At 43.3% G+C, this 58428-nt stretch overlaps 1 protein-coding gene and 1 pseudogene across 1 annotated transcript; one reads left to right on the forward strand and one right to left on the reverse strand.

Annotated features, from left to right (window-relative positions):
- Positions 1 to 409: 409 nt before the first annotated feature.
- LGMN (legumain) lies at positions 410 to 31908 on the reverse strand. Its single transcript, XM_006184186.3, is given in 15 exon segments — positions 410 to 2480; positions 2723 to 2790; positions 4523 to 4630; positions 4632 to 4694; positions 6557 to 6757; positions 8493 to 8582; positions 8669 to 8787; positions 9649 to 9715; positions 10488 to 10550; positions 11046 to 11121; positions 12325 to 12410; positions 13650 to 13731; positions 14667 to 14764; positions 23156 to 23322; positions 31768 to 31908. Coding segments are annotated over 14 exon segments (1302 nt in total). The 5' UTR covers positions 23294 to 23322; positions 31768 to 31908; the 3' UTR covers positions 410 to 2437.
- A 5991-nt stretch (positions 31909 to 37899) lies between these two features.
- LOC116664387 lies at positions 37900 to 55324 on the forward strand (annotated as a pseudogene).
- Positions 55325 to 58428: the final 3104 nt, after the last annotated feature.

Consider the following 58428-nt stretch of genomic DNA (forward strand, 5'->3'; position numbering starts at 1 on the left):
TTGACCTGGGTGGTAGTGACTGTATAATTCATCACACTTGCTTTGTATGGTCCTCTATGTTTTTATTTTATAACGAAAAGGTAAAAATAAGTGATTTGTATGTATGTGTGTAAATATGTAGAAAGGGGATTCTTGATGAATATAAACTGACATCTGGGATTTCTGGGAAGGAAAGGGGTTGGCCATGTTTTCTTTGAAGGCTTAGTTCTGCGTACCTCTGGTGCCAGAAAAACATGTTTGTACGTTTTGGACAGAACTAGAAAAAAAAAATGCTGGTCCAAGGTGTGACACACATAGAAAGGTCACCCTTGTCAGAAGTCTAATAGAAAATAGCTTAATATGAGGGATGGAAAGTCATTTCTGCTGGAGGCCTATGAACTAGATGAAGAGGAAAAAAGTCAAGGCAGTGTGACTTCTGAAACTGTCATTTATTTGAGAAATGAACAAGCTGCTTTCAACCTTTAGAACCATGAACATTCAAGTTTCTGTACTTGTTAAACAGTTAAGTGTACTTTTGCTCCACTGGGAGGACAAATAAAAAGAGAGGAGCAGGGTAACAAGGGCAGTTAACAGTTCTAGAAAATAGAAGAACAGAGTTTTTACGATGTGAATCTTGAGAACTTTTAAGAGACTCCTTTTACAAATTCTACTTTTTAGTATTTCTTTGAACATCAGCCGGCCCTCAGGGCTGCCGCTGTTGAGCATTAGTGATAAACACACACACACAGGATGCTTCTTGTACTTGTTACTTAAAATCTTAAAGCCCCCCGCCAAATCTGTAGGACCATAAGAGTTCTTTATCCTGGTCACAGGATTGGCTCTATTAGGACAACCTCACAGAGAAAGGATAATCTGATTAAAAATGGGCCCATTGGAAACAAAGTATCACCCTTGAATTTGTAACAGACATAATCCTATTAGCCAGTATCTCAACTTCCAGTTGGTACCTCCAAATTTTAAAGGCATCAGTCATTGCTAAGTAAGACAGGTGGTTGCAGTTTAGTTAGTCTTCCTTTTTTTCTCTTTGCTGTATCTCTATCTAAACAGCCATCTAGCTATATGGCTTGTTTTTTTTAAAAATTATTGAAATATGATTAGCAAACCACATAATTCTATTTGATGTATACAATTCAATGGTTTTCAGTACATTCAGAGTCATACAACCATCATCACAATCAGTTTCAGAACATTTCATCACCCCAAAAGAACCCTCCTCCCCATTAGTAGTCACTGTTTCCCCACTTCCCTCTCTCCCCCATTCCTGGCACTACCCATTGACTTCCTGTTTCTATACATTTGCTGATTCTGGACATTAGATACAAATGGAATCATAGAAAATGTGGTCTTTGGGGACTGGCTCCTTTCCCTTGGCTGAATGCAGTAGCTGTATCAGTGTTTCATCCTTTTTATTACTGTATAATATTCCACTGCACAGCCAGAGTTAGTGTTACTTTTAAACATCTTCCACAAACCCATGGGGAGCACCTCCCCATGTGGGGCACAGGGCCAAGGAAAACAAAGGTAAGACAGGCAGCCTTTGCCCTCAGAGGAGCTCAGACAAGCTCCCACCCATGCCGGGTGTAAGGGCAGACCTGACATGTACTGTGGGAGACCCAAAGAAAATGCAGGTGCCGACAGAGGAGAGGGGAGTTGGGGTGGGTGGGAGAGGAAGACGCTGCGGAAGAAAGGGCACTTTCTGGTACACCTTGAGATGTGTCAGATGGAGGGAAAGGCACTCCAGGGCAAGCAGCAAAGGCACAGGAGGCTGACAAGTCCAGGGAGGGCCAGGGAGCAGGGCCAGTGGCAGGAGGAGATCAAGGCAGGGGAGGCTGGAAAAGCCAGACAGATAGGAGTGGGCCCCACCAGAGGGGCCAGGAGCATCAGCTACAAAGTCGGGGACCTGAAATTAATACTCATATTCAGTTATAAATCTTTATTTTTTAGACTTGTCCATTATTGCAAAATAAAATACAAAAGCAATCAAAAATTATACTATTTTCTAAAAAATAGTTTCCCATTTGAAGTTTATATTCCTCTTCAATAAAATCATTGTGAAGACTTCAGAGGTTCCGGCTTCAAATTCCTCAGAACAAAGACTTACTGGCTACAGAAGCTCCAGTGAACTTCTTGCTCCTTAAAAACCCTCTGAAAAAGCCAATATGCCTTTCTCAACACAGAGCGTTAGCCACCCAGATCTGTGGGTTTTTTTCAGAGGATCACACAGGATCAGTAGGAGCTGAGGACATAGGTAAAGGGGAGCAAGCCGTCTGGGGAGAGGCCTGCAGTGTGGCCCTGGAGTGGTCTGACCGCAGCCCCGGGAGGGCCCGCAGCACCCCGCCAGGTGAGTTTCCCTCTGGCTCCACCTCTTCAGTCTCTGATTAGTACACGTTCTAAGGGACAGTGTTCATATTTGGAAAAGCGCCAAGTACGCAGTGTTTCAGTAGTAACCAAGGCACACCTTGTTCATGGACAATTTTATTCTGTAAGAAACGGGAAGAAGAAGTGAATGAACCCGAAGTTGTCAACTCTGAAGAAATGAAGACACACAGAACCCAACACGCAACAGGGAGCCACACGTGACAGACCCACCCGGTGATGATCCCCAGGGGGGGCATCTATTCGGGACTCCGCCACGGTGGGAGGGAGCAGCCGGCAGAAGCAAAACTGCGGCCTTCTGCTTTTAGAGGGACACCGGCCCTTCAAACGCCAGGTGCTGACTCACCTGTCAATCGGATAAGGGTTTTCGCAAAGGTTGACCAGCACGTACAAATGTCTCAAAGCATACTCGTACTGGAGGAAAACAAACCAAAAAGACGCGATCAAACACCATCATTTCACCACACAATCAATTCCTAACTTAGGACTGTCCTGCTTCTGTGGTCACAGACAGAGAGCATCTAGACCAGTGGTTCTCAGCCTTTATTGGGTCAGGATCCCCTCTCTCTCTCTGGATAATCTGGTGAGATTTCTGGACCATCTCCAAGAAAAGTGGACCAGCGCAGGGAGGTTGCAGGCTTCCTACAGCACTCTCAGCCTAGGCCTGGACTCCTGATTTAGAATCCCCAGGCCCAGCTCCTCTCTGTCAGCAAAGACCGCCCTTGGCAGCCTGGCTTTTGGTTCTGGGACACAGTGGTGAGGGAGACAGATGGTAAGTGAATGCGAAACCAGATGGCAACTGACAAGACCAAAATAACTGGGGATGTTTATCTTGAAAACACTTCAAAAGAATCTGAGAACTCTCATGAGGAAGAAAGGAGAGACTTACTTTCTGTGATTCCAGAGGGCAAAAACTTAACACCAGAGGATAAAGTATTAATTAAATAAACAGGAAATTTTAAATTATTAAAGAATATTTTGTTAAATAAGTGAAAAATAAAATTGAGAGCTTCTTAATAATGGAGAGCTACCTCCCAGTGCCCAGCACTCCATCCCTGGAAGTATCTGAGTGTCATCCCTAGTGTGCACATCACAGCCCAGAGACAACTGTCTGCAACGATGAAAACATTCCATTCTTAATTCAGGAGCCACTAACCACAGGTGGCTACTGAATACTTGAAATGTGGCTACTGTGGTTAAGGAACAAAATTTTACATTTTGTTTTAATTAATTTAAATTCAAGTTTAAGTAGCCACATGAGGCTGATGACTACCATATCGGAGAGCAGAGGTCTAAAGCAGCACTTGACAAACATTTTCTTTTAAGGACCAGAGAGTAAATCTTTTGGGTTTGGGGGGCTGTAGGAAATAGTTAACTCTGCTGCAGCATGAAAGCAGCCAGAGACAACATGACTGTTTCAGTAAAACTATTTGTAAAAAACTGTGGGCAGGAATTGGCCTGCGGGCCAGTTTGCTAACCCCTTCCCCAGAAGGATCCAAGCATCACACACTACTGACCAGAAAGGAGGCTTTTAGGTACCTTCCAACCCTGCCATTCCACAATCTGTAAAAACCAGCATCACATACTACTGACCAGAATGAAGACTTTTTAGGTAACTTCCAACCCTGACATTCTACAATCTGTAGAAATTTGGGACTTTCTTCTCCATAGGCCAGGGCCTGACGTCAACAATAAACCTTTGGGAGGGACAGACCCAAAAGGGAGAAAACCTGTGTGGCTGGTGTGAGGGGTAGGGGTGCGGGAGGCGGTGTGGCAGGGACAGCACAATGTGAAGAGAAGGAACTCCCCTTCAAGTCCAGTAGAAGTGGAAGGTGAACCACCTATGACTGGTAAGCTCTCCTGTCCCCTGGGACAGTTAAGAGTATCTGGGACTGGACTTCGGGTCAGTGAATCAGGACAACCTTCCTCCTTTCACATCCCCACCGAAGGCCAACGAACTGGCCTGTTATTTCCTTAGCCTGGATTAGCCTGGATGTAAGCCTTTCACAAGGCAATGCATTCCACTGTGATTCCCAGTGGATGATACTGATTCTGATTTGGGTTTAAAGACGCAGAGAAAGGCCAAGTTCATTGGCCCAGGGAAGGCAGGGTGCAGAGGCCTGCAGCCCCAGGGGTCTGTGCTTACCGTAGGAGAGTGCCAGTTGAAGCAGTGTGTGCGGAAGTGTGACACGGCCGCCTGGTAGCAGTCGTGCGCCGTGAGCGGGGCTCTCTGGGACAGGAGCCTGTCCCCCTCAGGCGTCCGACCCCGAGATCAAGGAGACAATCTTTTGCACTGACTTCTCAATAACGTGCCTGGCCTGCAAAGAAACACATCTTTTTGAAATGTATCTTCCTTATCGCAGTCTCTCTTGGAACCCCGGACCAGGTGGAAGCTTCTCTTCACACAGCCCCCACCCGAGAGGTTAAAACAGATGCCAACAGATGCACACAAAAGGCTTCTGCTACAGCCGGAAACCTTCACAAGTACCTTGCTTTTTAGGGCTCTTCTGGCATGAAGGAAACATTTAAATCTCAGTACCTGAAGAGCAGGTTGGCTCAGTCTGAGGAAGAGGGGGTGGTGTAGAAATTGTGCCCCAAAGCAGACAAGTAGACTATTGTCTCGTAAGTGGTATGTGTTCATAGGCACCTTTGCCCATCCCAGAAACCAAGTGCTCAGACAGAAGGACACAAAAGGGGGCATCATTTTCTTCCCAGATAATGAAAACCAGCATCATAAGGAGGAAAATTCTACCACATCAACCAAAACCTACAATCGAATCCTCCTGCTCCCCAGCCAGGGTCTGTTTCGCTCGTGTCTGAATGCAGCATAGCCTCCCTGCCCACTGTGTGTGAGACCAGCGGTTCTCAACGCGTGGTCCAGGACGGTGGGGGTCCTCAATGCGGGGCCTCTCAGATCTTTCAAGGGCTCCATGATGTCCTTCCTTTCCTGACTATGTCTCTGTGCAAGGCTGCATTTTCTTCATATACTTCAGCCAGAAAAACAGAGCCCAAGAGAGTGAATGCAGATGCAGGTACAAGGATCCAGCTGTCTCCTATTACGCTGGGCAGAAGAGAGATTTGCAAAAATGCAAAGTGATGCCACTCTTCTCACCCAAAGTGCTTTTATTTCAGAAAATGGTTATTTTTCATAAAAAGTACATTCACATAAAATGGGTTTATTATCATTTCTAGCACTTTTAAAATCTCACTGTTCATTTGATGCAGTAAATATTGATATAACTCACATAAACAAAAACTCTCTGGAATCAATCATTTTAAGAGTGCCAAGAGGTCCAAGAATAGAATGTACGAGCACTGCTGTATTACACTGATACCAACAGCAAAAAAAGATTGATGTACCACGTATGGAGTACCATCAGGGTTATTAGGTGTATGACTTCAAAACAGATCACACAGACGTTTTTTCTTTCCTAGAAAAGTCAGGCTGTCTCCAGGCACAGCAGTCCCGGTGCTGTGCTGATGAGGGGGACAGAAGCTGGCTCTGCTGGGAGGGACACTCGATCTCTGCCCAGCATCCTGTGAGTACATGCTTGGTGGTTCTACCCACACAGCTAGAATTTGAAAAGAAATTCTGCCAGTTCCAAAGAAACTGCTAAGCTGCAGAGAACAACCCAGTCATCATAAAAGATTCCCCAAGCATTTTAGGAAGAACTTGGGGCAGGTAACTGTATTTCTTTCCTAAGGCAGCAGAAATTTTTTGTGGACTGGATTTAAAAAAAAAAAACTCACCAAGCAGCAAAACAAAAATGTCTTCTAAGTTGATACAACACTGTAAACTGACTATACCTCAATTAAAAAAAAATCTTACAAAAAAATGTCCTCCAAGTAACTAGGTGTAAAAGAAGGAACACCCACGTGCCATGGCTTCTCGGCATGAGACGGGGAGGGACAGGCCTCCTTCCTTTGCTCCCTGCTTCCAAAGGGGTCAAGGCCAATTTACTAATGAAGAATGAAGCCGGCCACTTCCCTGCTCACTCACTTCCACTTTTCAGAGAGTACAAAGGCCAGTTTCCTTCCCCACATACTTCCGTGTGGCAGGAAGTGACCCCAAAGCTCTGTCACCAGGCTCCAACCAATGAGGAATAATGGTCAGGAGGCAAAGACAGGGCTCCAGCATGCTGCCCGTGAGACTGGGAGCCAGAGCCTGACCGCCACTTACCTCCAGATGCCTGTCTATCTCCTCGACGAGACGCCTGGACTCCTGCAGATCGTTGGTGTTCATCAGTTTCCTTTTCATGATGGTGAGAGGCACCTCGGGGCTGGGAGTGAGGTCAAGGTGTTTGACTGGGGGCAGGGAGATGGGAGAACTAGCTTTGTGTTTCAGACCCTGAAACTGTATCAACTTCATGGTAGAGATGGACTGAGGAGGGAGAGAGAGAGAATGAGAGAGAGATGGTTTAGCGGGAAGAGCAGATGTGCTCTTGGAGTTCATAGTTCACCCCACGTGGTTTCAAGACCACTGCAGGGTCACAGCCGCAGCCTGAAAGCACATGCTTGGCCCTCAGCAATAGGCGAGGCACCACACCTGAGCACCTGAAATCCACCGGTGATGAACTTCCAAGATGCCGGGCATCCTTAGCAGCAGAACCGCTCCTCAGTTCCCCTGAGCTTGGACCAGAGTCCTTTCAGCCAGTGGTGACCGTGGGCTGTGCTCACCCCACCAAGCTCACCTGCCTGCCCCTACTGACTAGCAAAGGAAGGTGCAGAGCATCTGTCCAGGTCAGAGCTGAGGTCTGGGTCCACTGAGACAGGCAGACCTAAAGCTGTGGAGAGGCTGGGCGGACACTCGGCATCAGGGCTTCACAAGCAGGCCTGGCTGCCTGGCTCTGTTTGCCCACAGGGGTCACTACAGGCTGATCCCGATGACCGGGAAAGAAATGCTATGAGCAATCATGTTCCTAAACCAGGAACACTGATCTAAAAATAGCTCTAAAACAAAATACCCACAAGTATATTTAGAAGCATAACATTTAGAAAAGATCCTTCACACCTCAACCAAGACTGGAAATGGCTAATGCTGAGGACATTTTAAGCAGAACAGAAGGCCCAGGGCAGAAGAGCTGTTGTTGGGTACCCCCTCCCTCTGCTCCCCCCACAAAGCCAGGGAAGTGCCACCTTTGACCCTGCCTCCTCCGAGGTACCTTCCCCAGCCTTCTCTCTGCTCTGTCCCTCCACTACCCGCTCTCAAAAGCCTGACCAGGCCCACAGCATCCTGGCCTCCCGAGCACACTCGTGGCCTGTGAATGCCCCGCTGGCTCACAGGCCCTCCAGTCCACACTCTGGCGGTGAAGAGCTGCATGGTGACAGCTGGACTGCCTGACTCGCCAGTCTTCTAGAAGGCCAATGCTTGCATCAAAGGAACAGACCTCAGCAGGCAAGCTCTCAGATGGTGGCAGGCCACCTCACTGTGGATGGTGTCTGGTCATACGGACGACTGGCAGCTGGCGTGCACCACCAATCACCTCCTCTGCATGTCACAAAGGTGAGCCCCAGGGGTGACACCTAAGGCCCAAGCCTTCAGCAGCCACCTGCTGTGACCTATGCCTGGACAGCCCTGATGGACTGACCTAGTGTACCACGTAGGTCCCTTCTGAACCTAGCTGGAGAGGATAAAAGTCTGTAATTCATAGCCAAAGGGTCAAGGTAACACCCTGTAACTGCAGGGATGCTGGACCCCAGAGGATCCAGGGTGCGGGGCTCTATGGGGCAAAGCCAGGAAACTCGCAGGAGCAGCTTTCAGTTATCAGCAACCTCTCCCTGTGGGCCAGGCCCCCTGCAGTGGTGGTGGTGCACCACCGTCTTTAATCCTCCCGACTACCCTCAGCGCTTGGGCTTTGACCAAGGAGGAAACAGAGATTCTGAGCAGTCAAGTAGGTTGCCCAAAGTCTCACAACTTTGTGAGCTTGACCCTAGGAAGTCTGATTCCAAAACCTGGGCAGAATCTCCAGGATGGAGCAGCTGTGAGCGGCAGAGCCATCGCTGCCTCAGCCGCTCCTCGCCCGGAGGGATCCCGTTTCTCTTCACCAGATCAGCGTTCCAGGCAAGTCGGCCTGGGACTCGAGGAATCTTCAGGAGTGCGAGGCGCCCCTGCTCACCTTGTTTCCATACTGCATGACGTGGCTGGTGTTGGTGTGGGATTTTACCAGCTGGTACTGCTTGTGGAGGCTCTCTTTGTTCAGATCCTCCTGCAGAAATGGAAACATTCGAGTCCTTCGACGATCACAGCTGACAGCTAAGCCTCGGCTGGACAGCCGGCCCCCCGAAGGCTCACCTCGTCCGAGTCTTCCATCCAGTTGACGCTGTACCAGTCCCCCAGGTACGTGGACCTCTCCTCGTCATAGTAACAGGCGTAGGACGACTCCTCGGGGTTGGCGGCAGTCGTTGCATAAACTACAATGAATCAAAGACACCTTTCTGTCATGTTTTCTTCTTGGCCGTCTACAGGTTCACTTGGACTTTGAGTTTCTCCTCCTTTCCTAGTGTAATCAACACAGGGAGGGCAGGGAGACCTCACTGTATCCAGCCCTGTTGACTCAGTTACAATAACTCATCTAGAATTAAATGTGGAAGAAAGAAGCCAGCTGACACACATGTCCTGCAGCAACGAGCACGCACGCACGCATGCTTATTAGGACATCCAGCTGTTTTGGAACAATGCTGAAAGCTTTTAATAGCTCTGGAAACTTGAAGGGTAGGTGCCTAGTTTCATTTCCAGAGAAAGTCAACATTTATTAAAGAAACACTTAGGTTGACTGAACATATGAAATAGCCACCATTTACTACTGCGCTCCCATGGGCTCAGAACCGCGCTGGACAAATGTCATTGCTTAAAGCATAACTCCCCCAACAGACTTTATCTTTATCCCCATTTTACAGATGGGGATGACTGAGGGTTAAGAGGATAAGTCACCTGCCCTAGATCAGAGAGCCAACAAGCAACACATTGCAAAGGCCTGAGGTCCAAAGATTGTGATTTGGGACTTAAATAGCTTTACTGGAACCCAGCAGAGCACCGTGGAGCTCACACCAGAGCTCACATCACTTCATTCCCTGACGTCTAATCCCCCAGGAGTAGAAGCCCAGAGCTGCCCACAGGTACCTCCCTACTTCCGGGCACCAGCTGCTCCAGGCCCTGGTTTATGTAAGACACTTGGTTCTTCCCAGTTAGCAGAATCGGGAGAATGTCTGACTGCACCACTTAGCAAGGTGCTCACCCAGCCCCACTCAGGGGCCGGTGCTCCCACCACCTACCATTGATGTTGGGGGGCAGGTGTCTCATCATGGACCCAGACTCACAGGCTTCAATATAAAACACCATCTGGGAGGCAAACAAGACAGGTGAACTCACACCTGGCCAGGCACAGACCTCTCACAAACGCCCCTTGGGCTCTGTCCACCCTCCTGACCCGTTTCTTAAGAGTCTTTCACTTTTGCTTTTGGGAGACACCTCTGCTATAAGAAGCTGCTGTCATACAAACTGGATGGACTCGAATTTATGCATGGTTACAGAATAAAATGACCCATTAGCTGAAATAACGCAGAGAAAATGGAGCCACAGATGATGCTAAGGAAAACCGTCCTGCCATCCAGTGCAGGGGTAGTTTCCAACAGCAACACACATCGCTGTCACGTACACACCCAAGCTATGCAGATTCTCTACAGCGTGCTACCAGGGCAAGAGAGGGCCAACGTGAAAATAAGACTTTCCTCCCCAACTGCCCCAAATGGGTGGCAGCCCTGGAAACAGTGGTCCTCAGAGTGTGGCCCCAGACCAGCAGCATCTGCATCTCCTGGAAACTCAGAAAGGCAAGCCTTCCTGGCCTCTCCCCAGAACTGCTGAGTCAAATTTGGGGGTGGGAGGCACACTGTGTTTTAACAAGCTGGCCAGTGGTTCTCATCTAACAGCTACAGCTGTAGAATCACAAAAAGTGAATCCCGGGAAACCAGAGGTCAAGACTGATTGAAAGGACACGCTTTCCAGAAAATACAGCCAATCCAGAGTTAGGAGGCCAGTCGAGGAACTGTGGGCCCTGCTTCCGCTGCCTTCCTCACGCTCCCCCCTCCAAGGCCGCCCCAAGCACTGACGTTACCTTTTGGTACATTTTATGTTCATACATGTAATAGATGGTCTCATTCAGGTCCTTTACGTGGAGCTGCAAGGTAAGAATATGGACATTCAGACCAAACACATCAACAGAAACCATTTGCTGGATAAGCCACTAACAAAGTCCCAGTGATGCTTCATACATTCTAATTTACCAGTCCTTAGAGATAATCATGGTGAACAGCACTATCCCGGAACATCGTCCAGAGCTTTATTCACATGTTAAAAAGGGGAAGAGGATGTGTTTCCTCGTCACTCTGTCCAGAGCACTCAGGGACCATGTTCTATGACTACGTCTTGTGCAGTGCACCCAAGTTCAGGGACAGCTACTGATGCTGTTATGTGAAGAGACATGCGGAGAAAACTTGCTGGAAGAGGTGCCTCTGGATAGATTTCAAGCTGCTAAATGTGTCCCCACACTCAAGAGCCACACACAGACCCACCCTGGCAGGACGTGAGGAACACATGTCATGGGCGTACTGTCAACACAGAGGTTTTGTTTCCCATTCTCCCAGCTTGTCTTAAAACAGTAAGAAAAACTCACATCATCGTTAGGAAAAACCAGTATTCCAGCAGCTCCGTGATCAGTGAAGTAAATGAACACGTGGTCCCGGGGGCCACTGCCAAGAGACACACAGATGGGAATGAGAGTCGAAGTCAGCCATTCTCTATTTCTACTTCTGTTTCTCTGAAAAGTCACCCCAATCAAAAACCTAAGGAGAGGTCTGAGGATTACAGTCCCCCAACCAGGAATGAGGAGGAACACAAGACCCGGTTGTCCGGCTGTTCCTCTGCCCCCGCAGAGCGCTGTTCTGAACCACGGGGCGGATCCCAGAGCCTCCAAGCTCTGATTCATGGCTGGGAGGGCAGCTCAGCAGGCAGACCAGGTGTGATTTGGAGAGCACGTCCTTTGGCAATTGGGCCTCATCCCAAGGCAGCCACACTCTCCAGCCAGGCCTCCCCCACATGAGGAAGGGAGCCAGGACACAACACTGAACATGGTCCCGCAGCTCAACCCCTCCCCAGGGCCCTTGGCCTGCACAGAGTCTGGGACGCCCCCCTGCACCCCCTCACCAGGGTTTACACTCAGAGGGCACTGCTTCAAGTTTGCACGGATGAATAACTCACTTGGAGGTAATCTGATTCATCCAACACAGATGTCCGTCTCTGCTGTAACTCACGCGAGCTACTTGTGCCCAGGTCCCCCCTTAGGTGTGAGAGAAACAGCACCACCTGCCAAGCATCACTTGCTTCTGAGACTCTCTGAAGTCATTCTTCTAAAACCCCTGATGTCACGTAAAAATGCTACATAAAGAGACGTTAAACAAGACATCTCCAACAACCCGTAGTCAGGGGGGCAAACTCGGGGATCAGTTTTCCCCGATACAAAGGTTAGCTCTGAACTTATGAATGTGCTCCTCCCACTGGGCTGATCAGGGATCGGAGCACGGGGTTCGTGGAGGCGGGGCTGGAGCCATTTAAGCGGACTGGACACAGGGCTTCACACCTGTCCCGGTGCATTCCACCAGTAGAGGTAAGGACCAGCACCAGGATCCACCACCAACAAAAAGAAATGGGTTTAAGTGATGGGGAACATTTCACAAAGAATAATGAGGGATCCTGGACGACAGGGTTAGTTCGTTACAGAAATGGTCTGCCGAAAGAAGCCACCAGCTCTGTGCAGCCTTCCAGGATGAGGCTCCCCACGCTGCCATCTCTCATGGGTTAACTGGCCAGAATCCAAGAGCAAGGCCTGTTTGAATTCTCCATTCTGGAGTACCAGGTCATTCAGAAAAGTGGGACGGCTGTAAAACAGACATTACCTCTTCAAGACCTTTCCAGATCCTTTGCCCTTCACTGCTTCTGCATCACCTCTCAACACAGCAAGGAAATTTTGCGGGGTGACATCCTACAAAGAATTGGGGGTTGAAATAAGATGCAGCTGTCATTCCAAATGAGTGCGTTTCCTGAGTCTGTAGCAGACAGCCCAGGCCACCAGGACACACACCTCCAAAGCTTAAGGTTTAAGGACAAACATTTTGCAACCAAGACAGACCCAAAGCAAGGTCAGTGTTTCCGAGGCAGGTGCATGACCTCATTTCAAATATCGTCTTGTCTTTGGCTGATGGCAACTCAGCAAGTCTGCCATTCCTTCTTGACCATTATAAAGTCCATGTGGAGAAACCCAAAAATGTCGGTAGGTAGGGACAGACAGCAGAGGAAGAGCACACAGCCTCAGAGAGACAGCAATGTGGGAGGCAGGAACGTTAGCGCCACCCTTTGCACCCAGCCTGCCTCTTAAGAGGCTGAATCCCAAGGACATTCGATGTCCTTTAAGCGGGTTTTGTAAAACAGGTATCTGACTGTTCAAAAAGCAATACAGAAAAGTACAAAGGAAAAATAAACATCATCAAAAATCCCAACACCTAAATTCCAGACATTTCCTTATATAACTACAAAGAAATAATTTCATAAAAAGGATGATCTATAATTAGATGTATGATGTGTCTGATTTAATTGTTTTTGAATTTAAAAGTTTGAAAGAATTGCTAAACTTCGGATGTTTCTCCATCACAAGGAATATTAGGTCCTAAAAGAGCTCTCAGAAATTAAGAAAAAGAGACTATGAAATCCACGAGGCTGAAGTCATTATGGTGGTTTTTTTTAAATGTGTTAATTTATACAGCCTCAACTGACTGGGAAGGATATAATATTCTGGAAGTTATACACTATAATAATAATTAACAAAATCCCATCTTGGCAAAATCCGGAGGTATTTTGCACCACGGCTGGCACTGAGAAAACTAATTTTCAGAAAAGAGCACAGATAATCTATAATCAGATGAATGGCAATATCTTAAGAAAATCAGGTACTACTGAAGGAAATCTATTATCAGGTTTAATGCATAAGAAGACTAGAAACTAAAGATCGGTAGACTACAACTAACATTTTTTCTTTCTTTTTTCCTTTGCTTTCTTTCAAAATTCTCAGAAGTTACACTTCATGCACAAATCTTAATACAAACACGAAACACTGACCAGAAACCAGTCTAATGAGGTCCTGATTCTAGAAGTATAAGAAAGAGAAAAAAAATCATCACTGAAATGAAACAGGCCCTGCTGGCTCCAAGCCCGTGCTCCGCCTCACCTCGCCGGTGTAGTCCTTTAGAACCCCCTCATACACGTCTGAGCCATTGGGCCTGTTGATCACAATTCCTGGAGTTGGATTGCTGAAAATCAAAAGACACAACTGAAGCACATTATCTGATGTATCTCTGAAGTCTGTATCTTCATCAGTATGCCTCCATTTTATGCATTTTATGCATAAAAATGTTAACCGACCAAGGTTGTCAAAGATATTTCTCATCATTGCCAAGGTCACCAACGTTAGTGACTTGAGCACTTCAGTGGCCTCAGGTGTCCCATAACTCCTGAGTTCTTGGCAGGATAAGTAAAGGGCTGAGCTCTGAAAGCTCAGGACAGAGACCCCAGCCCCAGATTGCACCTTGGGGGCAAGATCTCATCAAGAGATCTCTCAGAGCAAAACTGTTTTCAGAAAAAGACAGGACCGAAGACAGGACTTTCATACAAGAGCTTAGGCGTGAAAGCCCAGAATGGATTACGAGCTCTTATGGGGTCACAGTAAAGAGTCACAGCTGGGTGACCAGGGAGCTGGGAACTAGGATGGCATAGGTGTAGTCCCCACGCCTGCTGCTTCTGATCTCAAGAAATCAGATAATCGGGCATGAGAGAACTATTTGTAAAATTAAATTCAACAAATTTTTTAAAAAGGAAATAAGTACAGAACAAAAGGTAGAAGGATCTAACCTACAAATAAGCTTTCTGTATCCAGACCCTGTGAGGTGGGAGTCCCGTTGGAGGTTGGGAATAAGCACTGGAGAACCCAGCGATGATGAGTCAGCTCTCCAAGCCGAGAGGTAACTGACGCTTTAAACTCTTCCAAAGCCCCAGCCCCAGCATCTTTCACCACCATTGCCTGTGTCCCTGCTATTGCTGCCGACCCTCCTGAGTTATGGTCAAAGCTTTACACAAAATAGCCCTGTGGGATTTCATTCCACTGATCTGAGGATTCCTGAGAGTCTGTCTGCATTTTTCAAAATGCCCTGAAGTTCCCCACCACCAAGTTCAAAGCACCCCTACTTACTCCTGGGAGTTGGCGATGTCATCATACATCATCACAACGATCTGCTCATCAGGGACGCCGTTTCGGTGAACGATCTGGTAGGCGTGGCATGCATCTGCCTGGGAGCAGTGGTTTCATCAAGTGTTAGATTTTGCCCAGAAGGAGGCCAACTTTGGAGTTCTAATGAGCAATATTTCAAGTATTTTAAAACATACACATTTATCTTCTTTTCAACTCAATTTTTAAAATCCACTCCCCTACAATGAAACTCAGTCATCAGGCAGTTAGTATATATCTGGACTACACACACACACACACACACACACACACACACACACACAGAGAGAAATTGTTAAATTGTTTAAATTCCCATTTTTGTAGAACAAGGATCCTTAAACACCAGTCTGGTAGGATGAATAATAGTTCCCCAAAGACCTCCAGATTCTAATCTCAGAGTCTATGACTATGTTACATTTCATGACAAAGGGGAATTAAGACAGCTGATGGATGTAAGATTGCTAATCAACTGACCTTAAAAGAAGGAGGTTCTATGGTTACCAAAAGAGAAAAGGGTGAGGGGAGGGCTAAATTAGGAGTTTGGGATTAACATATACATACTACTATATATAAAACAGATAAATAACAAGGACCTACTGTATAGCCCAGGGAACTGTAATAACCTGTAATGGAAAAGAATCTAAAAAGTGTGTGTGTGTGTATATATATCACTTTGCAGAACAGCTGAAACTAATGCAACACTGTAAATCAACTATACTTCAATTAAAAAAAAATTAGGAGGTTATCCTGGATTATTCTGCTGACTTTGACAATGGAGGAAGATGCCACAAGCCAAGGAATGTGAGCAGCCTTTAAAACTTGTAAAAGGAAATAAAACGGACCTCAAGAGTCACCAGAAGAAACAAAACCCTTAACAACACCTTGATTTAACCCAGTGAGACCCATTTCAGATTTCTCACATGTGAAGTTGTAACATGATACATTTTTGTTGTTTTAAGCCTAAATTTGTAGTAATTTGTCACGGCAACAATAGGAAACTAAAACACTGAAGGTGGAAGTATAGTGTAATTAGCACTGGACTCGGGAAAACACCCTGACGTTGTCCAATCAGGTTGAGGCATGTACCCTCCAACCCAGCAATTCTGCTCCTGGCTCTGCCCTAGAGAAACCCTAGCCCGTGTGTAACGGAAGAGTGCTCACAGCATGACTGTAACAGCAAAAATGAATAAATAACCTAAAGCATCATTAATAGTTGGAAAAATAAACTGTCCTGTGTTTATAGAATGGAACACCATAAAGCTCACACAAATGGAATACCTAAAAATGAATGAAATACAACTCACGCTTCAAAATACATGAGCCTCAGGAACATGAGAGAAAGAACAAGTCATAGGGAAAAACAGTCGCTATGATTACATTTATATAAATGTCAAAACAGGCTAAATATTGTGTTGTTTACAGTTAAATACCTCTATAGTAAAACTCTAAAGCAAAGCAATGACTGACAAAAAAATGCAGGAGCTTACCCTCTGGCAGGAAGGGACAGGGAGTTGATCGGACAGGGGACAAGGGACTGGTAATTTTCTTTTTCTTTGGTCGGGTACAAGGTACACAGGCATTCATTTTATTATTATGCTTTAAACTGCATGCATGTTATATAGATATTTGTTTTCTATTTCACAAGAAAAAAAAAATCAAACCAATAGTACACCCAGTTTAACCTTCCCTGTGATGAAACTGGAAGTGAGCAGGCACACCCACCCACTCACCTCAGTGCAAATCATCAAAAGGCAGGTTCATCAAAAAACAAAAACAAGTTAGGAGTAAATTTAACAAAAGAAGTATAAGACTTGTACACTGAAAATTAAACATTGCTCATGGAAATTAAAGAAGATTTAAATAGACAGAGAGACATCTCATGTTCATGGGTCAGAAGACTTACTACCCTTAAAATTAAAAAAGTTTAAAAAAACTGATCAGCAGGGATTTCTGCAGAAATTGACAAGATGATCCTAAAAGTTGTACAGAATTGCGAAAGACCTAGAATAGTCAAAAATTTTTTTGAAAAAGAAGAACAAAGTTGGAGGACTTTCACTTCCTGTTTTCAAAACTACATTCAGGAAAGAAGTCTTTTCAACAAACGGTGCTGGGACAATTTGGATATCCATATGCAAAAAGGTGTACTTAGGCCCTCACTTCACACCCCGTACAAAAATTAACTCAAAATGGATCACAGACTCGAATGGAAGAGCTAAAATAATAAAAATTTTTAGGAGATAACAAAGGAGAAAATCTTCAGAACCTTGAGTTATAACTGCACAGATGTCATAGATCTGACACCAAAAGCATGTCTATAAAAGAAAAAAAAATCGATAAACTGGACATCATCAAAACTAGAAACTTTAGTGCTTCAAAAAACACCAGTAAGAAAATGAAAAGACAAGCAACAAAGAGGAAAATATTTGCAAACACATATCTGACAGAGGACTTGTATCCAGAGTATGCAAAGAACTAACTCTTGCACCTCAGTAAAACAATCAACCCAAACAAAAACAGATAAAAGACTTAAATAAACATTTCAGTTAACTAGATATACTAATAAGCACACAAAAAGATGCTTATGATCATTATTATGGGAAATGCAAATTAAAACCACAACAAAAAAAAACCCCACAACTGAGATACCACTTCATAGACAGACAATAACAAGTGTTAGCGAGGACATGGAGAACCAGGAACCTTCATCACTCCTTGTGGGAAGTAAAATGATGCAGCCATTTTGGAAAACAGTTTAACACGATTTCTTAAAAAGTTACATACAAATTTACCATATGACCCAGCAATTCTACTCTTCAGTATCTGCCCAAGAGAAACAAAAACATTTAACCGTGTAAAGATCTATATACACAAATGTTCCTAGCAATATTATTCAAATAGGAAAAAAAAAAGGAACAGACCCAAATAAATGTCCATCAACTGATAAACAAACAAAATGTGGTTTTTGCAATACAGTGGAATACTATTTGGCAATCAGAAGGGACGAAGTACTAATACATACTATGACATGGATAAACCTCAAAACCTTACGCTAAGAGAAGCCACACATACAAGACCACGTTGCATGGCTCCATTTATATGAAATGTCTAGAAAAGGCAAATTTACAGAGGCAGAAAATATACTAGTGGTTGCCTAGGGCTAGGGGTAGGGACCAGAAATAGGCCCAAGCGATCTTACTGGGGAGATGAGAAAGTTCTAAAACTGACATATGGTGATGTTCGCAACCTGATATATTTGGTAAATTGGTAAATCATTGAGTAATACACTTGAAATGGGTGAATTATACATGATATATAAAATATGCTTCAGTAAGCTTATATATTTTAGAAAGGGCAGGTTCAGCCTTTTTAAAGTCTCACCACCACCTTGACAGGCAGGTGCTTTTATGCCCATTTCACAGATTGGGCAAGCTTAGGAAGGGCTCAGGGCTTCCAGCCCAGGTCTCCTGCCCCCAACCATGCCATGCACCCTACCTGCACACACAGCGGTCTCAAAGTCAAGCCGTGATTCTCTCTTGGGTGTCTCAAGTTTCTTGGTTGTCTCTAACTTTGTTCATTCGAAAGGGGTTTTGGTCGGTTTTTCTGTTTGTTTATTTTTTTTTTTTTGGTTGGTTGGAGTCAAGCATTGCCTGGCACCCAAAGAAATAAAAGTAGGGTTCAACCAAGTCAAATGACTTGGAGACAGTGTTTAAAGGCTACTTGAATGACTTCCCTGGGACATATCTGACCTTTATGAATTTTTTTCCCCTTAAAAACAGAAATGCCATACAAGGTACAATGTGAGAGGAGGGTATTGAGCAAGACATTATAGAAAAGGCAGAGCCCTCTGGACTGCTGAACAGAGACTGCTGACCCAGGCTGTTTCACAGCTTACCTAAGAATTCTGACAAGCTTACTCATCATCTCATGATTTCCTGGTACAGGCCACTGTCCCCATGCTGATCGTGCTGCCAGTTGGCAGCTAAATAAGGACAACCAGCCTGGGGCAAAGGTTAAATACTCGGCAGGCTCCAGTCACTGCCAAGGGGTCCACCTCCAAGCCAGGGTGGGGCTGAGAAGGGGCTCCCCCGGTCTGCTCACAGGGAGGAGTCTGTCTCTGACCACTTCCTGACACGCGCTCCGAGTGCGGCCAAAGCAAGGCCCTCGGTTGAAGCTCTATAGGGATGCCTAACTGAACATACCATCACCTCGAATTTTCCAGAGGGGAATCGAAGGTTTAGAGTGAGATAACATAACTGGCTCAAACTCATGCAGCAGGTGAGCGGAGAACGGGAATGACACGGAGGTCTGTGTGCGTCCAGGGCCCCTGTTCCCCTACCAGCCCGTGCAGCCTCTGGCCTGTACTGCATCCCCCCAACTCAGCCCCACTCGGCTCTGCTCTCCATCCTGAGTTTCTTTTTTTTTTTTTAATATAAAAGTGATACTTTGTAACATGATGGATTACCCTCAAAAAAAAAAAAAAACATAATGTAGAGTGAAAGAAGCCAGACACCAAAAACTGCATATTGTATGATTCCATTTATATGAAGTTTCTAGAGAAGGCAAAACAAGAGAGACAGAAGGCAGAGCCTTGGTTGCATGGGTCTGAGACGGGCATGGGGGAACTTTCCAGAATGATGGAAGTGTCTTAAAACCAGACAGTGGTATTACCAAAACTCACTAAACTATTCAATATGTGAATTGTATGACATGTAGACTTATACCTTCTCAATAAACCTGTTCTAAAAAGTGGTCATTGCACACATTTTAAAATATGTAAAATGGAAGGTGGTCTTCCAGAAATGCAGTGACTGCCCCCTGAACCTTCCATCAGCACACCTTCTCCTTCCAACTCCAACACGTTCCAGACTTCTCCCTCTCCCTCCCTGCCTCCTCCTGGCCCCAGGACACTGATACTCTTAAAGCCTTTCCGGGAGGAGGTGGCACTGAGTTCCTCTCCACCACAGCCCCGACTCTGGCCCAGCAGAGGGGAAGGGGAATCTGCATTCTCAAAGCTCCTCACCTCACCTGCTGCTCTCAAACACTCTTGTCCTATTGCCAGCAGGCCCAACAACCTTCTCCTTCAGAGCCCCACTGCCCGGCGATAACCTCAAACCCCACCCAGGCCCCATTCTCCCAGCAACACCTGCTCACATCTACCTCTCCCCTAGCTCCCCAAGCATCAACGTCCTCCTGATGGTCCTGCAATTGTGAACTTTCCCTTTGGTCTACTTCAGCACCACCCCCTCTGCCCGATCCAGGTCTTACAAGTCCTTCTCCACATGCTCAAATCTCTGTCCTGAAAGAAACCTTTCTCCAGTCCTGTTCCTCTCCTGGTGACCTATGTACTTCTTTTTCCCCTCACAAGCCTGTCAGAAGAGCAGACGGTACAGCTGTCCCCAAGTATGGCACTGCAGGGCCTCTCCCTCTGTCCTCCATGCACTGCAGTCTGTGTCCACCCCACCACTGCAGGAACCTGCCCTCCCAAGGCCTCACCCACACCACACTCAGGCGCAGCACATCCCACCAGCACCACCCCAGCCCAAGCCCCTCTCTGTCATCCATGAATCCTAGCCAAAAAAGGAAAACAAAGAAATCCAACTCTGTTTAACCAACGTGGTTTAAATAACCATCATAAAGCATGGGAAAACACTTTGGCAACGTCTTAGTTGTGTCTGGTGTATTAATCTTCCCCAAACAAAAGAAATTTGTGATAATGAGTGCTGTGTTAACCCAAGGGTAATGTAAACCTCTATAAAAATGTTAAGTTAAAAGTCTGTGTAGGTTCTACTTCCACGTGGAGAGTTCTTTCAAATGCTCTCTTACCGATGAGGCTCTGAAGTCAAGAAAGCAAATGTTGGCAGTTGGCTGAGAAGAAAACCCGGCCGGCAGGGATGCGGGCTGAGGCCAACAATGGTCTGGCACCACGGTGTCCTCTCTGCACAGACTCAGTGCCAGCATCCTCTCTTATTGAGGGATGAAGATTTCAGTCTGTGGCCACTTCTTCTGCCTTCCTTCCCTTCATTCCATTTTGATACTGAGTATTTTACCCAGGAAAACCAGCAGCACTTTTAAGAATACGTATATGTTTTCTAGGAACAAAGGGTAATTGGATACCTAAACTTAAAAACACATGTATTGGTTAAACATTATTAAATTGGTTGTATAAAATCAACCAACTGGCTGGTTGACTGGCTGATGAGACAGCCTGTCCGCTAACAGTGACCTGTATTTAATACCCCACCTTCCTAATGCGTGGTTAGAGAGACAGGGGAAAACTGAGCCGAGTAGTTAGTACTCGGGTTGCTTCTCTTTAACTGGGGCAGGTCTGGGTTAAGTATTAAAAGGAAAAGGAATCATTTTGCCATGATAACATTTTAATCAAGCCAAATTTCCTATTCAGCTAACAAACAAAAACTATTCAAGAAATAAGTCACTCAGTAATCATCAAATTTTAAAACTGGTAGGGAGTTCATCTCAACCAACCCTCTATTTAAAAGATAGGAAAACCAACACCCTGGGAGGAAAACACACGAGAGGCAGCCCTGCCAAGCGGTCAGGAGCACAGACACGGGGCTCGCGCTGCCCAGTACTGCAGCCGCTGGCCACACCATGACTGAGCACTTCAAATATGGGCAGTCTGAACCGAATGCACCTCTCAGGTAAATGCACTCTGGAATTTGATGACTTGGTATTAAAAAAAGAACGTAAAGTACCTCATCATTAACTTTTTATTCTGATTACAAGTGAAATAATAGTTTGGCTATCCTGGGATAAAGAAGAGACATGAAAGTTAATTTCACCTCTTTCTTTTTCCTTTTTATTTTTAAAGTATGGCTACTAGAAAATTCACCACAATACATGCGGCTCTGCTGTTGGACAGCACTGCTCTGGAGCTAGTTGGCCTGGGTTTGAATCCTGGCTCAAACACTTACCATCTGCGCCACACTGGGTGAAGTACTAACCCTTTCGAGGCCTCAGTCTACTCATCCATAAAAAGGGAACAAGAACATAACCCCACAACGGGGGTCAAATGGGTTCATCTAGTAAAGGGCTCTGAGATGCAAGTCCAGCACATGCTGTGACAGTCTATCTATCTTGTCTCTGAGAATTGAAAGATTAAATGGCTTTTTTACTAACAACTTTATTAAGGTATAATTTACATAAAAATCAACCTTTCACAACATACAATTCAGTGGTTTCTAGTATATTCAGCAAGTCATGCAACCATCACCACTATCTAATTCCAGAACATTTTCATTACCCCAAAAAGAGCCCCTGTACCCATTAGCAGGCATTCTCTGTTCTCCCCTCCGCCCAAACCTTGGCAACTGCGAATCTACACTCTGTTTCTGCGCATTTCCCTATTCTGGACTTTCGTATATAAACAGAATCCTACACTATGTGGTCCTTTGTGACTGGCTTCTCACTCTACATGTTAAGGCTCCCCCATGCTGAAGCATGTGTCAGTACTTTGTTCTTTTTTATAATATCACCTTGTGTGAACAGACCACATTTTGTTTGTCCATTCATCAGTTGATGGACATTTGGACTGTTTCCACTTTTTGGCTAATATGAATAATACTGCTGTAATCATTTGAGTACAAGTCTTTTGGGGAACATACGTGTTCATTTTTTAAAAATATATACCTAGGAGTGGAACTGCTGCGTCATATGGTAACTCTATCTTTAACCTTTTGAGGAACTGCCAGACTGCTGTCCAAAGCGGCTGCACCATTTTACATTCCTACCAGGAGGCTGGACTTTTAATGTATTTGCAGATGCGGATTCTTTTCTCTCTAATTTCTTCCAGGCTGATTTGGTGGGAAGGCCAGGAAAGTTGAGGAGAAAGGGGTGTGGGCAGAGGCACGGAAGGCCAAGAGGCTTCGTGATGCTTTGACCAGAATCCTGTCTACACCTCAACTTGCTGTGTGGCCTTGGGTAAGTCACTTCCTTTCTTCAAGTCAGTTTCCTTATTTATCAAATTTATATGTATTTATAAAATGAAGTGGATCTCAGCTGGGGACATTTGGCAAAGACTGGAGACAATTTCGGTTGTTACAGTGGGGTGGGTGATGCTCCTGGAACCTAGAGGGCAGAGGTCAGGGATGCTGCCAAACACCCCACAATGTGCAGGACAGCTCTCCAGCAGTAAGAATCACCTGCTCCAAGTGTCAACAGTGCCAAGGCTGAGAAACCCTGCATTAGACTCAAGTGACCTCATACAGGCCATTCTGAGGAACTGCCAAACTGATTTCAAAATTGGCTGTACCATCTTATAACCCCCTCAGCAATGTGGGAGGGTTCCCATTTCTCCACATCCTCCCCAACACACTTATTACTGCCAGCCTAACAGGAAAGTAAATGGCTTTTTAAAAAGTCTATTCTATCAACCATGTCCAGGGTTGTTTACAGAATGCCACCGTCATAAAGGAAAAGACTAGTCATTTTCATACCTGGTGTCTGTAATTGTACCAGCCATTCGAGCCTGCGACAATCACCACCCAGTGCTTGCCTCCATCCTCAGGGTCGTCCAGGGGAGCAGCACCGACTCCCAGGACCAAGCTGAGCAACACAGCTGCTTCCCAAATCATTCTGCGCCTTGGAGTTCGACTGCAGAAGTCTGGGAAGAAAAAAGCAGAGTTAAGCAAAAAATAAATGACAAGAACAGAACATTACTTGCCCCTAAGAAAAGATCACAGTAAATGGGTCAAAAAGATAAGATCATTTAGCCCTCAGACGGAACATGCTGAGGATAAAAGTGATGACAGAGCAGGATTTTATTCTTAGTTCTGCTGCCCCTTCCCCGGCTAGGGAAGGGAGTTCCCATGGCTCCCAAACTTCACTGCAGGTGGAAATTATGAGTATAAACCCAAGAATATTCAGAAAGCTCTTTGGGCAACCTTTTAAAAATTTTTGACACAACTTGGAATACAGCAGATAAAATTCTTCAATAAAATTTACCGTGTTGGAAAAAACATCTACCATATACTCTGAATCTGTAAGAAAAGAATATACATATAATGTGTGCAAATAAAACTGTGGAAGGAAGACAAAATTTAGCAGTAGCTATTGTTGGGTAATAGGTGAAATTAAGGATGATTTTTTTCCTTTATATTTGTTTCTTTTGACCATAATTAATGTATATTACTTATACAATAAAGTTTGTAAAAATTAAACATACGTTCAATATAAACACTGAGGGGCAATTTATGTTTGTAAATTATCTCGATAAGCTGTACAAACACTGGCAGCCCAAATTAACGTCTTTGTATTATGCTTACAACCTATTTACATTACTCTGTACAAGAGGCAGGGCAAATGTTTTAATGCCTGTTTTACAGGAAGGGGAGGTTGAAGCCAAGAGAGAAGTGACTTGCCCAGTATCCACAGTCAGATAGCTTTGGTGGGAGACCAGAACCCACGCCTTCTGAATTCTTGGTCCAGCCTCTCTGCTACACGGTTCTGCATCTGGAGACTTTATTCTTTAAGAAGCACATGCCCAATTTTATACTCCGTTGCCAAAACTTTAGTTTTAAATCACAAAGCAAGACTAAGGCTGAGTCCTGGCCACTCTGCATTACTCAGATGAGACCTCGCCCTTTGTCCCAAGTATGTTATTTTTAAAAACAGTCTTCCTGTGATGTCTGTCATCTAGGCCTGTCCAGGACTGTCACTCTGAGATAGGAGGAGAAAAGCCTCTGAGATGTAGGGAGTCAGTGTAGAACAAGGTCTACAAGGTTAATCTCTGCCTCCGATGCCTTTGGCAAAAAAAGTGCTCATTCACTCATTTGCTTATTCATTCATTCCTTCATTCACCCACTCAGCCAGAGTCTCCTGAACTCCAACCCTGCCAGACAACGCGGTGGGTCCTAGGAACGCAGCAAGGACGGGACAAAGCCTCTGTCCCCAGGGACCACACAGCCAGCTGAGGCACGAACCACCCCTAAGCCTAAGAAATCATCCTCAGCACCTGTGCCTAACACTGTTCTAAAACTCAGAATGATGCCCCCCACCCCCTAGTGAAAAAACAGGAAGCCCTGAGTCTGGTAAAAGTGTAAAAAAGTCAAAGCACCTTGGGTCAGCGCTTCTCCACCTGGACTGTAAGTCCAGATCACCGGGGGGGGGGGGGTCCTTGTTAAATGCAGATTCTTATTCAGCAGGCCTGGGCAGGGCCTGAGACTCTGAATTTCTGACGAGCCCAGGGCAATGCCCAGGGCTACACTTGGATGGAGCAGACCTCTTCCTTAACCTTGGCAGGCTCTAGTCGGCTCTGCCTAGAAGCCTGGCATCCCAGTCAGGAAACAACACTACTCTACCCCCAGTCTCCTCCCAAGAACTCAGTTGTTAATTTGTAAGAATTAAGAATTGGAGTTGGTGCCAAATCCAGGTTTCTTCAGCTCCACTGCAAGGTCGTGGATGCGCGGGTAACTACAATAACATGCCCCAGATTTATTTTTATGATTATATTGAAACGGCCAAGGTGCGTAACAGAGGAGGGCAGTGGACTGCCCAGGCTGCCCCAACACTGGAACCTGCTGGTCTGTTAATATGTTATCAGCATGTATTGGAAGATGCTCTCCCAAGTCCGCTTGATCTGCTCAGGGCTCACCATGCGGCTGGCAGGTAACAATAAAAGGTGCAGTTATACAAATGTATGAATAAGTAGCAGTGAGGTCAGGCAAGGGACAGCCAAGGAGCTCCTATCCCCAGAGCTGGACTCCAGGGGCTCCCACATGGGAGGGGAGGTGTGCAGTGACTCCTGAGGTGACCAAAGCAGCAGCTCTTACCGACTCTGAGCTCACCCAGCAGCCCCTGGCTACAGTGAAGCCTCCCAGGAAGCCTTCCCTGGGGGAGGGGTCAGCAAACTTTCTCTGTAAAGGGCTGGAGAGTAAGGATTTTCAGCTTTGCAGGTCCTGCTGTCTCCATCACAAATATCCAATTCTCCCATCATATCACGAAAGCAGCCAGAGACAATATGGAAACCAAAGGACATGGCTGTGTTCCAATAAAACTTACAAGAGACAGGTTCTGTGGCTTCCCCTAGGGAGTGAGAATGTGCCTCAGCCCACATGACAGGTACAGCCTGGCTGGTTTTATCATCCCTTAACGGCAGTCATGAAACCAGCTCTCTGGTTTGCACACCAGTCTCTTCTGAGTTTGGATCATGTGACTTAATCCTGAAGAGGCTCATTCCTGTGGTAGCACTGGTGTGTGACGTTCCCCCTCATGTTGAGACCCAAAAAGAATAAATACTAAAGCAGAATGGTTGGCCTGACTGTGAACAGTAGAACAGACACCACCAGTTCAACTGCCTAAATTAGCAAACAAAAATCACCGCCAGGTTATTTTTATAAATTCAGGTTTATCTTTCATTCGTCTGCTAAAATACTAGCAAGTTACTATTCAGTGAGGAGAAGCACCTTATTCATACACAAGTGATATTTTCATAGTTAACATTTGGTGATGGTTCCTGTCTCCCTTTTTTTTTTTTCTTATAAACAGAGTTTGTGCTTCCTTGAACATGATGCCAAGTTAAAAGCCTCACAGTGTGACACTGATTGGAAAATGCCACTTAAAAACACACACATACTAATACAATTCTGGAGAACTTATTGGGACGTGGGCAAAGGAAAGATGTGAAAGTAATATAATCATCCCATTACCCTCAGCGATGAACACATCTCAGAGGAGCCGGCCTCAGACGGCAATTTCCTGATCAGCAATATTCTTGACAAGGCATCAAAACAAAGTCACAAGTAACCTTGCAGCATACCTATTATTTTTGTTCTATTAGAATGAAAAGTTCATGAAGAACAAGGAAATGATCCCGCCAACTAGCTCTCTGTGTCTGCTATTTTTGCTCGTGGCCCTCCACGCCCCAGACACACAGGCGTCATGGTCTACCTCTCCCTCACCTTGCCCTCCAGTCTCCCCACCCACCCATCCAACAAACAGGGCCTGAGCACCCACCTGGCACTCACAGGCACTGAGCAGGGCGCCAAACGGACAAAAACTTTCGCAGAGCTAACATTCCAGCAGGAAGAGAGACCATTCAAACGCACAGGCTGTCAGGTGGTGACGAGTGTTAGGGAGACATATAAGACAGAAGAGGGAGTCCCGGTAAGAGTGGGAGGTGTCATCTTCAAAAGGGGAAGATGTTAAGCAGGTGAGGAAGCCTGCCCATTTGTAACAGCAAAACTCTGGAAGCAAAAGAAATGGCCATTTACCAGGGACTGTCTAGTTAAATCAATTCTGATACATCTTTATGATGGGATACAGTGTTGCCTTTAAAAGAATAAGGCAGATCTTAATGTGCCATGAGTGGAAAGACCCCTAAGGGGATGGTTAGGGGATATGTGTCTAGTCTGTTGACCATGTATGGAGAGAAAACATCCCGGACAGTTGTTGCTGTAACCAGGGGAGAGACAAAAGCCTCCTAAGAGTGACACATGTTGCTTTGCTGCAAGGCATGGGAAGGTGGGATATTTGTGAGTATCTATGAGCCGCACAGTGTGCAAGATATTTCATAATCCTCACAACGTCCGTGGGCCAGTCTCACTACTCACTGCAGTTGAAAAAACAGACCCAGAGGGGGAGGGTATAGCTCAAGTGGTAGAGTGCATGCTTAGCATGCACGAGGTCCTGGGTTCAATCCCCAGTACCTCCTCTAAAAAAATAAATAAACCTAATTATCTGCCCTCCCTGCCAAGAAAAGAAAAGAAAAGAAAAGAAAAGAAAAGAAAAGAAAAGAAAAGAAAAGAAGAAGGGAAGGAAGGAAGGAAGGAAGAAAGGAAGAAAGAAAGAAAGAAAGAAAGAAAAAACAGACCCAGAGAGGTGGAGAAACTTGGCAGAAAGTCGCACTGCTGGGACCAACAGACAGATCTGATACCAAAGACTGCTTTTTCCACCACACCACCTCACTTGTCACAAAAAAGCGCTGCTTATGTGAACATCTGGGAGGCCCCATAACCACAGGTGGGAGCACTACACCCCACACTCTGGCACCTCCAAGCTTCCTCCAGCAGGAGAATGCCGCAGCGTTCTTCAGCACCCGACTATTTTAAGGCGCTTGTGGGTAACTGGTATAAAAAGGTCATAGAAGAAGTGCCCATCAAAGGAGAGCCTGATCCACCCGAAGTCAAAGGCAACGGACAAGCCTGTATGAATGAACCTGACCAGCCTCCAATGTCGGGTCCTCTGTGTTCCCACTTGGTCCTGAGACCCTCCCAGGCTGCAGGGCTACACGAGGTCAGTGATTCGATTAAGACTCCACGTGACTTCAAGAAGTGTACCATCCAGTGGGCTTCGATCCATTTGGGAGCTTTGGGACAGAGTACCCATTCTAGATAAACTGTCACCAGCAACACAAGTAACAAGGCTACAGGACCATCTAAACAGCAGAATCAAGTTCAAATCCAGGTCTGACACTGAAGCCCACACTTTAACGGCCATTGTGACCTCTCATGCCAGCCCTCATTTTCTTCTTGCTCTGGGTTAGAAACAGCGAGCCTTATCAAAGCCAGGCAAAGCAGCTGTGTAGATAAAACATCTGTAAAGAGCCTTTCAAACCTGAAGGGTTTTGATCCTGCTCTCTGCTCTCCAGGGGCTTACAAAAAAAAAAAAAAATCATCAAGCAAGTTGTCCCTGGCTGACAACATGCAGGAGAAACAAAGACAGGTGACAAGGACCCCTCCTTCACCAAACTTGAGTCAAGAGCCTCTGAATCCCCTTCTCAACTAGATCTTGGCCTGCTGAGCCCAGGTTTAGCAAAAATCCTGCAAGAACCTCCCATCTCTGATACCTAATCAAGCTCCTCTTAGTAATTTTTCATTCACTAACCCTCTCACTCTGTCTATTGATGACAAATCTCAGCTGTCCTTGCTGTATTTGGAGTTGAGCTCAGTTCTAGACTGAAGTCTCCCTCCTCTAATGCAATAGCTGGAATAAAACCCATGTTGCTGTCTTTATCAAGTATGAGGTGCAATTTCTCTTTAACACAGGACACATAGTGTCCTACTAACTCTGGGAAGACCCTTTCCCCTTTGGGCCTTAACTGTCCACCTGGGAATGAGATGGTAGAATTAAATTATTAAGGACCCACTCAGTTCTCAAATCCTTTGATTTCCTGTTTAAAGAGTGGAATGAAAACAAAATCCAACTAGGTCTTATCTCAAATCTCAGGTGAAAAATGGATTTTGTTCAAGTTAGTTAATCAACTTTTTTCTTGCCCCCAAAGGGAAAATGTATGATTCAGTGGCAAACCAGATTCTAGATTAGAGCATGTCCTTCAAAGTTATCTAATTCTGATTCTACGGCATTTTTTTTTTTTACAACTCGATAAATTGTGGGTAAGAGCAATGCAAATACTGTTGATAATTCTTACCTAAAGACATGTAAATTAATTATATCAAGTGGAGGTTCAAGTGACTCCTCCATTGTACGAAGAAGCTAGTTTTGTCTCCCATCACACATTACGACGCTTCTAATTTACAAGTGTACTTTGTACTTTGGAGTCTCATTTAAACTGGTTGTAACACCTCACTAAGTTTCCTCATTAATAAGCTAAATATAATCTTCAACACTTGTTCATTTTTATATCTGTTCAGAGTGATGACTTTACTTTTTAAAAATTAACTTTTAACATTACAAAAGGTACAAGCAACTAAATCATATTTCAAAATAGACAAAATCAAGAAAGCATCTCTAAAATCTGTTAATGGTTAGAAGAATTTAGGAATCCAGCAAAGTAAAATTTGGCCAATGGTTAATGGGTTTTTTTCCCCATTTTTATTTTCACTGCTTATTTGGCATGTGAATTTCTTCTACTCAAATTACTATTTTTTGAAACCTGGTATTAATGTAGTTTGTAGCCTTTTCCCAAAATGACTGAACATGAGTTTTATAGCTAGATATTAATTCTTAAGTTTAACTTGCTATAATTTATATTTTAAGGATACACATTAAACTACAGAAATGTAGAAAGTATAACCTAAAATAATACCATCATCCAGATCATCACTGTTAATATTTTGTAAATCTGTTAAAAACCTCTTTCCCCATAAACAAATAAAACATTAACGATAAAATACTTTCCAATGTCCTGTCCCACTCTTCCCATACCATAAGGTAAACACTATCTTATTTCTTTCCAATCAATTCAGTATACATTTAAAAATACATATTCACCTTATAAACATTCCCCTGCTAACAGACATTTAGGCTGTTTCAATTTCTTTACCCTTAAAAACAATGTTGCAAAAACATCATTTTACTCATCCCCTTGTATACAAATGTCTCTTTCTCGAGGGTACCTCAGAAGTAGAACCACTCCGTCTTTGAGATATACCTGTTTTGCTAGCATTTGTACTGTTCTAAGATATACTTCCAAATACTTATCATCTCTTGATAGCATCAAACTTTATAATTCCTAATATGATGGATAAAAAGTGATGTAATTATGGGTTTTATTTGCATCTCCTGGATTACAAGAAAATTAGAGTCATATGTTTAACCATTCAGATTCAACACGCTAAACACATGTGACAATCTCCCCATCATAAAATAGGATTTGAATTTTGGTCTACAAGGCAATTTCTGCAGTTTAAGGGGAAATAAATGCCCATCATTTCCTTAAAAGATAATCATAGGTAGAAAACTCAAGAGACAGAATTTGTTTCAATATATTTTTACTGAATGATACTGCGTAGGGTGTTCACCACTTAATAGTTCACAACACTTTTCTCATTTCCTTTCCCTTCCCACTGCAACTATCTTTAAAACACTTAACAGTTCTCCTGGGAATTACTGCAATGAGCTCCCTAGTGTGGCCTCTCCAACACCCTTTCACACCAGAGAGCATCTAAGATACACATCCACTAAATTCAGCTTCCAGGGCTTTCAGGATGAAATCAAAATCTCTCACAGCAGCACAGGAGGCCCTGTAATTCTGTTCTCCACTATCCAAATGAAACTCCTTGCTCCAGTCAGGCTCCTGGACTCCAGGTCCAAAACTGGTGCCTTTGTCCTGTCTTCATCATTCCGTTTTCCAGGCAAAACGCTCTTCTTCATTTCATTAGCTCCTGTCCAACCCTCAAGCTCCATTCAATCACCCTCTTCTCTGCAAAGTTCTACCTCTTCCCACAAGTCAGGGTTAGATGCTGCCTCTGTAACACTAGCATGGTTCACTATAGACTCCCTCTCTGTATGAAATAATCCTTGCTGAAAAAGCTTAGTAAGGCTCAATAAATGTTTGCTAACTAATGCAGCCTCGGAATAAAGAAAGCTGGGCTACTCTCCTACATACTGCAAGGCAAGTCTCAAACCTTGGGCATTTGTTTTCAACTCTCAAACAAAGCACGTGGGTCAAAGTTCCTTCTCCCACCCCACAGATTCTGCAGTTCCTGGCACGGAATTACACACATGTAGGTATAACCACAATTCTAATAGGTAGGGGCAGGGATACAGCTAACTTTGACTTCCACAGTCGATGTGAATCATCCCGTAACTCCAACAGCTCCAGTCTCTGAGAAGTACAGCTTTTCTGGCTTCTTGGAAGGGATGTTTTTATACGTTTGGGTATGTTTGTTGTTGTGGTTAACATAAGCCCGCTCTCAGGCTACTGAGAACTAACTGGAAACAGGTGCAATCTTCTGCATTAAAAGCACCAACATCCTCAACTGTTTCTAGATTCTGAAGATCAGAACCAAGCCCCAGACTCCGCCTGGCACTCGCTGGCCATGGGACCTTAGCAAATGTCCTCTCCTCTCGTGCCCATTTCTCCCAGCGCTTGGAGGAGACTGGGCTTCCAGCCAGAGACCTCGCAACAAAAAGAGCACCTTCCCCTCACCACAACAACCCCACCGGATGGCAGGCTGAGAAGTCGCAGGGTTTCCCTTGGGCGTCATGGTTTGCCTAAATTCCCGTTCGCTGGTTGAGAAATGGATTACTCAGAACGGGCCGGGGAAACTGAAAATCCCGGCCGTAAGGCCAAGAGCCACGGCAGATGGGCGACCCTGGACCCGGGCGTGGGGCCCGACCCCAAACCCCTGCCGAGGCTCGCGGTTACCTGCGGCCGGACCGTGGGAACTCCTGGCGGCGCTCAACCCCAAGAAAAGCCACCTCCAGACGTCAGCCCTGCAGTGATTGCAGGCGCTGCGCCCTCGCTCCCCGAACTTTGAGGGCCTGCTGCGCCACCGGTGATTGGCGAGCTTCGGGGCGGGGCGTCTGCGAAAGCCAATGGGAGGCGGGGACGAGGCCGGAGAGCCGGAGGGACTACAAGTCCCAGCGTGCACCGGTTCGGCCTTCTGGGCCCAGAGGCAGTAGGTACGCGGTGAGCTAGGGCAGCGAGTCCTAGCGTGCGTGGGAGCAGGGGGCGCAGTGATTCCAGAAGTGTCCGCCGAAGGCTCAAACCCAGCGTACGGAGTTTAAACGTCGGTTTCCAAACTTTTCCACACATTGGAAACACCTGGGAAAGCTTCAGAGACAGACACCTCCTTCTCACCCCAGAGATTGTGAGTCCATTGGTCTGCGCGTGGCTTGGGTTTTGGACTCTTTAAAGATCCCCAGATGTTTCCATGTGTAGAGCCATTTAATTCTGATAGCAGCCGCATGAGAGGTAGACACTGTTATTGTCATCCCAGCTTTACACGTAGGGCAACTATGGGAAGGTATGTCAGGGAGGTTAATTTTCTGAAGTTCACAGACCTCTGAAATGGCAGAGCCAGAACTTGGACCCAGGCAGTCCAGTTCCGGAATCCTGTGCCTTTAACCCTTATGCAAAGCTACTTCTCAAACGTTTGGTATTATCTCACAGGGAGAGAAAAATGAAATACTATACATACAGGTGCCATGATTGTGTTTGGTTTTTATTGAAGTATAGTTGATTTACAATGTTATATTAGTTTCTGGTGTACAGCATAGTGATTCAGTTATACATACAAATATATACATATTCTTTTTCATTACAGGTTACTGCAAGCCATTGAATATAGTTCCGTCCTATACAATAGGACCCCGTTTATTTATCCTGTACATAGTAGTTTGTATCTGCTAACCCCAAACTCCCAATGTCTCCCTCCCTCCACCCTTCCTCCCCGGTAACCATAAGTTTGTTTTCTATGTCTGTGAGTCTCTTTCTGTTTCATAAATAAGTTCGTTTGTGTAGATGCCATGTTTCAGAGCACAGAATATTGAATGGGATGGAATTAATATGAGGGAATAAGTGCAATCTGCCCAACATCACGCTAGACCTATGACTGCATTCAAGGGTTATCTCATTTGATCTTCCTTTACAATCTTTTTTTTACAGTAAATCATGGATTGACATACTACTCTGGGCCTACTGCCTATTTTGTAAGTAAAGGTCTGTAAGGACACAGTCACCCCCATTGGTTTAGGTATTATCTCTGGCTGTTTTGGGGAACAAGGCAAAGTTGAGTAGTTAAAGGAGAGACTATATGGCCCATAAAGTCAAAAATATATACTGTCTGGCCATTTACAGAAAAAGTTTACCAACCCTAAGTTAAGTACTTGGCCCAAGATCACAGCTCGCAAGTTACCATGGGATTCAAGCCCAGATCTGTCCAAGCCCAAGGCCAGTTCTCATGACCACCATGTTTTGAGTCTTCCTCCATGGGGAGCATTAGCATTATGTGCCAGGTGTAGCTGAACATGGAGAGAAATCGGATTCTGTTCCTTCCCCTTGAGAATTTACTGTCTAGTAAGAGAGGCAGAGTGTGTCCTTAACTGTTGCCTCAATTCACCCAGAATAAATGGTGACCTTTGGCTGGTTAAGCTTTGACAATTGAGATGGAATAAAAGTGATGGCCTGATGCTGGGCATATTTAGATAAACAAAGGGCAGGGGTAGCCCCCTTGGTCTCCCTCAGCAGCAGTGTGGGCTGAGAGCTCAGAGGTGGGACGAGAGAAGGTGGCTGAAGGTTTGAGGGCCAATGGGGGGTTGCTGGGGATTGCCATGGTGATGGTCAGGTGAGCCTCAGAAGAACGTGTAAGGTGGCTTGCCTAGACCGGCCATAAAGAGCAGGCTGAGATGCCAGAGACCTAGAATGGGAACAGGTTGTACATGGTAGGCTCTGCCATCAAGCTACCTGGATCCAAATCCCCGTTCTGCCACTTAGCTGTGTGACCTGACCAAGTTACTTAGCTTCTCAGTGCCTGGGCTTCCTCAACTGTCGAATGGAAAAAACAGTACCTACTTCATAAGGTCTCTCTGAGAGACCAAAATTAAATTTGTTAACATGTACTTAATACCAAGTAAGTGCCCTATTAATATTAGCTACCCTTTGTGTTGATAGGATGCCTTTGGTTGCTGGGCTATAAATTAAGAATCCCAATGAGGAAAAGAAGATGGGAATCTGACCTTGGGCACTGCCTGGGCTCCTGGTACCCACGCATGGATGGCAGCATGATGTGGGAAGTGCCAGGAGCAGAGAGGTAGGTACCAAAAAAGTGCCCCAGTGGCAGGATGGCAGCAGGTGGCCGGAAGGTGACAGGCTCCCGGTGGATATATAGGCACAGGGACCTCCCTGTCAAGTGCCCCCTGGCAGAATTCTCGCAAGGAAAGTCACAGTATGGGACTCTTGCCACCATATCATGCAATCAGAGGTTAATGAGGCTCGGGTGGATGTGAATGTGACAGATAACTCTCACAAGAGATAAAAGCAATGAGGCACCATTTCAGATTCATTCTTTTTTTATCTAATACTGGGAGATAGAATGAGAGATTAAGATTACAAAGCAACAAGAGTTGGGGAGAGTGTGAAAGATATTGGTTAGATTTAACGCAGGGTTTCTCAACACTTCTCAGTGCTCTTGACATTTGGGGTTCCAGTCGTTCTTTGAGGTCTGTGGGGAGGGGAGTGTCCTGTGCAGTATAGAATGTTTAACGGCATCTCTGGCCGCGACCCACCTCTCCCAAGTTTTGACAGCCAAAAATGTCTCCAGACTTTGCCAAAAGTCCACCGGGGTGGGTGCGGTGGGTACAAAATCCACAGCCCCCATGTTGAGAGAGAGAGCTGAAAATATCCTTCATTCATCCATTCATTCCCTTAGATGTGATGGTCACAGGGATGGAATGTGGATCCAGACCGCCTGGGTTTCAATTCCATCTCTCCCACTTCCTGGTTGTGTGACCCTGGGCAATCACTTCACTTCTCTTTGCTTCATAGGGTTGTTGTAAAGATCGAATGAAATTGTACCTGTAATGGAAAAACTTAGTTCCTGGTCCAGCCAAGTGTTAGCTATTCACAGAGTACGTGATAAGTGTGGGGCATGAGCCTCAGCCCTGAGGGTCCCTACAGTCTATTCCTCCCAACGCAGACAGACTGAACTTATTTTTAAACTTAAATATTTCCAATGAAGTATAACGTACATAGAGAAAAATGCACAAATTATAAATGTACAACTCAGTACATTTTCACAAAGCAGACACATCCAGGTGACCAGCACCCAGATGAAAAACAGCCTGGCCACACCCAGGAAGCCTCCCTTGGGCCTTTTTCAGATGATTTGTTTTTTGTTTGTTTGTTTGTTTTAAGGTTTCATACCCTCCGTTTCCCCAGGCATTTAATTATACTGCTCCCTCTGGCTCCTGACTCCCTTTGTTTTTGTTCTGACCAAGTACCACTTATTCTTTTTTTCTTTCTTTTTCTTTTTTTTTTTGAATTATAGTAAACCAGATAGAACATAAAATTTACCATTTTAACCATGTTTATATGTACAGTTCAGTGGCATTAATTACATTCACATTACTGTGCAACCATCACCACTCTCTATTTCCAAAACTTTACATCACCACTTCCAGCTCAAAAACCATTCCATCCTTTCCAGAATAAAATCCTGCCCAGCTAACATCACCTTACTCCTGCCTATCCCTGCGACCTCATTTCCTGCTACATGACTCATTCCACTCCAGCCCGACAGCTTTCTTGCCTTTGTGTATGCAGTTCCCTTTTCCTGGAATGCCCTTCCCCTTCCAGGCACATAGATAGCTTCTGCCCAAATGGCACCTCCTCGTCAGAGAGGCTGTCCTGGGCCAGCTGACCTAAAATAGTACACAAACCTCCACCATTCTCTAGCCTTTTACCTAGCTTTACTCTCTTACTTTATATATTTGTTAGTAAATTTCCTGGGGCTCCACTAGAATTGCTTGTGAGCAAAGCCCAATCTATCTTATTTATTTCTATATCTAGTGTCTAAGAGTGTAGCTGTCATATAGTAGGTGCTCATGAAATATCAGTTGAATTAAATGGCATGATAAAGATAAGTGCAGTTTGTGCTTCTGTACCCAGGGGAGATACCATTTCTTCTTGGTTGTTTCTTAAAGATTTCCAGTCAATAGATAAGCATTTGTTTAATTCTGTGATAGGCAGTAGTCTAAAAATGGCCTTCATAACCCTCACTCATATATAATCTGTTCTTCGTTCAGTATAGGGGAAAACTGAATATGATGAGGTATCATTCCCATGGTTATGTTGTATGGCAAAAGGGAGATTATCTGGGCAGGGGATCCTACTCTAATTGCATGAGCCCTTTGAAAGCAGAGTTTTCTCTGGCGAGTGCTAGAGAGATTCGTTGCTGGTTTGAAGATGGAGGAGTCCCGGGCATGCAGGCAGCTTAAAGAGCTAAGAGAGGCCTCCAGCAGACTGCCAGCAAAGAAATGGGGATGTCAGTCCTACAACTGCAAGGAATGTAATTCTGCCAACTACCTGAATAAGCTTGAAAGTGGACTATTCCCCAGAGCATCCAAGTAGGCACCCAGACTGGCCAGCACCTTGATTTCAGCCTGCGAGCCCGTCAGCAGAGAACCGAATTGAGTCCACTTCCTATGGCCACAAGGCTCCATGTGTCTACCCTGTCTCCAGATGCCATTGGGAAGAGACAAGAGGGAACAGAAAGTGTATTAGTTAGAATGCAGAATCAGCTGCTATGACAAAAGACCAAAGTGACAGTGACATAAACAAGGTAAGTTTCTCTCTTATGAAGCACTTCAAGTGTTAGCAGTCCAGGGCTGATAGAGAAGTTCCCTGGTGTGGGGACCCAGGTTCCTTCTGTCTTGAGCTCTTCCATTCCTAGATCGTTGGCTTCATTTGGTCCAGGATGGCTCCACACCATGACACATTCCAAGCAGCAGGGTGGAGAATGTGCATGTGTATTACACCCTATTGGCCAGAATAAAGGCTTCAGGGAAGGCTGGGAAATGTAGTCTTTAGTTGGGTGGCCATGGGCCTGGCTAAAACTCAGGAGTTGTATTATGAAAGGAAGTAAAAAAGAATGGATATTTGGGGACATCCAGCCATTTCTGCCACCAAGAAGACAGTCTGAAAGACTAATCCCTTTTCAAAAAAATCTGAAGGAAAGTAATTTAAACCAGAAGAATCTGAGAAGCCTCTAAGTGGCAACTTTAAGCCATCTCCCTTTTCCTACCTTCTTGCCCTACAAGATCTAGTTGAAGGACCTAGAGGAACACAGTATTTCCTGCACATCTGAGGGTACTGTGTAAATGTTTAGCCCTACTATGAAAGAAAATAAGGTAAGGGTTGTATCCCACCACTGTTCCAGAACATCCAGACAGGCCTAAGTTTCACCTACAGGAGATGGAGAAGGGAGTTCTGTTGCCAAAAAGCCTTGTCACCACAAAGCAGTTCTAGCAAGAGGAACATGAGCCTTCTGCAGTCCCGTGAGTGCCCAGTAAATACCACATGATGACAGAAGAGGAGGAGGTTGTAGGGTAATCGGAGGCCGGCCTGAAGTCAAGGACCTCAAGAGTCCGGTGTTAAAATGTCTTTTTTTTTCCCTTTAGTATTAAAGCTGTCAGGTTTTTTAATGCTTGCTTGGGACCTGTTAGCAGAGTATTATTTTATCATATAGTCGTCTATAAAAGATTAACCAATAAAATCAATGAAGTATTGGCTATTACTGTTCCCATTTTACAGATTAAAAAAAAATGAAGGCTCAGTGAAAATAAATAAATGGCCCAAAGTCTATAAAGGAGCTAAGCCTGAAGATTAGGAGTCAGGAATCAAGCTGAGCTGGGGTTTTTCTCCCCCAAGGATATTATTAATGTTGTCTTCATTACCTTGTGGGGTATGCTTTCCAGAAGGACCAAGGTAGAAATTCTTTCTGACCTTGATACAATTGGGTCCTAAAGGAGAGACACTGAATTGTATAAATGAACACAGATGTGTGTGTGTGTGTGTGTGTGTGTGTGTGTGTGTAAACACAAGACTCATTGCAAAATCCATGGCCCACCCAAAGGAAACCCAGTTTTTCAGACTCACTTTCTGGCCACATTGTATGTCACCACAGTTCTTTCTTCTTTTACTTCCACTTCTTTTTTCTCCAAAGTCACTCTTCTAATAAAAAAAATTATGCCTGGGAGGCAGAGACTTGGTTTTGTGGAGTCAGACGCAGGTGCAATGCTGTATGTCTCAGACTTTTACCACCAGGGCAGAAAAAGTATTTTGTTTGCTTTTGTCAAAGCAGCAGTGTGGACAGTGAATTATCCTAACCTTTTAAGATGACCTTTCATGTAATATTTTGCAAAACAAATCAGGTATACTAGGAAGACAGGGACAGTCCACAGGAACTGTCATAGAGAAACTGTCAGGAGAAGCCTAGAGGGGAGTGGCATAAAGGGCAGGGCAAAGGAAGGAACTCTGCAGAGATGTGGGTTCAGGAAGAAGTGGGCCTCATCCTGATCACACGAGGAGTTCTGAAACACACCCTGTACCACAGAGGCAAGAGGGCTGAGCACATTGGCTAGTCATTGGCCATGAAGAGGGGGTGTAACCCCCAGGAATCTCCTGGCGGGGGACAGCTTCCCTTAGCCAAAGACAGAGTGGGAACCAACCTGAGAAGGTGCAGAATGAGCTTTTAGCAGCCAACACCTACAGGCAGGAGGTAGTGTGCTGGCCCAGTGGAGGGATCCTGGGTTGGGCACCAAGAGCATCCACTACACTGGAACCATCACAACTTATGCATAATACTAAAGTCAGGTATATGTGATAGTTTCTTGGTGTGCTATTTGGTTTATTTATTTATTTTTGGCCATTTTCAGTAGATTTTATTTTTTAGAGTAGTTTTAGGTTCATAGCAAAATTGAGCAGAAAGTATAGAGTTCCATATACCTCCCTGTCCCCTACATGCACGCAGCCTCCCCCCAAATCAACATCTTACACCAAAGTAGTGCTTTTCTTATAATCAGTGAGCCTACATTGGCACATCACTATCACCCAAAGTTTACAATTTACATTAGGTTTCACTCTTGGTGTTGTACAGTCCATGGATTTTGACAAATGTATCATGATATTGATCTACCATTACAGTATTGTACAGAATAGTTTCACTGCCCTAAAAATCCTCTGTGCTCTGCCTGTTCATCCCTCCCCACCTCCAACCCCTGGCAACCACTGATCTTTTCACTGTCTCCATAGTTTTGCCTTGGTCAAAGTGTCATATAATTGGAATCCTGTAGTACATAGCCTTCTTGCATTGGTTTCTTTCACTTAATAATGTGCATTTAAGTTTCTTCCATGTCTTTTTATGGCTTGAGACTTCATTTCTTTTTCATCACTGAGTAGTATTTCATTGTCTGGATTATCACAGCTTATTTATCTACTCATCTACTAAAGGACAACTTAGTTGCTTCCAAGTTTTGACAGTTATGAGTAAAGCTACTGCAAACATCCATGTGCAGATTTCGTGTGGATGTAAGTTTTCAACTCACTTGAGTAAATACCAAGGAGCATAATTCCTGCATCATGTGGAAAGAGTATGTTTAGTTTTATTAAAAACTGCCAAACTGTCTTCCAAAGTGACTATACCTGAACCATTTTGCATTCTCCCCAGCAATGAATGAGAGTTCATATTCTACATTCTCACCAGAATTCAGTGTCTTTGGTGTTTGGAATATTGTCCATTCTAATAGGTACGTAGTGTAGTGGTATCTCGTTTTCATTTGTAATTTCCTAATGACATACAATGTTGAGCATCTTTTCATATGCTTATGTGCCATCTCTATATCTTCTTTGGTGTGGTGTCTGTTCAGGTTTTTTCCCTATTTTTTAATTGGGCTGTTAATTTTCTTATTGTTGAGCTTTAAGGGTTCTTTTTATATTTTGGATAATAGTCCTTTGTCAGATATGTCTTTTGCAAGTATTTTCTCCAGTCTATGGCTTGTCTTCTCATTCTCTTGATTTATTTATACTTTTACTCAACGTGGATGAACCTTGGAAACATTATAAGTGAAAGGAGTCAATTACAGAAGGCTGTATTTGTATCATTCCATTTATATGAAATGTCTACCACACAAATCCATTGAGTCAGAAAGTAGATTAGTTGTTTCCAGGGACTGAGATAAAATGGTGAGTGACTGCTAGCAGGTACAGATTTTTCTCTTTGGGGTGATGAAAATGTTCTAAAATTAGATGTTGGTGATGGGTGCACAACTGTGAATATACTAAAAACGATTGGATTGTACACTTTGAAGGATGAATTTTATGGTATGTAAATTATATTGCAATAAAGTTTTTAAATTTGTATTTTAGGACTGAAGTGTAAAATTTTTAATTGAATATTTTCACAGACATTTTTAATAAAAAGTTGGGTTTCAGGTCAGAACATGACTTCTGTATCTCCATAACTTCAGCATCACTCTCCCTTTTTTTAACTTAAAAAAAATTGAAGTATAGTTGATGTACAATATTATATAAGTTACAGGTGTACACTATGTGATTCATAATTTTTAAGTTTATACTCCATTTACAGTTATTATAAAATATTGGCTTTATTCCCTGTGTTGTACAGTATATCCTTATAGCTTATTTTATACATAATAGTTTATACCTCTCGATTCCTTATCCCTATCTTGCCCCTTCCCCCTCCCCTCTCCCAGCTGGTAACCACTAGTTTGTTCTCTATATATGTGAGTCTATTTCTTTTTTGTTATATGTACTAGTTTGTTGGGGTTTTTTAGATTCTACATATAAGTGATACCATACAGTATGTCTTTCTCTGACTGACTTATTTCACTTAGCATAATACCCTCCAAGTCCACCCATGTTGTTGCAAATGACAAAGTTCATTCTTCTTTATGGCTGAGTAGTATTCCAGTGTATACATATGCCATACCTTCTATAACCATTCATCTATTGATGGACACTTAAGTTGTTTCCCTATTATCACTCTCTCTTTCAGTTTACATTCTTTATATTTTATGCATCCTTGAAAGCTGCCTTCAATCCTTTCTAGAATAAGACTAGATGTAAATAAATAAAGATGGAACACCTGATTCACCTGTGCATTCCCCAAATGCCTTGACCCTTGGGGAATCCAGACATTTTCACAGGTGCCTTTGCAGTATATTTTCAGCACCAAAAATAAAACTGAGAATGTAGCACTGAGATCTAACACCAGGGGTTACAAGTCACATGTCTCACTCTGCTGAGTTTTGGGGAAGTACCTTTAGTTACCAACACAGATGATCAACATCTCCTTTGGGCCAATAAGCCCTTCGTAGTCATTTCTCAGTTGTACTTCACTGCCTTTGGATGTCATGTGGCAGTGTAACTTGGTCTGGGTCAGGTGACTTATCCAGATTAATTGAGCTCAGTGGAGCCAAGCATTTCCCCTAGAACTATGTCCTAGATGAATCCTCGTAACATTTTGACCTGCCTAGAATGTCATACCTTAGTGTGAACTGATAGGCAGATAGATAAATTAGATTCCTGGAATCAGAAGACACCTTGGAGGAAGTGATGAGAGCAGAAACAAAGTGAACTACCCAGAGACTGACTAGGCAACCTCGGATGAGTGGGTCCACCACCGTGGGCCTCCAACCCTTTCTCATCTTGGAAATGAAAGGGTTGAACTCACTGATCTGTGAGACCTCTTTTAGCTCTACAGATCAGCTGGCGTAGGGCTTCCCAAACTCTTGGACTTCACATATCATTACAGTTCTCAGAGACTTTCCAAGAAAAGACAATAAAAAACGATTACCACCATTTTCTATCACATCACTTCCAGAAAGAAAAGACATATTAACTTTAAAAAACAAAGGTGGGAAGGAAATAATCTCAGAATAAAAGACAGTCCTTGTTAAGGAAAAGGGTTGGCAACTTTTCTTCAACGTATGCATTGTGTACTCATTCTGTCTTTCTTATTTTAAAAAACAGCTTTTAACGAGGATTATCAACCAAGAGAGTGGTTTGTTAGTAGCATTTGTCAGCCTCCTCTGTGTGTCCCTAGATGCTGCTGCATGGGCCCTTCCTTTGTCTGGACATCTTTGCCCTCATAAAGGGCAGTACATGTCACTCTTCCAGTCCCCCACCAGTTCTCTTTCCATCCCAACCCTTCTGTGATTTATTTTTCCCTTCCATTTTCTGTTCCATCTCTCCCATCCTCTCTGTCTATTTCTTGCCCCATGTCTTCTGTCTCCTGTCCTCCCTTCCAGTTTCCTGTCTCTCACTTTGGTCTTTATCCATCCCTGTCTGTCATCAACATGAAGACCAACCAGCATTACCAAACTGCCCCCCATCAGAGGCCTCCATCTTTAGTGTGTTGCAATTTGACAGCATGACATTCTGAGTTACTAAAATTTATCAGCCATTTTTATTCATAAAAATAGCTTTTTTGACATATCTACATGTCATACAGTTCACTTCAAGTGTGCAATTCAATAATTTGCAGTAAATATATAGACTTGTGCAACCATGCCCACAATCTAATTTTAGAACATTTCCATCATCCCCAAAAGATCCATTATGCCCATTTGCAGCCACTCCCTCTTCCCACCACCAGGTCCCAGCAACCACAAATCTACTTTCTGTCTCTATAGATTGGCCTTTTCCAAACATTTCATAAAATGGTATTGTGCATTATGTGGTCTTTTGTCTCTGGCTTCTTTCATTTAGCATAATATTCTTAAAGTCCAACCATGTCATAGCATGTATCAGTATTTCATTACTTTTTATGGCCCAATAATATTTCATTGTAAGGATATACCACATTTTGTTTATCCATTCATCAGTTGATGGACATTTGGGTTGTTTCCACTTGTTGGTTATTATAAATCTGCTATGAACATTCATATACAAGTGTTTGTGTGGACATGTTTTCAGTTCTCTTGGGGATACACCTACAAGTGGAATTACTGGGTGTGACAGGCAGAATAATAGCCCCCTAAAGATGTCTGTGTCCTAACTCCTGGAACCTGTGAACATGTTTCCTCATGTGGCAGAAGCAACTTTGCAGAGGTGATTAAGGATCTTGAGATGGGGGAATTATCTTGGATTATCAAAGTGGGCCCAGTGTAATCACAAGGGTTATTATAAAGGAAAGAGAGAGGCAAAGTGTCAGAGTGGTGCAGGGTGAAAAAGACTCATCTGGACATGACTGGCTTTGAAGATGGAAGAGGCCATGATGCAAGGAATGCAGGCAGCCTCTGAAAAATCAAGGAAATAAATTTCCCCCTATGGCCTCCAGAAGGAATGTAGTTCTGCCAACACCTTGATTTTAGCCCAGTGAGACCCTCTTTTGGACTTCTGACCACCAGGACTATAAGAGAATACATTTGTGTTGCTTTAAACCATAAAGTTAATGTTAATTTGTTACAGCAGCCACAGGAAACTAATACACTAGGTCATAAGGTAATCCTAGCTCTCTTTTTACATCACAGATAGACCCATTTAAGGAGGCATCAGTGGTTGGAGTTAAGAGCACAATTTGCCAGGTGTATGGGTTCAAATTCCAGCCCTACTACTTACTGTATGTGATCTTGAGTAAGTTTCCTTAAATTTTGGTTCCTCGGTTTCCCTATCTGAAAAATGGGATTAATAATAATACCTCCCTTACAGTCTGTTATGAGGATTAAATGAATGGGTCTTAGTACTATACCTGGCAGGAAGCAGTATACACAGTCATTTACCATTATCATTATTCACATAGTCTTCCCAGAACAAAGGAACAGCTATAGCCTGTCCCAGAGGTGAAACCAAAAATTTGCTTAAACCTTTCAAAAAATGTTTTCTTTGTCCCATCAACCCTGTTGAAACCTCACAGTTCTTAAGACCAAGTTTCCCCTAGAGCTCAAGACAAAAGTTTTAAGGAAGTCCCCTCCCTGGAGAATTATTTTTGAGAAGAAAGTTTTGCCCAGCCTCCTAGCTGAGAAAGACAGTGGTGTTCTGCCAAAATGCTCTTGGCAGATCTGGTTCCCTCCACCACATCTTGCTCAGAAGTCACTGCTTAGTCCATGGATAACTATCTGTTATGTGTTTTTATCCAGTCCCTCAAAACACTGTAATGTAAGCACTTTGCAAATGTTGGCTGAATACCAAATGAATACATGAGGGTTGACCAGAAGAGCAGCATGGTTTCAACTTCCACTGACATTCTTTCTAGGATAAATGAAGTCCCTTTCTGACTTTTGGGAGTAGAATAACTTTGGAGATGATATAGCCCAGGACCCTGATTTTCCAAACAAAGAAGTTGAGATTGTGAACAGAACATGAGAACTAAGATCATATATAGCAAGTTAGCTACAAAGCAGGACTTGAACATAGCTGTTCTGGTTTCCGGCCCAGATGCCTTTCTCTTTAGATATTGCTACAGGTGAAAGAGTTTAAGACTTTGGGTTGAATCTGGGCTGACCTCAGGTCATGCCCTGAAAACCACTTGCTCAGTCAAGTTCCTGGTATCATGTTGTCTCATTATCTTATACTTCCTTTTCCAAATAAAACTTCTTTTTCAGTTCTAGTGTTCAGCAAATGAAAGAAATACTATCAGCATTATCTCTTGTTACATCTTCTATCTACAGCCCCCAGTGAGCATGAGAAGACATTGGGAAAAGCCACTGTTACCTTTGGCTGATATCCCAGCACCCATTAACCCAAACCAGGGACAAATAATTGCATAAGTAGTGAGGCTGGCTTGTGACGTTCAGAAAAACACACAGATAGTAATTAACATGGTTTCAAAAGTAAAAATAGTTAACCAAAGTTGACCAAAGTTCCTCTTTTTATCCTTCTTTCTCTACAACAAAGCAGTTGTTTTAAAGTGAGGTTGCTGACTGAGGAAATTTTTAAAAATCAAAACAAGAAGCAATAAATGGCTAACAAAGTCTTGTACTCAATAAAAGACTCCCAGACTAGTTCAGGCTTTCATAAATGAGTGGACAGATCCTGAATCAGTGAAAAGTTATGCAGAGTGTATGAACAGATTCAATACTCATCCTCTTAGGGAGGCTTTATGCTAATAAATTCCGAGGGCCCCTTACTTTCCCTTGTATCATTCAGAGAAGGACCTCTGGTATCTTCATACTATTCCTACTGCTGAACCCCTGAAATGTTCTTTTGTTACCAAATAAAAATCCTTTATACAAGTTCCCCAAGAGATTTCTTTATTTCAAGCACTGTGGCAGTATTTGAATCTTTGCGAAATTTTAAAATGTTTTCTTTCTTTTTCTTGTTTCATTACATTGGCTGGAACTTTTAGTACAATATTGAATAGCAGTGGGTATCCTGGTTTTTTCAAAAAATAATGTACTGTGTTATTTTGAAATATTTCAAACATAAGATAAGATTATACAATAACAAATGACCATGTACCCACATTCCAGCTTTATCGAATAATAACATCATATTTGTCCTGACCCTTAAAAAACTTTATCTGAAGATCTCTCTGTCCCTGTTTCCTCAGCCCAGAAGTACCTACTGTTACAAATTAGTGTTCATTATTCCTGTAAATTTTTATACTCTTAATATGCATGTATACATCCATGAGAAGAACACAGTGCTGTTAAAAGAATGGAGGAAACTTAAATGCATATTATTAAGTGAAAGAAGCCAAACTGAAAAGGCTATGTACTGCATGATTCTAACTATATGACATTCTGGAAAAGACAAAATATGGAGACAAGAAAAAGATCTGTGGTTGCCAGCAATGGGGTGGAGGGAGATGAAAAGGCAGAGCACAGAGGATTTTTAGGGCAGTGAAAATACTCTGTATGATGCTGTAATGATGGCTATATGTCACTATACTTTTGTCTAAGCGCATAGAATATACAGTACCAAAAGTGAACCTTATGGTAAACTATGGACTTTGATGTGTCAGTGTAGGTTCATCCTTGATAAAACGTGTACTGTTCTGGTGAGTGATATTGATAATGGGGGAGGCTATGCACGCATAGGGGGCAGGGGGATATAGGAAACCTCTGTGCCTTCCTCTCAATTTTATTGTAAACCTACAACTGCTCCAAAAAGATAGAAGTCTCTTTTAAAAGTACATAGTATTATGTCACAGATTTAAATGTTTTAATAAGTGTTATTATACCACATATCTAAAATTCAGCAACTTTTTTATTCAGATTTTAAAAATAAAAATAGGCAAGTCTGATCAACTAAGCAATTATGCATCAAACTTCCTATGAGGCATAGTGGAAAAGGTGAACTTGGGTTTGAGAACAGCGCAAACTCTTGCTCCACTATGGCTAAGCAGAATTCCCACCTTATATTGCCTTGTCTTTTTTTGTTTTAATTTTTCATCATAGACGATCTCAAACATTTACTAGAGTAGACAGCACAGCGAAATGGGCATCCATGTATCTACCAGTCAACTAGACTCAACACTGATCAAATGATGGTCACTCTTGTTTGATTTGTCTTGACTCCCATCAAATTCCCCCAAATCCACATTATTTCATAGAAAATCTCAGATATTATTGTATTCTATCTGTGGTAGTCAGCCCCCAAGATGGCCCCCAGTGACCCTCCCCTCCTGGTACTCACACCCTTGTATATTCCCCTCCCACAATGAATCAGGGGTGTCTGTGTAGACCGTAAAATATGGTGGAAGTGTTGGTTTCTGATCTCCGAGGCTGAGTCGTAAGATATTGCAGTTTCCTCACTGGTCTCTTGTATTGCTCACTGTGGGGGACACAGTTAGGTCTAGGATAAGGTAAGCAAGGCACCTAGGATGCAAAATTTAGGGAGGCATTTACTCTCAGGTGCTGACCCTGCACTTGTACAACCCTGAGAATGAATTCTTCCATTTTTGCCCTCTACGTGACTCACTTACCTCACTCTAGTCTTGGCCTTGGTGGGGGAAGCCAGCTGCCATTCCATGAAGACACTAAAGCATCCTTGTAGAGAGGTCTACATGAAGAGGAACAGAAGCCACCCATCAACAGACAGCACTGACTTGCCAATCAGGACAGAAGCAGATCCTTTAGCCCCCGTCAAGATTTCAGTGACTGGAACTCATGAGACACCATCATGAGAGAATCTGAGCCAGAACTGACCAGCCAGACTGCTCTCAAATCCCTGCCCATAGAAATGTGGGAGATAATGTGTAAATGTAATGTTGCTTAAGCCACTGAGTTTTGGGATAATTTGTTATACAGCAGCAGATAACTAATACAGAGACTGGTACCTAGAAGTAGGGGCTGCCCTAACAAAAACCTAAAAATGTGGAACTGTCTTTGGGATTAGGCAAAGGGTGGAACCTGGAAGGAACTTGAGGTCCTGTTACTGAAAACCTAAAGGGCCTCAAAGAGGCAGTGAGAAGTAGCTTAATGGCCTTCAGGGAAGCTGACCACGAAAGGTTAAGGGAAAATGAAGAAAATATTATCAAATGGCTGTTTTAACTCATAAGTTTTCACTTAAAGAGTAACTGTACTTGGGGAACCTGGATGTGATTTAGATGGTGAATTGCTGCTGTAATGGAATAGATTTTTTCAGGACCTTGGGAGGTGGTGAGTATATTTTTCATGTCAGAAGGACTGAATCACTGGGACCAAAAAGCAGACTGGTAGCTAGCCTCCCCACCCACAGAAACTGAGGAAGATAATAAATATTTACTGTTGTTCTGAGCCATTATATTTTGATAGATTGTTATGCTCTAATAAAAAACTGATATATTATCCATAAATATTTCAATATATATCTCTAAAAGATAAGAGCTCTTCTTAATTTTTTTATTTTAAAATATACACTCACAGGAAGTTGCAAAAGAAGTATAGTTCATGACCTCCAGCTTCAAGTGGGCCCTGGATGCTGCCCAGAATCACCCATTTTCTCTCTATTCAATTCACATTCCCACCTGTGCTAAGTGGCACTTTCACATTTTCTCACTCCTAAAACCCATGACCTCCCCGATCCACATCTGCAGCCAGCAACCTCATTTCTTACTTCATTAAGGAAAGTGAATCAATCAAAAGAGAACTTCTACAAGCTCTCCCCCACCCCAGCACATCCACCCACACCCCCACGCCTGCGTCTGTGTCTGTATAGTCTGCCTTGCTTCCTGTTAGGATGCACAAACAAAAGAAGAGCAAAGAGCATCTCACTCTCCATCCAAGTCTACAAAGATCAACCCGCTGCAGCTGCTGACCTACAGTACACTTGGTGCTTCAGACAAAAAGGTTATGGCAGTAACAGGATGAAGCAGCCTGTGCTTCAGACAGAGGAAATTAAAGATGATAACAGGATGCTCTGTGCTTTGGACAAACAGGTCCTTAGATACTTTGATGCATTTCAGGAAGAATTTTAATGAACCCTGCTTCTTTCATCTTCCATAGAGAAGTGCTACAATCATTAACTTGAGACATCTGTTCTTTGTGACTAGCAGTGATCTTTTACCAAGATGTTTGCTGACTACATGTATTCCCTAACAACAACAGAAATCACATATAAAGCTAGCCTCCCCCCTGCCTCTTTGGAGCAGATTCCCAGAGCTATCTGAGAAGCTGTCTCCTGGACTATATATAGTCCTTAATAAGACCTGAATAAAACTTAACTCACAGCTCTCACAGTATACATTTTTCTTTAAGTTGACAGATGAATGAACTGTCTGTGTTCCTAGCTAAGACCATCCCCTCCACACATGCCCTGTATGCACCACCCCCTCTCATCAACCCAAGGGCATTGCTTCGACTTCCATCTCTCACTTGCATTATCATTCTTCCTTCCTCCAAAGAGAGCTTTTCCATGCTGTTTTTTCTCCAATCTTAAAAAAAGAAAAGCAGTGGGGGTAAAAAACCAAATTTCTTCTGTATAGTACAGGGAACTAACTGTATTCAATATCTTGTAATAGCCTTTAATGAAAAAGAATATGAAACAAATATATGTATGTATATGCATGACTGGGACACTGTGGTATACACCAGAAATTGACACATTGTCTGACTATACTTTAATTAAAAAAAAAAAAGGAAAAGCAGGGAAAGGAAAAAAACCCTCTCTTGACCCCACCATGTCCCCTCCAGAAACTGCCCTCTTATCTTCTTTTCCTGTACAGTAAAATTCCTTAGAAGAATGGTCAGACTAGTTCTTTCCAGTTTCCCATCTCACTCCCCTCTCTCTCTCAATAGCGCTCTCTCTCTCTCTCTCTCTATATATATATATAATGAAAATTATATATATAATGAAAATTCCTCATGCAACAAAGTGGTTAAATCTCATACCTAATATTGACAAAATGAACCATACACAGAAGAAAACATATACAAGGACTCCATGTATGTAAAGTTCACAAACAGGTGAAATTAAACTAGGTATAGCTATGCAAAGTTAGGAGATACACCTTCTTTTTGTGTTCTAATTTCCAGTGATAACTGGAAGAAAAAAAAAAAAGTACAACCTAAGAGCTGTGAGTTGAGTTTTATTCAGGGTCTTACTGAGACCTATACCCTGGGAAACAGGCTCTCAGATAAGTCTGAGGATCTGCTCCAAAGAGGTGGGGGAGGAGCCAGTATATACATGAATTGGGGGGGCTAGGAAAAACATGGGGTCAAGCATACATCTTGGTAAAAGATTACTGCTAGTCACAAAGAACTGATATCTAAAGTTAATATTAGTGCTCTTTGATGTATGGATAGGTGCAAGAATCTGGGGTCACTGAAATTCTTCCTGAGATATGCACCTTAGCTGCCTATGGGCCTGTTCTTAACTGTCTGGGGCCTGTTTATCCAAAGCACAGAATGCCTCACCTGTTTTTTCCATTTTTAATTCCCCTCAGGGTACACTGTAAGTGGGCAACTGCAGTGGGTTGTGATTTAATCCTTCATCTAACTGTAGGACGAGTGACACTCTTTGTTCCTTTTTTTCCCACACCAACTTGGGGGTGGGTGTTTCCCCCAACCAACAAACAATTCTCAGACACCAACTGGGTATCCTAAAATGCAACTCAATTCTGACACTATCTGCCTGGAGATAGCTTCAGATTCCACAGGTTAAGTGTTCAGTCCCACAAGACTGCCCTTCATCCCCACTGCCTACTTCAGAGGCCAGCTACAAGCCCAGGTTTTTATCTGTGCTTCTGACCCACTGGCTGTAAATCAGAGGTTCCCAAAATACCTTCATCAGGTTCGATTAATTTGCTAGAACTGCTCACAGAACTCAGAGAAACATATGACTTACTAGAGCACTAGTTTATTGTGAAAGGATATAACTCAGGAAGAGCCAGATGTAGAGCTGTACAGGATGTTTCTGAACTGAACTTGGGTCAGCTCATCCACTGTGTAGTAAAGCCAATCTACTGACACTGGGTTGTGGTGAAGGCAAGTACAGCATTTATTGCAGGGCCCAGCAAGGAGAATGGGCAGCTCATGCTCAAAAGCCCTGAACTCCCTCATGGCTTTCAGGCATGACTTTAAAGGCAACATTTAGGGTGAGGGCTGCAGGGTGCATGACTTTCTTCTGGTTGGTTGGTGGAGGTAACAGGGTAGTGATTCAGGAATCTTGATCATCAACCTTCTGGTTCCAACCAGTCTGGGGTCCACATGCTTGTGGCCAGCATGTAGTCACCATCACTATAAGGATGGGGATGGGGAAGGGGGAGGGTCTTCTTTCTTCAGAACAACTCAAAGATATGTCAGACTGTTATGTATGCCCCTTGGAGAGGAACTAAGACTCTGTTTTATCACTGAACTATTGTTTCTTGACTGCTTTTCCTTTGTTTCTGCATTCCCTTACTTCCCTAATTAGTAACTGCCTGAGTCTGCTCTTTGGAACTCAGGGAAGGCCTAGGAGACCAAAGCCTTTTTCTACAAACAAGAAACGGGACAGACTGAGGTATGTTCAAACAGCCAGACTTCTTTACTCATCAGTTTACCAGTGCACTCATTCCTCAGGCCTCCCTTACAGGACTTACTACCTTGTTTATGACTGTAATTTTCCTTATCTATCCTGACAGACTTCAGGCTCTTTGAAAGCAGACATTTCATCTGTCTCCTTAATGCCTAGCTGTGCCTGGCATAGACCAGATAACTCAACAAAAATGGAATGAGTGAGTGAATGGAAGACAGGGTGGCCCGTGTAAAAGGAGGCCAGCACCTGGGAACTTCACAAGATTTGTCCTCAGAATAGTGGGGAGACCTGTCTGGATGGAGCAGAGGGTACCTGTCAGGAAATAGCATTAGAAGGTAAAGCATGGCACTGAGTCTCTGCTAGGCTGCCGCAGTTCCCTGCTTACAGGAGAACAGGCCAGTCAGGAATGACACTAGTTGAAGCAAACACGCATTTACGTGGCTGCTTCCTAGGTGGGAGTCAGGCTTCACACAGCTACACCACTTCAGATGACAGATACCCAAATCATGATTAACAGTCAGTTTACAAAGGAACAATATCAATGACCCAGCAGTGCCCCTTTCTGGGCCCCCAGCACAAGACTTGGGCATCCTCCTCTCCTCCATCTGCCCTCTGGGACCAGGGAGCACCCACTCACTATCTGTTGTGGGCACAACGGGGCGGCTGGTCAGTGAGCCAGTGACACATGGGTTGGTAAAAGAATTTAGCAGAGATGAAGTATGGGAACAGAAAGGAGTTTATTTGGTTACACTGCCATAGACAACAGCAGGCCACACAGATGAGGGGTGCCTGTGTGAGCACCAAGGGCCAGTTCTTGGGGTCTTTTATAAGGTTGGGTCAAAGGTGCCTGATCAGCTTGTGCACAAGTCGCTCATTGGTTGTAGGTGAGTTAAGAAGTTTAGGGTCTGACGAGGTGGTGGGATTTATGACTTTGATAAGGTGGGCTGAAACAAGCCAGCCTGAGCTGCTGTGAGATTAGGCATTGCCTAGGGCTATTAGTTTGTTAGGGCAAACACACCTAGTAAAGAATGTACTTTATCTGTTGAGGGATCACAGGCAGACATCTGAGAGCCCAGAAATGGGAGTTGTTGAACTTTGAAGGATGTCAGTTAGCCTAACACTATCCCTCCCTCCTTCCTGAGACCCTTACCCTCTTCTCAGCCTCCTGGCTCCTAAGGAAAGGGAGCTGGTCTGATCCTGCCCTTGGCCACACCACCAAAGTCACACCTAACTGCAAAGATGATGTCGCCCCTCATGTCTGGCTGTTTGAACATACCTCAGTCTGTCCCCTCATGAAGACCCCTCCTCTCAGGCCTGGAGAACTCCACTAGGCTTTTTCATGCTTGCATGTTGGAATGCCTCCAGCATTTCAGCCGGATGTTCCACCTCTGTGTTCCTGGGATTTTTGAAAGCCAAGTAGGGAAGCTACTTGAGATGAGTTTTGGGAGGAAAGAGGTAATTGGCCCTGTGGCAGGCTGGATGGGAGAGGTCCAGGAGTTTCAAAGCAAGGCCCATGCATTCATTTTGGATGGAACTGGGACTTTGGATGTAGACTTTAGATGGAGAAGAATCAGCAGAAAGGAATGTGGGGAAAAACTCAGAGGGACATAAAAAATCACACTTACCAGTTATTAAGCACCTTTTGTGTGCCAGGTATTGTGCTGGGTGCTTACACATGCAATAGATTCTTTCTGAGATACCTACCCGTCTGATGGAACCAGCTCCTCTAATCCACAGGGTGGGACCACTGTGCTCATTCATTTAACAAATACATAAGCACCTACCAAGTAGCACGCCCTGTCTTAGGTGCTCGGTACAATAGAAAGATAGATGTGATGTAGGCCTTCATGGAGGGGAGATGGACACTAAGTAAATAAACAAATAAAAATATATATACATTATACAAATTATTATAAATTTGCATAATTATACCAAAAATTGTATTATTACAAATATTATAAAGGAAAAGAATGAGGTACCACGTGGAGAAGGACAGGAGCTCGCTTACTCAGGGTGGCCAGGGAAGCCTCCAGAGGGGAAAACTTTTATACCAAGACCTGAAGGAGGGAAGGGACCAGTGTACGAAGTGGGGATGTGGGCAGTGGGGGAGCGGGGGATGTGTGGAGGGGAAATCTCCAGGCAGTGGGAACATCAAGGCCAATGTTCTTGAGGGTGAGATGACTGGACTGTGTGAGCATGACGGGGAGCAGTTCCAGATGGAGCTGGAGAGGGCAGCCTGGGCCGGATCCTGCAGCGCCCTGTGAGCCAGAGTAGGGAGGCTGGCTTTAATTTCACACACAGTTATTTGATGTGTTAATTTTTTAAAGTACATAGATTATTGAATCACTTGGTTTAAAAATATTTTTATAACTGTATTTCAATATTTCCAATATAGCTTCCTGTATCATCTTGCGTGTATTATATTATGCTTTTAAAAACACAGTTCTGCCTTGTGGTTCTAGTGGGGAGAGAAGGAGGAAGCAGGGAGTGGGGCAGTTGAGGAGGGACTCACGGGAGGCTTCTGCTACCACCACCATGGTTGCTGCAGCCCCTATGCTCCCAGTGTGGGAAAGGAGTGAATTCCGGGTGTGAGCCCAGGCCGCTGGGGCTGTGGGAGGGTTGGCAGTGGGAAGGCGATGGCAGGTAGAGATAAACTCAACATGAACAGCATCATCCAATGGCTGCTGGAAGTGAGAGGCTCCAAGCCGCATAAGAATGTCCAGCTTCAAAATGAAATCAGAGTACTCTGCTTAAATTCCTGAGAGATCTTTCTCGGTCCACCAATCCTACTAGAGCTTGAAACACCACTCAAATCATGTGATGATACCCACCAGCAATACTATGATTTGCTTCGACTTTTGGAGTACAGTGTGGTTTCCCACCAGAAAGCGAGTCCTTTTTTTTGGAAACTATGTGGACAAGGAGAAACAGTCTTTGGAGACTATCTGCCTCTTATTGACTAAGAATACCAAATATCCCAAGAATAGTTTTCATCTCAGACAAAACCACGAATGTGCCAGCATCAATAGAATGTGTGGATTTTACGATGAATGTAAAAGAAGATATAGCATTACACTATGGAAAACTTTCATGGAGTGCTTTAACTATCTACTGATGGCAGCCATCATGGACGAGAAAATAGTCTGCTGTCATGGAAGTTTATCACCAGATCTTGAATCTGTACAGCAGGTTCCAAAAACTATGCAACCAACTGATGTACCAGATCAAGGTCTTTGTAATCTTTTGTGCTCTGACCCAGATAAAGATGTCTTAGGCTGGGGTGAAAATGACAGAGAGGTGTCCTGGTGTCCTTCACGTTTGGTGCAGAAGTGGTTGCAAAATTTCTCCATAAGCATGATTTGGATCATCAGGTGGTTGAAGAGGGATATATATTTTTGCAAAGAGGCAGTTGGTCACTGTTTTTCTGCACCTGATTATTGTGGAGAGTTTGACACTGGAGGTGCCATGATGAATGTGGACAAAACACTAATGTGTTCTTCTCAGATTTTAAAGCCTGCAGAGAAAAAGGAGACCTGGTAACGCCTCCAAGGAATATGATCACAAAGCATGCAAAGAAATGGGATTCATTTTGACACTGCCTCATTGGGGCTTGTAACATATAGGATATAACCTTCATTTTAAAAACTGTAACGTGTATTGGTCAGCTTGCTCAAGTAGCGTTTGTGGGCCTGCTCCTTCCATTTTTGACTTAATGAATAGTATTTGCTGGTTAGCAGCAAGTAAAAGACTCCCCATTCCCAAGAAAAAAATGTCTTGTTTTTGTTTTTTTAATTCTCCATTCCTTTTGCAAACAACTTTAATGATGGTGTTAAAACTGTCCTCTCTATTGAGTAAGTGTACGATTGATCTATTTTAAATTCAGTACAACCCATCAATAATGCCAATGCTCATTTTCTTTAGGATATAAGGAGAGTCCTAGGGTGCTCAATCTGTTATCATCATAAAATGCATACCATTGATACAAACCACTGTGAACATTCATTTTTAAAAAGTTTGTTTCAGAGGGTTTGCTTTTTTCTCTATCTTGTCACATACAAATTAGTTTTTATAACTGTCAACATTAGGAGTAACTTTCAACCTTGCCAGCATCCCTGGTATGGTGTATATTTAATTAAAGCACACTTTCCCCTACCAAATATTTTAAATGATGATTAAAGCCATTGTTATTATTTTAGGGGGTTTTTTGTTTTTTTAAAAGCCATTATTTTAAATATTTGTGACTCTTTCCTAAAGCCAAAGTTTCTGTTGAAATATGTTTTGACACTCCCCTAAGTACAAGGTGGCATGGTTGTGTACACATACGGCTTTCCTGGGGATTCAAAACAGGTTTTTGAGTCTGAATAGCACTTAGTCACATAATTACTAGCTTATTAATAATTAAAGTTAATAACATTTTGTACAATTTCCACATAGCCTGTTCATTTAGTAATCTATGTATAGCTACATCAGGTCTGAATCCATCCACTCAGAAAGCTTCAAATTACAGAAACAATACTGTTCTGAACTGGTGACTGATAATGCTTTCTTTGGCCTACATTCCTTATTCTACAGTGAAGTTGAGGCTTATAAGTCAAAACAAAGGAATTAACTTACTATCCACCAGTTTATATAGAACTCACAGTATCTATGACTTTTTTAAAACTATGATCTGTTAAAAAGAAATGTTTCAACAGATGACTGTGTACAATACTTTGTGGTGAAAATGAACTGACTTATTAAATGATAAACTTGTTTAAAAAGACACACACACACATACAATTCTGCAAAGGGGCCCATAGCACAAAAAAGATAAAATGTATGTCCCTTCCCTGCACTCAAGCTGGGGTGTTCAAAGTCAAAAAATTTTTTAATGGTATTAACTTTCAAAAAATAATAGGTTCGTATAGTATGTAGTTCAAAGGGTATATAGAAAAGAGGATTTACTGAAGAATAAACTTCCCTCTCACTCCTATTTTAGAGCCAAGTTCTCCCAGGAGGCAGAGACAGTGTCCTTCAAGAGACAGACTCTATTCATAAAAGATATTTGTACATGATAGCATACTATAAACACCATTTTCTTATGTTTTTTTTAAAAAATCATATATTGTTAAGATCTTGGAGCGTTTTTCATATCCCTACATGAGAGCTTCTTTTTTTTAAACAGATGCATAGTATTCCATTGGATGAATTTACCAAGATTTTTTAATCAGTGAACATTTAACTTGTTTCCAGCATTTGCTATTATAAGCAATGCTGTAATTAATAATTTTGTGTGTGAGTATATCTGTAGGATAATTTCCTAAAAGTAGAATTATCCTTTCAAAGTGTATATGTACTTTTTAATAGTTTTAATTGAGGTGTAACAGACATGCAATAAGGTTAATAATTGTTAAGTATAGAGTTTAATAAATTTTACCTATATATCCACACCTATAATCATCACCAAAGTTAAGATACAGAACCCTATCAGCACCCTAAAAGCCTATATCTTGACCACTCCTAGTCAATATCTGCTTCCTCCAAAGGTAACTACTATTATAATTTCTATAATCATAGATTAGCTTTGCCTGTTCTTGACCTCCATATTAATGGAATTATACAATATGTGATCTTTTGGAAATGGCTTCTTTTAACTCAGCACTGCTTTTTGTATGTCTCAAGTATGTCTGATTCATTCATGTTGTTGCATGGATACTTTCTTGTTTTCCATTGTACGTGTCTTTTGATGGCCTCTTGCCTCCATTTCTCTTGAGTGGAACTGCTAACATAGTGTAGGCCTATGTTTAGCTTTAATGGATAGAACCTAAGTTTTCCAAAGTGGTTCTATGACTTATAGTTCTGTCAGAAATGCATGAGTTTTCTAGCAGCTCCACAAACTCGTCAACAATTGGTATTTTCCATCTCTACATTTTAGCAATTTGGTAAAGGTATTTTATTGTGATTTTAATTTGTATTTATCTGATGACTAATAGTGTTGACCACTTTTTCCTGTGTGTTGGCCAATTGGATATTTTCTCTTATGAAGTGCTTATTTAAGATAGTAGTCCATTTTTGTTGGGTTGATTGATCTTTTTATTGATTTGTTGGAGAGTTTTATATATTCTGGATTCAAGTCTTTTGTCAGATACATGTATTGTAAATATTTTCTACCGATCTTTGGGTTGGTTGCCTTTCACTCAGGTTTTTTTGGGAAGAAAATAAATTCTTAATTTTAACAAAATCCAAATTTTAATCTTTTCTTTTGTAGCTAGTATTTTTTGTGTGTATATCTTATACAAGGCAAAGTTGTAACCTCTTTCTGTTGGTTGTTTTGTTTCTCTGGCTAATCTAGCCTGGCCCTAATGACTTCAGGATGGTAGGTCTCTATATGCTGACTCTCTTAGGGAATTTATGTGGGAATTCTTGAAACATTCTTTGGAGTGGTGGTGGGGTGGGGTCTGCCCACTGCCAATTTTCTTCATATGGGCTGCTTCACATCTGTTTCCTTCCAGGACCCAGACTGAGGGAGTGGCTCTACCTGGGACAGGCCATTCTTGCTGGTGAGGAAAAAGATCAAGAGCGCTTAATGGCTCTTAACACAACTCCTCAGATGTGGTGAAAGGCACTTCTACTCACATTCTGTTGGCCAAAGCAAGTCACATGATCAAGCCTGTCATCAGTAAAGCTGAAAAGGACATTCTTCCCATAGGATGCATTGCAGTCACATGGCAATAGGTGATGATGTAAAATCCTTACTGACCTGAAACAAATAGACTGCCAGGTATTTCTCCAGCAAAGATGGGTTTATTTGGGATCAGCAGAGAATTGCAATCTGGGGTCTGCAACCATGGTGAGCCAAGGGCAAGTCTTCACACAGCAAGAAAGGATGCTTTTATAGAGGGGAAAAGGAAGTTGGGAGGGCTATAGTAAACAAAGCGTCCACAGCTTTTCATCAGCTGAATTGTCGCCAGGAAAGAAGAGAGGTCTTTCTACTTCTTGTTGGGCTCTGCTCTGGTCACATGGTGTGAGAGCTCCCCCTTCTGATCTCCTGAATCTATTTAATTTAGGTTGCTATTAACTAATCTTTTACAGCCTTAACAGGAATAGCCACGTAATAGCTGGGAACAACAATGCCACCCATCACAGGCTAATAACAGTACCTTCCTTACGGTTGTTGTGAGAATTAAATGAGGTGAAGTACGTCCAAGGCTTAACACAATATACTGCACTTAATAAAAGCACAACAACTGTTAGAGGCTATTATTATTTTCTGGTGCTGCTGTAAGTTTTTCTGTTCACTAGACTGGGCTAAACCTGGCTTGAGAGGAAGAAAAGAAAGAGCTGTAATTATTCCCAATATTTAATTTAGACACAGTAAAAGATTAGGTCTACGGGCACAGGCTTTGGAGTAATATGGACTCCTTATTAGAGTAGATGATCTTAGACAAATTTTTTAAACTCTGGAGTCCTTGGGACTATGCTGTAGGCTTGTCATTAGGGCTAGATTAGCCCAATACTGTGCGCATAGTAGGTGCTGAGTATTTGCTGAATTACTGAATGTAGATTTTAGACTTAATTCAAATATTCAGTGAACCACATGCATAACATAACTACAATAACTGCTGTATGGAAAGTCCTTTACTGGCCTTT

This window comes from Camelus ferus, chromosome 6 (assembly GCF_009834535.1).
Source record: "Camelus ferus isolate YT-003-E chromosome 6, BCGSAC_Cfer_1.0, whole genome shotgun sequence".
NCBI classification, from domain to species: Eukaryota; Metazoa; Chordata; class Mammalia; order Artiodactyla; family Camelidae; genus Camelus; species Camelus ferus.